At 47.7% G+C, this 70,024-nt stretch overlaps 4 protein-coding genes across 5 annotated transcripts in view; all 4 read right to left on the bottom strand.

The window, feature by feature from the left end:
• Positions 1–8,426: 8,426 nt before the first annotated feature.
• On the bottom strand, positions 8,427–13,351 carry LOC118623473 (keratin, type II cytoskeletal 6A-like). The gene is made up of 9 exons (XM_036251094.1): positions 12,754–13,351; positions 11,682–11,896; positions 11,287–11,347; positions 11,033–11,128; positions 10,745–10,909; positions 10,124–10,249; positions 9,105–9,325; positions 8,852–8,886; positions 8,427–8,740 (listed from the first exon to the last, which is right to left on the bottom strand). Exons 1-9 carry the CDS (start codon positions 13,291–13,293, stop codon positions 8,505–8,507), a joined length of 1,695 nt encoding a protein of 564 aa, XP_036106987.1. The 5' UTR covers positions 13,294–13,351; the 3' UTR covers positions 8,427–8,504.
• A 12,210-nt stretch (positions 13,352–25,561) lies between these two features.
• On the bottom strand, positions 25,562–30,534 carry KRT6A (keratin 6A). The gene is made up of 9 exons (XM_036251148.1): positions 29,937–30,534; positions 28,819–29,033; positions 28,425–28,485; positions 28,171–28,266; positions 27,883–28,047; positions 27,262–27,387; positions 26,241–26,461; positions 25,988–26,022; positions 25,562–25,876 (listed from the first exon to the last, which is right to left on the bottom strand). The coding sequence occupies exons 1-9, from the start codon at positions 30,474–30,476 to the stop codon at positions 25,641–25,643; spliced, it is 1,695 nt and encodes a 564-aa protein (XP_036107041.1). The 5' UTR covers positions 30,477–30,534; the 3' UTR covers positions 25,562–25,640.
• Positions 30,535–43,790: 13,256 nt separating this feature from the next.
• On the bottom strand, positions 43,791–50,128 carry KRT5 (keratin 5). The gene is made up of 9 exons (XM_036251085.1): positions 49,471–50,128; positions 48,686–48,900; positions 47,848–47,908; positions 47,642–47,737; positions 46,643–46,807; positions 46,146–46,271; positions 45,680–45,900; positions 44,896–44,930; positions 43,791–44,467 (listed from the first exon to the last, which is right to left on the bottom strand). Exons 1-9 carry the CDS (start codon positions 50,041–50,043, stop codon positions 44,133–44,135), a joined length of 1,827 nt encoding a protein of 608 aa, XP_036106978.1. The 5' UTR covers positions 50,044–50,128; the 3' UTR covers positions 43,791–44,132.
• Positions 50,129–68,200: 18,072 nt separating this feature from the next.
• The window catches only part of LOC118623470 (keratin, type II cytoskeletal 71), an 8,777-nt gene continuing 6,953 nt past the window's right edge, over positions 68,201–70,024 (bottom strand). For both annotated transcript variants that reach the window (XM_036251086.1, XM_036251087.1), the window contains 2 exons: positions 69,716–69,750; positions 68,201–68,980 (listed from right to left, as the gene is read on the bottom strand). In XM_036251086.1, the coding sequence (XP_036106979.1) occupies positions 68,775–68,980; positions 69,716–69,750 (241 nt within the window). In that variant the 3' untranslated portion in view covers positions 68,201–68,774. The remainder of the gene's footprint in view (positions 68,981–69,715; positions 69,751–70,024) is intronic.

Below are 70,024 nucleotides of genomic sequence, written 5' to 3'. Positions count from 1 at the left end.
CCCTGTCTTCCTCACTCCCTCTTTTGGGACCTTTGACCGTCTTTGCCACCTTTACTGTAAAGGACAGAAGAAAGACTTCTTTTTTTACGCTTTTCCCCACAATTTATGAGAAGCACCCGGTAATTAAATGCGGAGATGGTGGGTGTCTGTAACTTCAAACTGCCTTTCTGTCCAACTGAAAGGGGCAGGAAGGATATTAGAATGAATAGAAAATATTAGAAGAGTAAGAAAACCAATCATGGTGCGGCACTAGCCATAGTTAGAAAGATGTGAATCACCCTTTACAGTGTTGGTCGTGATTGTTTCGTTCTGACTGAGGAAAAGCCTTTTTTAGGCTGGCTGGAGCTGTGGTCCTCGGAAGCTGACCTCTGGAATGCCGTCCGTTCCCCTGACCTGAGGACAAGGGGGGCCACCTGCACCCTGGAACACTGGACCGTGACTGCGACTCACTGGTGACCAGCCGCGGCCCACATTCCTTCTCTCCTTTCTCCTGGCGTATTTTACAGGCTCCAGAAGAGATGATAACAAACCTCCATGGCGCATCTGCCCTTTACTCCCCAAAAGCCGCCAGTATGAGAGCAACTCACTCTTTCTGCTCAGCCCTGTGTTGCCAGTCAGGGCGTAGGTCCTGTCCCTGGCTGTGGGGAGTGAATACACGTCCTCCCTTTTCTCTCTTCTCTGTTGTGAATTCCTTCACAAGCCCGGGTCCCCAGCCCCAACACAACCTGACGTTTCGCAAGGTGGACAATGTCTACATGGACACCTCGACCTGACGACCTGGGTCACTACCGCCTTTAAAACCCGGACACTCGAGACTGTGAGCGCCTTCTTCCTTCCTGCCCAGGGGGTTTGAGCTTTGATTTTAACCTCCATTATTTTTCTACTTAGAACCCACCCCCAAGAAGCCTTCTCAGGTGGACGGTGCCCAGGCACCAACCCCTGATGCCCGTTCCCCGACAAGACTGTGCGCGGCTGGCACGTAGGTGCATTCCCCACCTGCCCTGGTTTCCTGGCGGTCTGAGTGTGACTTCACCCCTGAGGGTGAGGGGTGCTTCACAGATGGAATTGTGGCAGAAGTTGACTCGACACAGTTGTCTAACTTAAAGAAGAGTGATGCATTTCTTTCTGTTCTCTAAATCTCCCAAGTCTCCAACTTTGTGTGGTGGGGTTTTTCCGGGAGGCGTTTTCTAGAGGTTTTGGGGAGTGGTGGGTTCAGGAGCGATGGTATGTGTCCTGGTGCCCAGGGCTGGGAGTGCCGCTCTTTGGTTTCCTTGTTCCCTACCCATCCTGCTCAGGGAGGTCTCTGCCATCCCCAGAGGAACCCCGAGGCCTTCGGCTGTGGTGGATCTCAAGGAGACTGGGCCAGGTGGAGCCAGGGCTGTGGAGGGTGTGAGGAGAGGAGGCATGGGGGTAGGCCTCTCAAGGCCGAGGGAGTGGGGAGGGCACCACGGAGCTTCAGCTTCCAGCCAGGTCCAGGCCAGAGGAGAGCAGGCTGGACCAGGACAGAAGGAATTAGTAAACCCCTAGAGCAGGCTCGCCCACCGCACAGAGCAGGGTCCCTATGCGCAGAGTCTAAGGCCCCAGGCCCCAGCCACTCACCCCAGTCCCTCAAAAGCTGGATCCCCCCAGACGGCTCTCTCCAACTATCTGGGAGAGTCCTGTCTGTAGTTAATAAATGTTTATTAGCAAATACTCTGTGCCAGGTGTTCACTGTTCTGCACAGGCGGCAGAGCACCGAACGGGCAGACGGGGCCTCCCCTCCTGGCGCGCACACTGACAGGGAGGGAGGCCCTTGGGGGCGCAGTCACGGCCTGGGTCTCCCGTTCACAGCTCCCAGGCGCTGAGTGTAGAGAGGACAGTTCTTCTGTGCTGAGACCTGAGACTCTCACACAGGAACCTTTCAGCCTGGACTATTCACGTCAGGGCAGCAGACTTCCTCAATATTTGGCATCTCGAGGTGCACCCAGCCTGCCTCTGTGGGGTCAGGCCCTCCACCTCATGGACCACTTTGTTGTTCCTGGACTCAGTGGCAATACTGCTCCCCAACGGGACTGAATGTGCCCACTGATCTCAAGAAGCCACCAGGAGTCAGGACTCAGGACATGTACTTGCACATGGCCAGACCTCACCTGATCCACTCCCTTTGCCACTGATATAACCAGGTGTTTCACTTGGGCCCAAATTTGATGAGCAGGTGTAGAGCCTTGTTCAGTTGGGCAGGCAACCCTCAAGTCCCCTTCGGTCAATTTTAGCAGCAAAATTGGGTGCTTTTTCTGTCCAAACGTGTGTTTAAGAGAAGCAAGATGGAGCAGCCCCTTCCCTCCATGGCCAAGTCCTTCAGACACATCCAACAGGCACGCAGGTGCATGGACGCACATGTCTTAGGAACCTTCACAAAACAATGATCCGCACACGAGTGTTGCCGACTGGGTGCACAGGACAGAGAAGAAAGCAAAGCAGCAGAAACAGTGTTTTAGTGCCTGAAGGAGCCCTTAGAAGTGGCTGTTTGGTGGCTGAGGCTGAGCTCCTGATGCCCACATTTTCCCCAAGCCTCCCCTGCATCATAGAGTCCAGGGAGAAAAGCTCCCCATTGCCTGGGAAACACAGTCGGTGCCCCTATAGAGAGAGGGTGGGTGCAATGCCAGCATCTCAAGGGCCCTTATGTTGCACCCCCACAGAAAGCTACTAAAGGAATTTAGACAAGAGGGCTCCAGGTGCATCTGGGCCAGTCACCTCTGACCTCTTCAATGGCCTCATTTGTTCCCAGGATTGGAGCATTTCACCAAGTCTCCCTGGTTGGTGCTCAGGAGCCGCCATATAGGGACACTGCTGGGAGACGAAAGTGGGGGTGAGATGTGGCGCCCCTGCAGCTCTTCCTGGCCGGGAGTGGCATGACTGCTCACAGGACAGAAGCCGAGCCTTCAGATGAGCCCTGCTCTCCCTGTCAGCCCTGGGGGCCCATTTCAGGACCACAGAAAGGACGCAGCCTCCTGAGCATGGGAGGAGAGGTCGTGGAGCCGGCTTGGTTTAGCATTTCTCACAGATAAATCACAGAGTGACGCCATCCAGGAATTCTTAAGACGGGACTGTGTTTATCTGCTGAATGCACACCTACCTTCCTTTCTGTCTGAGAAATCTCGGTGATGCATCACTGACCTGGGTGTTTACACAGGCAGAAGCTTCTGGATGTGGTGTGGTGTTGTTCACCATCTCCCAGAGGGCCGAGACCGTGGGCCACCAGCCTTGGCCTAGGAGTCCCTGCCCCATTCTGGCCTGCAGGCACCGAGCGAGCACACACCCACGGTGACAACGGTGACAGCGACAATGGTGCTGGGAAGCCATGAGTCATTCAGTTGGGAGAGATTGGCTCAAGGTCACTAGAGAATGGGCATCTCTCGGTTGCCTGATTTACGAGGTGTAAATATTCAAAAGCCCAGACACAGAGGGATGAAAGTTACAGCCCGTGACTTGTTATTACAGAATTGGCTTTTCTCTGTAAAGGACTCGGTAGAGGACTCTTTCAAGTCGCCAGCTCTGTTTGTGTGCGCTCGAGGTGCAGTTGATGAGCAGCTTTGCAGAAGGCTCCTGGGGTGCAAACCCGAATATTTATGGAATCTGATGGGATGAAATAGTTTCCACCGAACAGACCAACACCATGTCTGTGGTGCAGGCGACACCCGAGCGGCAGGACACGGCTCTCACCTCCCTTCTGCAGAGGGGCTAGGGTGCTGATGACCCCACAGGCAGAGCTGCCCCAGCACTGTCTGCGTGATTCCCTCCCGGGGGAGATCCGGATGCTCCTATCAGGCGAATGAGAGCACCAATTCCTCTTAGAGGAATGCTTCAAAGAGCTTTTCATTCACCCCAAGCACTGGTGACTAAGCAAGAGTTGGTCAACCTGAAGTGAGCCCAGGGACTAATGAAAATGACGAATGAACTGGGAAATAGGTGTGAGGAAAGGGCAAAGCATTATAGCTGAAGGCCAACCTGTTTCTTTTTCGTTCTTGTGGCAACCGGGGAATACGCTTAAACCTTGGCAAGAAAAACTCAACTCGGTATCAGAGGACTTCCATGGTCTAATTGTAAACAGGGCATCTCTCTGCAGATGTTGTGAGATTCCTGCAGATTTTTTTTTTTTCTGGAATGATACAGAGGGTGTGATTCTGCAATGAATGGAATTCTTTTCCATTTGTTTGTTTTGTTTTCCTGGAGCATTTAGTGTCTCTATGAGATAAGCACCTGTACTCTCTATTTTGATAAGGTTGTTTAGGCATCATGGTATTTTATGGATTTGGTTTTAAAATATGATTTTTCTACTTCTTAAAAAAATTTCCCTGTGGAAGAACTGACATCCATTTAACCTCTCTGAAGTTGGACTGGCCATTGATCACATGCTTTCATACTTTGCACATGTTACCCTTGCCTTTTGGGGTGTGTGTGTGTGTGTGTGTGTGTGTGTGTGTGCACGCGCGCATGGATGTAGTTCTGGCTCTTCCAAGTGAGAAGGATTTTTTCTAAGGTGGGCACATGATTCAGTTGAATCCGACATACACCTAATATCTACCTTCCTTCCTTTAAATGGTCTGTAGTGTGCTGAGCCCAGCTACGGCACAGGTAATCTGCACTGCATAGCCGAGTGACTGCTGGGTTGCTGAGTGGCACTGGGCATAGATGAGCAAATGAAGAGGTTTGGAAGACAGTTTTTGAGACAAGGGTAACACAGGCTCAAGATGATCCCATTCCACGCATCACCGAGGAATAAACAAAGGAGGAGAGAAAATAAGGCTTCAGATACTAGTGAGGGCTCTCAGGAAGAGAAAAGACACAATGAAGCTTGGATCAAGTCCAGAGCTGGGGGAGGAGAGAGCAGTAAGCTGTGCCAGCTTGGGCATAGCATCACCCCTCTTCCGCCCAGAGTGGGCTGGGATTCTCTAGCTCCAGGGCAACCCTGCTTGGTGTTTGCTCTCAGTGTGTGAACATGGCCCCAGCTGACGTCATCACCCAGCAGATGGCTCGTCTGAGTGAGGATCCCACTCCTGTGCCCGCTCTTTGCGTCCCAGGGGAATGGCATCTCCACCAGAGGGCAAGCAAAGCAAGAAAGAGCTGGAGTGGTAGGGGAAGGCCAGGGCAGTCCCTCCTGTTCACACCTACACTCCCCCACTGCCAGAGGGTGAACGAAGGAGCCAGAGTCTGGGTGAGACCACATCTCCCCACCCCCGGGGAAGAGCACAGATTCTGAAAGGAGGCAGGTCAGTCCTTGGATCCTGGCTCTTAGTCATCACTTATCATTATAACTGGGATGAAGTTTAGCAAGGGGGTTAAATAAAAAAATCAATAAATTTCATGCGCAACCTTTCAGTAATTAGAAACTATGACAGGAGGGAAAAGGTTCTAATTCACAACACGAAAATTCTTAAGGTACCTGGGGATACCTAATAGCAGCAATAACGACAAAACAAAATGCACAAGAATAACCAGAAAACGTTGAAGACAAATTAACAAACAATGAGTAGGAATTGCTGTAACAGAACCCAACATGGAAGTTAGTAATGACAACGGTGTGATCACACAGAAATCAATGGGACAAAAGAGAGAACAGATGAATTCCATGTGTAACAAGAGCGGTATTTCACTGGGGGAAATGAGGATGTTTATCTTTATGTAGAGAAAAGTACAGAAAAGAAAATAACAATTACCCCAAATCCCACTCCTCAGAGTCAATCACTACTAATATTTTGACTTACTTTCACCCTTGTTTCCAGGTTAACAACGTTTAATAGGTCACACACAAAATAAACACAATGTCCTTTAAAAAAAAATCCATGGCTTAAGCTCCAACTGAAACGGCCAACCAGCTGGTCCAGCGGGTCCTGCTGTCTCCCTCCCCCGAGATCAATCCCGAGAAATTACAGAAACACACGGAAGGCATGGGCAGTAGAAACTGTCAATGACCACAGAAGAAAACTTTGAGAAACCCCAGGGGAGCTCAAGGCCATTGGAGCTGGTCTGTGTGGGTGGCAGGTGGCTATATAGCCTGGAGCTGAGGCCTGGGGTGGAAAAGGGGTGGTTAGAGGAAGGGTCCTAAGCTTGGTCTTTGCCCCTTTACCACAGAGATTCAGAGCAGCAGCCCCACCCCAGGGCCATTGTCTGCAGTCCAACGTGAGCACAGACCTACCGAGTTGTCAGCTCTAGCAAATAAAAATACAAGATGTACCTTCGATTTGAATTTCAAAAGGTAAACAACAAATAATTGTCTAGTGTAAGGATGTTCCATGCAGTATGTGGGACATGCTATACTAATTTATTTTCATTGTTGATGTAAAATGGAAATTTAAGTAAGCATCCTCTATTTTGTCTGGCCCTAGTCACAGGTGACTGAGAGAGTAACGCCTGCTCCGAGCGTCCAGCTTGCTGCTGGGCCGTGGGCTCTGCGGAACTGGGCACTCAGCTGGTCTTCATCGGGGTGGTGAGGGAGGCCTGTAAGTAACCTGCTGTCATGGAGCTTTTCACATGGGGAAGGATAACCCGAGTCTGAGCCTGACTCCTTCTGGGGCTTTGTACAGCATGGCAGTTCCTAAGCTCTGCTTCCACCATGCCCTTGACCTCAAACCCTGTAGCTTCATAATAGAAGGGTAGGGAGGTGACTTATCAAAAGTCTCCCCCGGCTCCAAAGCGTCTGCCTGGTGACCAGCTCAGCAGCAAGACCCCTGCCAACCTGCAGACAAGCATGGAATAGGCCACACTGCAGCTTGACTCCTGACCCGGGGCACAGCGTCTCTGCCATGGCTTCAGATGACCAGAATATTGTTACCACTGAGTTGGTTATTGTTGTTCTTATGGAAGTTTTCCTCGCTTTTTAATTTATTTTGCATACAGATAAGACTGGGTGTAAAATACCAGATTAGCCAGATTCTAGAATAAGCTTGCATAAACATGGCCTGTCTGAAAGTCAAAATGTAACCCCGACTCTGATAGCGGGGAAGATGTTAACGAACCTCCGAAATCTATTTTTGCTTGTGAAAATTTGCATACATGTTTACACTGAAGATGGTTTTGGGGCATCCAATCACAAAAGGAGAAGGCTCCCAGACCGAACCACTACGGTGTCATCTGTCCACATGGGCCGTCTTTCAATCTCATCTTTTTGCCAACAGCACTTTAGTACAAAGTTTCTAACCAACTCTTTTCGGAGGGTTTATGCATTTATGTTATTGAGTTTTTGACAGTCTTATTTTATTTCAAAGTTATGGAGCTATAATTAGTGGATAGTCAAAATTCACTGTTTTCAGGTGTACCGTTCTATAAATTTTAACTGGCATTTGTCAAGAGAACTTCTTCAGCGAATCCAACTGTCTTTGGGTGTGAAGGAAATCAGTCCCAACTCATTTAGCACCGCGTGGCTTTATTAATCCATCTACCAAGAAATATCTGGGGATATTTCTTTTCTGTAGCAACTGGTTCAATACATCTCAGATGTTATATCAGGGAAATAACTTTGTGAAAAAGGCTTTACTATCATGGGGATCAAGCATTTTGCCTTCCTACCAACCTGCCTCTCTTCTGCTGGATCAGTGCAGTGCTTCCCTGGTTGTGGGCAGGGGTAGTGAGGGGTGTCTCCGAGGAGTCTCAGAGTTCAGAGTGGAGACCAAGCAACCAAATGATGGAGCTGGGAAAACAAAACCCCTGTAATGAGATTATGCTGATTTAGGTTCCAGGACCCTGGCTTCCTTTTCTCTAAAAGACTTCATTCTGAGAAAGAGCCTGGAGGGGCAGAGGGCTGAATAGTTGTTGGTAATCATCCACCCACAGGGAGCTGAGTATCAACAATGCTGACCAACAGAGTTGGGTATGAAGCAAGGGAAGTTGTCAGCAGGAGTGAGAGACGGTTCTCCAAAGATGAGGAGTGTGTGGTATGATAAAATTTCAGAACCACTACGTGATCAGTGATACAATCTAACACAGAATCTTTGTATTAGAAATCTGCTTTATTGAACACAACAAAAGGAAGCAAAGAGAGCAGAGAAAAACATTGCAGGGATATAACTCTGTACATGACAGTGTTGCATCAATACCATCCAAGGACAGTGATGGGAATGTAACTCATTTGTCTGATGGACAACTCCTGAGTGGAGGTATAATGAGCAGGAGAGTCAAATATCAAAGGGAAGATTCCCCATTCTGTACATGCTGTAGATCAAGTTTCAATTTTCAGAGGGGTATAGGTCATCTACCTAAAATTATGGCAGACTGATAAACTGATAATAAGATGAGAATAATAAAAAGGTGTCTACAAGTCAGCATGGCACTGATTGTGGACCTTGTGACGGTGAGTATTGAGTGCTAAGCCCGGCAGGTATAGAAAGAGGAAACAAGAACTTGACAACTTCAGCTTAACCCAGGGGCCGAGAGATATCTGAGATAGGCGAGAAAGAGCAACCAGCAGAGAGGAACATGTACCTGGACAGGGGACCTAAGACAATGTGGGACTGAGAGCCAACAGGACTTCAGTGCCTGTAGCTCTTCCTGCTGGAGGATGAGGTGGTGGTGTATTTGATGGTGGAACCACTGACCCCAGAAGAGCTGAGGCCACCTCCAAAGCCTCTGCCACTGCTGGAACTGAAGCCACCTCCAAGGCTGTGACCACCGCCGTAGGAGTAGCCGCTGCCTCCGCTCAGGCCTAAGCCACTGCCGACACCGCCGGCACTGCCATAACCACTGGAGACGGTGGACTGCACCACAGCTGTGGAGGGGAGGGGACGAGGACACACAGGCATGGTGAGCTCTTTCTGCCAGCCTGAGTGCAGTCAGAAGAATTCAAGAGTGAGGGAGGGAGGCAAGCAAAGATACTTACAGATGTTGACTGGTCCAACGCCTTCTCCGCTCAGCCTAAGAAGGAGGAAACACAGGGACCATGAGACCTCAGAGAACCACCGCTGGGTCGGTGTGGGAAGCTCCACGTAAGGACAATCCATGGGGAAAGTGCCCTTCAGATGGTTCTCTGAGAGCAGCAATCACGGCATCACCAGAGTGCTTTAAACTGGTGCTCACTGGCTGCACATCATGGAGAAGCACCCAGATGATAGAGGAGCTTGTGAGTGACCCACCTGCACTCCTCGCCTTCCAGCAGCTTCCTGTAGGTGGCGATCTCCACGTCCAGAGCCAGCTTGACATTCATCAGCTCCTGGTACTCCTTCAGGAGCCGGGCCATATCCTGCTTGGCCTTCTGCAGAGCTTCTTCCAGCTCAATCAGCTTATTCTTGGCATCCTTGAGGGCCATCTCCCCGCGCTGCTCAGCGTCAGCAATGGCAGCCTGCAGGTTGGCGCACTAGAGCAGGAGACAGGCAGAATGAACTTGTCATCGAGTCCTCCAGAGGACACTAACCGTGGTTCCTTTTCCCAGGGGGGAGAGATCCAGAGCCCAGATGGCATGGAAAAGGGGCTTGGACCCTTTCTGTCCAGCCTTTGTCCATTCTGAAAACCTTATCTAGTCTATGTGTACTTTGAGAAACTTGTGTCCCTTGGTGCTAACCACCATGCATGATGATGGAGGCGGATTGCTGGAAGCCACTACCGCAGACATAGACCAGGGGACAGTGGAAGAAATGGACCCACTAGCTTGTTTTGAATCTGGACAACGTTTGATAATCTCATGTGGTAGCCACACTAACTTGTATAAATTACAAACATTCTCATTGAGGTGATGAGTTTCTTCCATCACATCTGTAAGTGGCACTGGTCTTTAACCCGTATCAGCTTGACTGTCTTTTCTTCAGCTAGAACCTTGAGCAGATTTGCACCAATCTACCTCACTTTCAGGCCTACCTATTCTTTCCCAGTTTCCTGCATTCCCAAATCAGCTGTCCCTATGCCGTCTCTGTTCAGTGCCTCTAGACTAATTGTTATAGTTCTGACAGGGAAACTGGTTGTGTTCACCTGTTTGTATCATGCTTTTGGGTTGCAATCCATCCCTCCTTCCTGTGGGGGCTCCCTTAGGGTAGAAACTGCATGGTCTCCTGTCCCTGCTGTCCCCACAATTCCTGGGAATTTCACAAATGCTGATTGATGACCACATGGTGGTCTAACAAGAAAATGGTGCTTTAATTTTCATTACTCCCCACCATACCTGTTTCTTGACGTGGTCGATCTCAGACCTCAACCTCTGGATCATGCGGTTGATCTCAGCAATCTCCTGCTTGGTGTTGTGTAGGTCGTCCCCGTGTCTGCCAGCTGTGACCTGCAGCTCCTCATACTGTGGCAAAGAGGGAGAGGAGGTGATGCATACAGGTTCCCCATGTTCATGATGACTATAAAACTGAGTCAGGCTTTTGATATATTCAACCTAAAGGCCTCTCCAAAAGAGATTTTAGGAAATACTAAAGCTACTAGGTAATTGGATGTGATACATTAATCTCAGACCAAACTTGCTACGAAACCACCGCCTTTCCACTTCTCTGTGAACCCAGCAGTGCCCTGCACTCATTTCCTGAGATACAGCATTAGGGTGAAGCAAAAGCATAGATCACCGGGTCCTTATCTACATTAGATTTTCTCCTGCTTGGGTTTCTTTGACTTACCAGAATTGCCGGTAAATTCTGTAGTATCTACTCTATCAGTTCAGGGTACACATTCTGTGAGAGGACACCAGTGACCTAGACGTGCATTTTCCCTCTGAAGTCTGGTAGCCTGGCTGGTGTTTGGGGACTGAGCACAGGAATTCCTCACCAGGTGACCACTCACTGCTCACCTTGCTCTGGTACCAGGACTCGGCCTCTGTCCGGCTCCTCTGAGCAATCTCTTCATATTGAGCCTTGACTTCAGCGATGATGCTGTCCAGGTCCAGGTTACGATTGTTGTCCATGGACAGGACCACAGAAGTGTCTGAGATGTGGGTTTGCATCTGAGCCAGTTCCTGCAGAACAAAAGATTGTCAGGTCAATTTCTCTCGTGATATTACAGACTTCCCAACTCCAAGATCTTTCACCCTTTTGCAGAGCCCCATTAGAGTAAATAAAAGGAGGGTGGGGATGCTTACTGCGTCATAGAAGGCTCTTATGAAGTTGATCTCATCCATGAGAGCATCTACCCTGGCTTGTAGTTCAACCTTATTCATGTAGGAAACATCCACATCCTGGAGAATAAACGAGCAACCTGGAGTCAGCTAGGGGCTCCTTCCCCATCTGCCCATCGTTCAGCCCTCCCCACCTCTTCTCCTTTCAGATGTGGGGAGGGGTCCAGAGTTTTCTCCTTGTGCAAAGAAACATGAACCCCTGGTCCTAATCGGCTCACCTTCTTCAGAGTCACAAACTCATTCTCTGCGGCGGTGCGCTTGTTGATTTCATCTTCATATCTAGAATGAGAAAAGCGTAAGTCAGCGGTGAAGATGACACAGGAAAGGCAGCCTGGAGTCCGAACTGTCCATAATGGATGTATCCAAATTCAGCTTTCTTGCCAGGAAGCCTCAAAGGTGATTTTTGTAGTCCCTAACCTGCTTCCCTTTTCCCTCTCCCTATTCAGCTATATGGCCCTTTTCTTCTTTCAGGCTGGATGTTAGGCAGCATTTATGAATTTCGTTTTCATGGACATGTTTTGCTCCGGAATCATGACCACGTCGGGACCTGAACACTCAATAGTCTTGGAGTGTAGCTTCAGAAGCTGGAACCATATTCTATCGATTAACTCACTTGTTCTTGAAGTCCTCCACCATGTCCTGCATGCCCCTGAGCTCCGAGTCCAGGCGGCCTCTCTCGCCGACGATGCTGTCCAGCTGTCTCCTGAGGTTGTTGATGTACTGCTCGAACAGAGGCTCCAGGTTCTGCCTCACGGTCTTGGTGCCCTGCTCCTGCAGCAGGGCCCACTTGGTGTCCAGGACCTTGTTCTGCTGCTCCAGGAAGCGCACCTACATGGACACAAGTTGGTTGTTAGCTTGACGAAGGGAGGAAGAGATTGAGTTGTGGGTCCCTCCGTAGACCTGGGTGGTCACCATGGTGCTGGGCTGCTACTGCGCAGGTGCAGGGGTTGATGCCGACAGGCCTGCTCTTCGTCCCACCTGGCAGATGGCACCAGTGACCATTCCCCTGGACCCTGAGATGCGCTCACCCTCTATGTTATGGAGCTCTCGGTGCCCTTCAACATGTCTTCTCCTTCTGTTCACAAGTGCAACCACACATCTAGTTTGAAACAGTCTTTCCCTGATACACTGCACAAAGCTGTTCTTAGACAACGCCTCAGTTAAAGGACTGTTGAATGTTTAGAATCTGATGATTAAATTCAAATTTTATTTTAATTAGATTCTATTATAACTTTTATGTAGTGTACAATTCTTCTCAAACAAACTACCTCAATGGTCACTACCTGTTTCTCCAAATGTAAGTGTTTCTGAGTCTTTTTTTCCTAATCCATGCAGAAATATTTTTATTTTTATTTTTCTGTCACTCTTTTTCCTCTTGCCCAGAGCTCTAGAGCAGTTTTCCACCAGAATTTTATTTTTAATGTCTTAGATTCCTCAGAAGGTAGCGCTAACTCATTTCATTTTCTCATTGGACAGAGATTCGGCAGTTCTCAGTGATTTCCATTTCCTCTGCCTGTGGTCAACATGGAGCTCTTCCTATAGTCAGGGGAAAATCTGGCATCCCAGGAGGGAGCTAGTCTGAGTGCCCTTTCCCCTCTCCCCTATGCGCCCCCTGGTAGACAGTCCTTGGTCCCCTGTTCTGGGAACTCTGAATCCCCACTGGAGGGCAGATCCTCCTGGCTCACCTTGTCGATGAAGGAGGCAAACTTGTTGTTGAGGGTCTTGATCTGCTCCCGCTCCTCGGTCCTCACCCGCTGGATGGTGGGGTCGATTTGCAGGTTCAGAGGAGTGAGGAGACTCTGGTTGATCGTGACCTCTTGGATGCCTCCAGGGGGGCACACAGGGAAGCCAGCGCCCCCATAGCCACCAGCAAAGCCAGCTCCACCACCGAGCCCAAAGCCACTACCAGCTGCACCGCCAAAACCAAATCCACTCCCGGCTCCACCTCCAAAGCCAAAGCCACCTCCGACTCTGCCACCATATCCGCCACCGATGGCACAGCTTCCGCCTCCGATGGAGATCCTTTTGGAGCCCCCCAGGCCATAGAGGCTCCGGCTGCCGAAGCCAGCTCCTCCACACACCCCACCGAGGCCACCACTGCCCCTGGAGCGGGACACAGAGACACTGCTGAAGCCAGAGCGGCTGACCCCAGGGACTCTGGCTGAGCTGGCACTGAAGCCACGGTGGCTGCTGCTTTGGGTCCTCCTGGTGGATTTGCTGGTCATGGTTCCTGAAGGAGAGGAGGCTGAAGAAGGCGCGAGAGGCTGGAGGGTAGCTGAGAGAAGCAGGTGTGGGTGATGAGTTCCCCACAGCAGTTTATATATGGTGAAAATGGGCTGGGCTCAGTCCTGGAAGGTAAGCTTGCAGATTGGGAAGGGTTGGGCTTTACAAGCAGTGAGATCACATCTGGATTATTAGAAAAGTTATGAAGTATGAAGATTGCATTTTGGCTTCCTATAGTCAGGGGAAAATTTCTTGCCTTCTAGCTTTGACTTGATCTGAGTACAATAAGACTATTCAGTCCACTGAGCTAGGAGTTAGTCACACTCTCAAACAAAGGCTCTGCGTTTTATGCTTGTGTATCAGATTGTGCCGAGTTTTTTCCGCTCCAAACCACTTCACTCACCAGAGATATAGTAGATCAAAACAATCTGTTGTATATGCCTAACAGAAAGATTTCTGCTCTTTTTTGTTAATTACAAAATTAAAAATGATTTTCCTTTAATGTAAAATTTTATGAAAGTAGGTAAGTAGAATAACAACATGATGGGCCCCTGTGTACTTATCACTTAGCTTTATAAAATTCATTATATCACATCCAGACTTATTTCTTCCATATTCCCATCCAATTCCCTACCAATCCTAAATTATTTGATAGCAAATCCCAGAGATCTTATTGTATCTTTATTACATAATTCTATGTTTATGTCTAAACAACAAACTTAAAAAAAAATAACCAAATACCGTTTCCTTATCGTAAATATTTATATATTCATTAACATCAACAAATATCCATTCAGTCTTCAAATAAACCCATCTTGTATTATTTATTTTTTATTATTTGCTTGTTCAATCATGATTCAAATAAACTCTACACATATTGTACTTTGGAGATACGTCTTAAATCATTAAATCTTCTGTTGTTGTTGTTTTTTCCTTTGCTATTTATTTGTTAAAGGAACCAAGTTATATGTCCTGTGCTGTTTTTCACTCTTTGGATTTTTCTAATTGCACATTCAAGAGTCTCATTTAATATGCTACTGTGTTCTTCATATGTCTTCTAAACTGAGTTAAGGCTAAAAATTTAATAAGCTATGTATTTAAACATTTCAGATGAAGATGTAGATATTGTATATTATTATTTACACACTTATTTATATACTTAAAAGTTAAATGACCAATGCATGTTTAAGAAACAAAATGCATGCTCAAGTCCATTGCCCAGCCACCTAATTCCTGTGTATGAAGTCAAGCAGTGTCCCAGTTCCCTGAGTCTCCTTGTAATAACTTCATTTGCATAGGTTTTTGTGCTTTCCTGGGGCGTGTATAACGTGTGTGTTATATAAAATATGTGTTTATAGCCCTAGCTGGTTTGGCTCAGCAGTTGAAACATCTGCTTATGGACCAAAGGGTCACAGATTTGGTTCTGGCCCCAGTCAGGGATATAAGGGAGGCAACTGATCAATGTGTCTCTCTCACATTGATGTTCTCTCTCTTTCTCTTTCCCTCCCTCCCTTCCACTCTATCTAAAAATCAATGGGAAAATGTCCTTGGGTGAGGAAATAAATAAATACATGTGTATACATATATATATATAGTATGTATATAAATAATTATAACACATACATTCTCTTTTCTGGTTGTGTTGTATCTACTTTATTTCCCACACCAGTATTTTCTCTTGATTCTCTTTTAATACTTTAAAATTGCTTTTTCATAGCTGCTTGCTTTTCTCCCCCTTCACCTGTTCGTCTCTTACTGTGCATTCAGCAATATCTTTTTCTCTTTGTGCTGATTTCAGTTTGGTCTTCATTTCTAGTGAGGCTTTTTTTTTTTTTTTCTCTGCTTCTTTTCTGAGCTCTAAAAGCTAATGTTTTAATCTTTTATTGACTCACTATGTTGCCCCTTTGTTCTCTGATTTTTATCATGGTGCTTATTTGATAGGATTTCAAAGTCAATAAAATAGTATTTTATTGTGACTTTTTAACGTTGAGTGCTTTTCATATGCTTTTTGTTTATCCTAGTCCCTACATTTTAAACATTTATTATTATTTTGTATTTTATTGTTGACAGTATTACAGATGTCTCCCATTTTCTCCCATTTTGCTCCATCCACCCGACCCCTGCCTGATCCCAGGCCTTCCCCTTGCTATTGTCTGTGCCCATGGGTTATGCATATATGTATATATGTTCTTTGGTTAGTCTCTTTCTGTCCCTCTCCTCCAACACCCAACTCCCAGCTGAGATCTGTTATTCTGTTCCATGCATACATACTTCTGGGCCTATTTGTTCGTCAGTTTATTTTGTTCTTTAGATTCCACTGATAAATGAGATCGTGTAATATTTATATTTCTCTAATTGGTTTATTTCACTTAGCATAATAGTCTCTAGGTCCATCCATGCTGTCTCAAAGGGTAAGAGAGCCTTCTTTTTTACTGTTGCATAGTATTCCATTGTGTAAATGTACCACAACTTTTTTGTTCATTCATCTACTGATGGACACTTGGGCTGTTTCCAGGTCTTAGCTATTGTAAATAGCACTGCTATGAACATAGGGGTACATATATTCTTTCTAATTGGTGTTTCAGGCTTCTTAGAATATGTTCCCAGAAGTGGGAATGCTAGGTCAAATGGCAGACCCATTTTTCATTTTCTGAGGGAATTCCATACTGTTTTTCATAGTGGCTGCACCAGTCTGCATTCCCACCAGCAGTGTACTAGAGTACCCTTTTCTCCACACCCCTTTCAACACTGTCCTTTGTTGATTTGTTGATGGTAACCATTCTGGCAGGTGTGAGGTGATAGCTCATTGTAGTTTTAATTTGCATTGCTCTGATCATTAGTGACGTTGAGCATTTTTTCATGTGTCTATTGGCCATCTATTTGTTCTCTTTGGAGAAGTGCCTATTCGGGTGCTTTGCCCATTTTTTAATTGGATTGTTTGTCTTCCTAGTGTTGAGGTGTATGAATTCTTTGTATATTTTGGAAATTAAACCCTTATCAGATGTATCATTGGTGAATATATTTTCCCATACAGTAGGTTCCCTTTTCATTTTGTTGATGTTTTCTTTTGCTGTGCAGAGCTTTTTAGTTTGATGTAGTCCTGTTTGTTAATTTTTTTCCTTTGTTTCCCTGATGTATCAGTGAAAATACCGCTATGTGAGATGTCTGAGATTTTTCTGCTTATCTTTTCTTCCAGAATACTTATGGCTTTGTAACTTACATTTAAGTCTTTTATCATTTTGAGTTTATCCTTGTGTATGGTGTAAGTTGGTAGTCTAGTTTCATTTTTTTTTTGCATGTACCTGTCCAATTTTTCCAACATCATTTATTGAAGAGACTATCTTTACTCCTTTGTATGCTCTGACATCCTTTGTCCAATGTTAATTGACCATATTGGCATGGGTTGATTTCTGGGGTCTCTGTTTTGTTCCATTTGTTATATGCTTATTTTTGCGCCAGTACCAGGCCATTTTGATTACAATAGCTTTGTAGTATAGTTTGACATTTGATATTGTGATCCCTCCAACTTTGTTTCTCTTTCTCAAGTTTGCTGTAGCTATTCAGGGTCTTTTGTAGTTCCATATAAATTTTTGGAATATTTGTTCTAGATCTATGAAGTATGCCATTGGTATTTTGATAGGAATTGCGTTGACTTTGATAGGGATTATGTTGATTTTGATAAGGATTTGTTGACTGGGTAGTATGGACCTTTTATTTTATTATTTATTTATTGTGACAGAGTAAAAGGGAGGGATGGTGAGAGAGACAGAAACATCGATGTGAGAGAGACGCATTGATTGGTTGCCTCTTGCATGACCTGGACTGTGACCAGAGATCAAACTTGCAACCCAGGCACATGCCTTTGACCAGGAATCAATCCCATGACCCTTTGGTTTGAAGGCTTATGCTGAGCCAAAATGGCCAGGGCTACCATGGATATTTTAATGATGTTAATTTTTCCAATCAATGTCCTATAATTTTCTGAGTACAGATCTTTTACCTCCTTGGTTACGTTTACTCCCAGGTATCTTACTTTCTGTTGTTGTTGCAATGGTAAATGGGATTGTGTTTTAGTTTCTCTTTATGGGGTTTCATTATTTGTATATAAAAATACCATCAATTTTTCAGTGTTAATGTTGTATCCTGCTACTTTGCCAAATTTATTTATTAAATGCAGCAGTTTTTTGGTAAAGTCTTTAGGGTTTTCTATGTACAATATCATGTCATCTGCAAATAATGACAGTTTTACTTCTTCCTTTCCAATTTAGATGCCTTTTATTTATTCTACGTGCCTGATTGCTATAGCTAGGACTTCCACTACTGTGATGAATAAGAGCGGTGAAAGCAGACACCCCTGTCTTGTTCCTGATCTTAAGGGAAATGTTTTCAGTTTTTGCCCAATGAGTATGATGTTGGCTGTAGGTTTGTCATATTTGGCCTTTATGTCTTTATTTTTTATTTTTTGTTGATTCTCACCCAAGGATATTTTGTCCCTGGATTTTTAGAAAGAGTGGAAGGGAGGGAGCGGGGTGGGGAGAGAGAAACATCAATGTGAGAGAGACACATAAATTGGTTGCCTCCTGCATGCTCCCCAATTGGGGCTGGGGATTGAACCTGCAACCCAGGTACATGCTCATGACTGGGAATTGAACCTGTGACCCTTCGGTCTGTGGGCTGTTGCTCTAACCACTGAGAAGACTGGCCAGGACATATATGGCCTTTATTATGTTGAAATATGATCTCTCTACTCCCACTTTGCTGAGAGTTGTGTTTTTTTTAAACCATAAATGGGTGTTGAATTTTGTGAAATGCTTTTTCTGCATCTATTGATATGATCATATGATTTTTATCCTTCATTTTGTTTATGTGGCGTACCACATTTATTGATTTGTGAATATTAAAACATCCCTGCATCTGTGGAATCAATCCAACTTGGTCATGGTGTATGATCTTTATAATGTGTTGCTGGATCTTATTTGTTAATATTTTTTTGAGGATTTAAGCATCTATGTTCACCAGGGATATTGGCCTATAATTTTCTTTCTTTGTAGTGTCTTTATCTGGTTTTGGAATTGAGATAATGCTGACCTCATAAAAATAATTTGGAAGTCTTACCTCCTCTTGAATTTTTTGTAATAGTTGGATGAGGATAAGTGTTAGTTCTTCTTTGAATGTTTGCTAAAACTCAGCTGTAAAGCCATCCAGTTGAGGGCTTTTGTTTGTTTTTTATTACTGCTTCAATTTCATCAGTTGTTATTGGCCTTTTCAGGCTTTCTAATTCTTCCTGGTTGATTTTTGGCAGATTGTGTGATTCTAGGAATTTGTCCTTTTTGCCCAGGTTGTCTAGTTTGCTGGCATATAGATGTTCAAAGTTATTTTCTTGTAATCTTTTGTATTTCAGTGATGTCAGTTGTTACTTTGCCTCTTTCGTTTCTGATTTTATTTACTTTGGGTCCTTTCTCTTTGTTTCTTGATAAGTCTGGCTAAAGATTCATCAATCTTGTTTATCTTTTCAAAGAACCAGCTCTTGGTTTCACTGATCTTTTGTATTGTTTTTTAATCTCTATGTCATTTATTTCTGCTCTGATCTTTATTATTTCCTTTCTTTTACTTACCCTGGATTTTTCTTGTTGTTCTCTTTCCAATTGTGAGGTTAGATAGTGTATTAGAGATTTTTCTTGTTTTTTTGAGGTAGGACTGTAGTGCTATGAACTTCCCTCTCAGAACTGCTGTCACTGTGTCCCAGAGATCTGGGGTTGTTGTGTGTTCATTTTCATTTGTTTCCAGAATGTTTTTTATTTCTGTTTGATCTCATTGGTAACGCATTCATTGTTTAATAACAAGCTAGTTAGTCTCCAAGTGTTTGACTGTTTTTGAGCTTTTTTTTTTTTGTAGTTGACTTCTAGCTTCATGCCATTGTGATCCAAGTAGATGCCTATTCTCTATATTTAAAAAAATTTCAAGTATCTTCTGTGGGTTCTGGGATGGTTTCTTTCTGACTAGTGCTCATCTTTGAATGAGGTGAGCTACTTCTAGACATGCCATTTGTAGAAAGGATTCTGGGAGGAGGGGCTGAGGTCATATCCAGGCTAACAGGGCTGGGTGAATAATTAATCTTTAATTCAGCCAAACTAATAAAGATCACTACAAAGTGGCTCACAGTTCAGTCTTTCTTTGCTTCACAAACAAAATGCTACAGTAGACCTTGACTGACTCCTTGTTCAACACTGCCCTCACAGTTTCTTGAAACTTCATGATATATGAAATCCTGCCTCCAGCCCACACACCCAGGTCTGATTGCTGCAACAAGAGCTCTTGGATTTGCACCTGAGGAAGTGTCCATTGCATTGACTTAGCAGGAGTTACATGAGTCAACAGTTCCTGGCAAGTTAGAGAACCTCAGCATCAGCTTCCTCTGGTGTTCCTTTTTGGTTATTATGTTGCTTGGTTTGGATTTATTTGCTTGTAAGACTGTTCTCCATTGGCTTTTTCTCAGACCTTCACCTGTGGACAGCTGCTCTCTGTGTTTTCCTAACAATTGTGTGTGCCCGTTTTTCTATTTCCACGAGAATATTCAATATATATATATTTTTTTTTTGGTGGTTAGGGATGAAGTTAACCTTTATGTTTCTTGTTCTTTTTATTATTTTTAAGTAATTCTTGAGAAGGGGGAAATGCCTCCCTTTCCTCTTCTAGGTTATACTCCCATTCACATATTTATATTTCACATATTATATTAACTAAAATGTTAAGTTAATAACAAGTTGAAAATATTCATTTTTCTTTCATACTTTATGGTAATAATTTTATTCATTGTAGATGTCATTGGCCTTAGGGCTTCTCTCTTCTCTAGAACCATGTTGTGAATCCCTTGAATTTTTTCTACAGGGCATCATATTTACCGTTGCCAGAAATTTAATTCCAAATATATCTGTGCTCTTCTCAGTGTAACAGCCTGCTTTACTGCTTAAATAAAATTTGTATCATTGAAAATTTCAAACAGATACAATTAAAGAGAGTAATATTCAACCACCATGTACCAATAACCCAGATTAAACAGTTATCAATATTTTCTCATTATTGTTTTATCTAATTCCCCTTCTTTTTTTTTTCTTTTTTTTTTAAATCCTCACCCGAGGACATTTTTTTCCATTTTTTGTTCAGATAGAGTGGGAGGGAGAGAGAGAGAGAGAGAGAAACATTGACGTGAAAGGGACACATTGAGTGCCTGCCACCCACATGACCAACCAGGGCTGGGGACAAACTGCAACCGAGGTACGTGCCCTTAGCAGGAACCGAACCTGGGTCTCTCTGGACTGCAGGCCGACACTCTAACCGCTGAGCCAAACTGGCCAGGGCTAATTCCGCTGCTTTTTATATCTGAATCTTCTACTTCTTTTGTTGAAGCATTTTGTAGGAAATCCAGACATCAAGTCATTTCACTTATAAATATTTCCATGCATGTCTAAGTAAGAGGGACTTTTTAATGTAAATTAACACACACATATATATTATAAAGTATATATTATCATATGTTATATATAATTTCTCATATATATTATAAGAAATTGGATCGTGATTTTTGGAGGATGGCAGGTCTAATATCTGTAGAACTGATGTCGCAGAACAAGGAAGTGCCAGTGTCCTAGTTAGAAAATAATTTGGCAAGAAAATTCTCTCTTATTTAGTGGAGGGTCAGCTTTTTGTCCTATTTAGGTCTTCAACTAATTCTTTGAAGCCCACCTATATTATGGTGGGCAATCTACTTTATTCGGTCTATCAATTTAGATGTTAATTTCATCTAAATACATTCTCACAGAAAAACCCAGAATAATTTTTGACTAAATATCTGGGTACCTTGTAGCCCAGTCAAGATGACACATAAAATTAACCATCACACTAATTGTTTTCAAAACCAAGATCTGGGTGCTAGATGTGCTCATTGCTATTGGTGTGTCATTATGTCTAGGCACCATTAGGTGATAGAGAAAAAAAATGTGTGTATATTTTAGCCCCTTTATATGCACATATCTATAAATATTACTGTATGCAACCATCTGTGTTTATATTAAACTAAATACAAATTCGTGCTGGTGTCACCAACTCTAATTCATTACCAAAAGAATAATTGTAGTGTTCTCCTCTGCCTATCTGTAACCTCAAGCACCAACAGTGATAAACCTTGCTCCAACCATCTGCCATTCATTTATTTAATTTTTCAATCCGTGTGTGTGTGTGTGTGTGTGTGTGTGTGTGTGATGTAGTGGTATCAGAATTATTAAGCCATATCTGCAGTGGAAAGAACTTTATCAACTAGAATGCAGTATTCATGTTACAGTTACTTTGGGCCTTTAGTCTTGCAGATTTCACTCCTTTTTATTCCCCACCCCTTTCAGTGAGCTTGTTTTATACATTTGTAATACAGAAAAATTCTTTTCTTCACATTCTGCATTCCATCCTGGAATTTCTTAACCTCATAGGTTATTACTTTTAAAACTTTCTGACATTGAGGTTCACAATGTGCTGCAAAATTCTATAGTTTTTACAAATGCATAATGTTGTGAATTCACCATTACAGTATCATACAGAAGAGAATTATCACCCTCCCCCCAAATAATCCTCCTGTGCTTCACCTATTTAACCTTGTGAAGGTCTTTGCCTTTCCATATAAACTTTCGAATCAACTTGAATCTTTAAAACCAGCAAAAGAGATTGCTGGAATTTTTTCAGTTGAGGTGATGTTGAATCTGTATACCAAGTCGGGAAGAACTGATATTTTAATGATAGTGAGTCTTCCAATCCATGAATAGGTAATATCTCTTCATATGTTTACATCTTCAATTTTCTTCATCAGTATTTTATAATTTATGATATAAAGATTCTCTGTATATTTTGCTATATTTATGCCTAGGTATTTAATACTGTATAAAAAATATAAAATTTAAATTTAAATTTTCAGTTCTTCATTGCTGATATATAAGAAATGAACTTTTCTACAATAATTTTTGTCCTGCTACTTTGCTATACAGTAGTCCCCCCTTACCTATGGTTTCACTTTCCACAGTTTGTTACGGACGATGAACCATAGTCCAAAACTATTAAATGAAGAAGTCCAGAAATAAACAATTCATAAATTTTAAATTGCATTCTGTTCTGAGTAGGCTGATGAAATACTGTGCTGTTCCACTCTGCCCCACCTGGCACACGAATCATCCCTTTGTTCAGTGTATGTACACTGTATACACTACTGGCCCATTAGTCACTTACTAGCTGCCTCAATTATTAGATCAACTGTCACAATATCACAGTGTTTGTGCTCAAGTAACCCTTATTTCACTTATAAAGGCCTCAAAACCCAAGAGTAGTGATTCTGGCAATTCAGCTATGACAAAGCGTAGCCATAAAGTGCTTCCTTTAAGTGAAGAGGCATATGTGCCTCGGAATGAAACAGTATATATAGGTTTGGGACTCTCAATGGTTTCAGACATCCACTGCAGGTTTTAGAATGTATCCCTGTGGATAAGGGGGAACTACTGTGTTGGATTATCAGTTTCAGGCAGTTTTTTATGTCTTTCAGATTTTCTACATAAGGCTATCATGTCCTCTGAGAATAAATACAGTTTTATTTCTTCATTTCTAACCTATATAGCATTTGTTTCTTTCTCTCATATTATTGTACTAGTTAGAACATCCAGTGCAACGTTGAATAAAAGTGCAGAGAGAACACACACTTGTCTTCTCGAGCTCAGCAGGATAGGGTTCAGGCTCCACTAGAAAGTGTGATATTAGCTGCAGGATTTTTTGTATGTTCTTTATTAGGATGAGGAAGTTGCCCTCTATTCCTTGTTTGCTGATACTTTAAAAAAAATTTTTTTTTCTTTATTGACTTTAGAGAGAGAGGAAGGGAAAGGGAGAAAGAGATGGAAACATCGATGAGAGAGACCATTGATTGGCCGCCTCCTGCACACCCCTCAGTGGGGATCCAGCCCACAACCTGGGTGTGTACCCTGACCAGAAATTGAACTGGTGACCTCTTGGTGCATGGGTCGATGTTCAACCACTGAGCCACACTGGCCGGCTGTTTGCTGATATTTTAAAAAATCATGAACAGTATTGGATTTTGTAGCATACATTTTCTGCATTTATCAATATAATCAAATAATTTTTCTTCTTTAGCCTTTTGCTATGGTGGATTGCACTGATTGATTTTGAATGTTGAACCAGCCTTGCATATACAAAATAAATCTCACTTGGTTGTGAGATCTACTTCTTTTTATACATTATAGGATTCAATTGATAATACATATTTTGTTGGGCATTTTTATATCTATGTTCATAAGAGGTATTGGACTACAGTTTTCCTTTCTTGAAATATCTTTATCTAGTTTGGGTTTTAAAGTAATGCTGGCCTGAGAATGAGTTAGAACGTTCTCTTCTGCTTCTGTTTTCTAGAAGAGATTGTAAAAAATTGGTACCATTTCTTTCTTAAATGTTTGTAGAATTAACCAATGAAGATATTTTGGCCTAGTGCTTTCTCTTTTGGAAGGTTATATATTATTTATTCAATTTCTTCTATAGATATAGGATTATTCTGATGATCTATTTCTCCTTGTGTGAGTTTTGTATCTTTAAAAGATTTGGCCCATTTTATATAAGTTATCAAATTTGTCACATAGAGTTGTTTGTAGTTTTCCTTTATTATAGTTTTAACATCCATACACCATAAGATTTTAATTTAAATGTCCATATACATACACTGTTTTTAGGCCTCTTTTTTGTATATTTCAATATGCTAGATACTTCTCATTGTTAGTTATTTTACTTTCCATTATTCCTCCTGGGTGGCGAGTGAGCTTAGACTCCAGAAGCCAGTTATCACACACCTGCTGTTGGGGAAATTCTGAGCAGAAAGTGAAGAGGTGACAAATCAGAGGTCCCCCATGTTGCTGGAGGAATGATTAGAGGTGAACACAGCAAGAATCTGATGCAGCAGGAATCAGGAACACCCTCTATAAATTAGCCAAGCCAAGAAAATTTCTCTTGTGGTGTGAGAACCTGAGGATTAGGGACATGGAAAAAATAAACTGGAAACAGTGACTGGTCCTCAGAAAGAAAAAGTTGACAGACCGCTGTTGCGCTGCATCTAAGTTTTCCATTACCTATTCATAGAAGTCAAAGCAGGCCTAGGCAGACCTGAGAGGTTGTGGGACCATCTTTGGAGGAAAAAGGACTTAATTTTTTTGAGTTTCTGTGATAGGTTGACCATGTAAGCAGGTGGAAATTATCATTCTTGTTTTGCCTTCATACTTCAAGATATCAGCATCTGAGTCATTGGAGCCATAATTTGACCAGCACAAGGGTTTACAATTTTTTCCGTTGTGAAGCTTATTGGGATGCACATCTATGATGCGCAACTTCCTGCATTTGAACTGTTCCCTCAGGATACATCTCCAGACGTATAATACCAGCTCAGGAGTGTACATGTTTTAATTGCTTTTGATATATACATTATCAGGCAAATTTATTGGTCATAAAGGCAGTGGTAAGTATAAATTAAATATCTTATTTTATTGTCAATGCTCTTTGGCTCTAATTGGACAGTAGTATGTTTCTCTGAGCCTGTGGGTGACTACTGGGGCAGAGGAGGTGGGGTCTTAGACACTAAGTCAGAGAGACTAAGATGCTAGGACCAGATACAGGGTGTAAAAGAGACTTAACAATGATGATGGACCAGATCTCTAACACTCCACATGCCAAATATTCAGATGGAATCGGATCTGGGAGGAATTCTGAACACAACGGTGCCAAACTGCTGTTTCCTGAAGTTCTTTAGAGAAGGGGAGTGAAGCACATGGGAATTGGGAGTCTCCTCATTCATGAAAAGAAATTTCTCTGATGAAACAGCTCAAAGACCACTGGAGACAAATCAAGGCAATATGAAACATGCATTATAATACACATCTGCTTTATTTAGCAATACAAGTGAACACAGACCAGAGAAAACATAGCAGGGGTACAGACGGTACATAGTAAGAAAGTCACACGTGCTTTCATGACCACCGCCAGGAAGAAACCCACACTTGGAAGGTGGGGAATCCCTGGGCCAGTGGAAAGCAAAAGGAAGTTGCTTGGTTCTAGAGTCAGACCCTAGCAGTAACCTTCTGATGGTGAGCAACGAAGGCTCAGGTGGGCATGTATATGCAGAGAAAAGAAATGAGGACACTCAGCGACTTTACTTCTAACTCAAACTAAAAGACATAGGGAGCCAGAGAAGAAAAGCAACCTGAAGAGAGGACCATGCCGCTGGACAGGGGCCTGAGGCAATATGGAACCGAGAGCCAGAAGGACTTCAGTGCCTGTAGCTCTTCCTGCTGGAGGATGAGGTGGTGGTGTATTTGACGGTGGAACCGCTGACCCCAGAAGAGCTGAGGCCACCCCCAAAGCCTCTGCCACTGCTGGAACTGAAGCCACCTCCAAGGCTGTGACCACCGCCGTAGGAGTAGCCGCTGCCTCCGCCCAGGCCTAAGCCACTGCAGACACCGCCGGCACTGCCATAACCACCGGAGACGGTGGACTGCACCACAGCTGTGGAGGGGAGGGGACGAGGACACACAGGCATGGTGAGCTCTTTCTGCCAGCCTGAGTGCAGTCAGAAGAATTCAAGAGTGAGGGAGGGAGGCAAGCAAAGATACTTACAGATGTTGACTTGTCCAACGCCTTCTCCGCTCAGCCTAGGAGGGAGGAAACACAGGGACCATGAGACCTCAGAGAACCACCGCTGGATCAGTGTGGGAAGCTCCACGTAAGGACAATCCATGGGGAAAGTGCCCTTCAGATGGTTCTCTGAGAGCAGCAATCACGGCATCACCAGAGTGCTTTAAACTGGTGCTCACTGGCTGCACATCATGGAGAAGCACTCAGATGATAGAGGAGCTTGTGAGTGACCCACCTGCACTCCTCGCCTTCCAGCAGCTTCCTGTAGGTGGCGATCTCCACGTCCAGGGCCAGCTTGACATTCATCAGCTCCTGGTAGTCCTTCAGGAGCCGGGCCATATCCTGCTTGGCCTTCTGCAGAGCTTCTTCCAGCTCAGCCAGCTTATTCTTGGCATCCTTGAGGGCCATCTCCCCGCGCTGCTCAGCGTCGGCAATGGCAGCCTGCAGGTTGGCGCACTAGAGCAGGAGACAGGCAGAATGAACTTGTCATCGAGTCCTCCAGAGGACACTAACCGTGGTTCCTTTTCCCAGGGGGGAGAGATCCAGAGCCCAGATGGCATGGAAAAGGGGCTTGGACCCTTTCTGTCCAGCCTTTGTCCATTCTGCAAACCTTATCTAGTCTATGTGTACTTTGAGAAACTTGTGTCCCTTGGTGTTAACCACCATGCATGATGATGGAGGCGGATTGCTGGAAGCCACTACAGCAGACATAGACCAGGGGACAGTGGAAGAAATGGACCCACTAGCTTGTTTTGAATCTGGACAACGTTTGATAATCTCATGTGGTAGCCACACTAACTTGTATAAATTACAAACATTCTCATTGAGGTGATGAGTTTCTTCCATCTCACATCTGTAAGTGGCACTGGTCTTTGTCCCGTATCAGCTTGACTGTCTTTTCTTCAGCTAGAACCTTGAGCAGATTTGCACCAATCTTCCTCACTTTCAGGCCTACCTATTCTTTCCCAGTTTCCTGCAATCCCAAATCAGCTGTCCCTATGCCGTCTCTGTTCAGTGCCTCTAGACTAATTGTTATAGTTCTGACAGGGAAACTGGTTGTGTTCACCTGTTTGTATCATGCTTTTGGGTTGCGATCCATCCCTCCTTCCTGTGGGGGCTCCCTTAGGGTAGAAACTGCATGGTCTCCTCTCCCTGCTGTCCCCACAATTCCCGGGAATTTCACAAATGCTGGTTGATGACCACATGGTGGACTAACAAGAAAATGGTGCTTTAATTTTCATTACTCCCCACCATACCTGTTTCTTGACATGGTCGATCTCAGACCTCAACCTCTGGATCATGCGGTTGATCTCAGCAATCTCCTGCTTGGTGTTGCGCAGGTCGTCCCCGTGTCTGCCAGCTGTGACCTGCAGCTCCTCATACTGTAGCAAAGAGGGAGAGGAGGAGATGCATACAGGTTCCCAATGTTAACAGGGACTGTAACACTGAGTCAGGCTTTTAATAAATTAAAGCTAATGGCTTCTCCAAAAGAGATTTTAGGAAATACTAAAGCTACTAGGTAATTGGATGTGATAAATTAATCTCAGGCCAAACTTGCTACGAAACCACTGCCTTTCTACTTCTCTTCGAACCCAGCAGTGCCCTGCACTCATTTCCTGAGAACCGGCATTAGGGTGAAGCAAAAGCATAGATCACCAGGTCCTTATCTACATTAGATTTTCTCCTGCTTGGGTTTCTTTGACTTACCAGAATTGCCGGTAAATTCTGTAGTATCTACTCTATTAGTTCAGGGTACACATTCTGTGAGAGGACACCAGTGACCTAGACGTGCATTTTCCCTCTGAAGTCTGGTAGCCTGGCTGGTGTTTGGGGACTGAGCACAGGAATTCCTCACCAGCTGTCCACTCACTGCTCACCTTGCTCTGGTACCAGGACTCGGCCTCTGTCCGGCTCCTCTGAGCAATCTCCTCATATTGAGCCTTGACTTCAGCGATGATGCTGTCCAGGTCCAGGTCACGATTGTTGTCCATGGACAGGACCACAGAAGTGTCTGAGATGTGGGTTTGCATCTGAGCCAGTTCCTGCAGAACAAAAGATTGTCAGGTCAATTTCTCTCGTAATATTTACAGACTTCCCAACTCTAAGATCTTTCACCCTTTTGCAGAGCCCCATAGAGTAAATAAAAGGAGGGTGGGGATGCTTACTGCGTCATAGAAGGCTCTTATGAAGTTGATCTCATCTATGAGAGCATCTGCCTTGGCTTGTAGTTCAACCTTATTCATGTAGGCAGCATCCACATCCTGGAGAATAAACGAGCAACCTGGAGTCAGCTAGGGGCTCCTTCCCCATCTGCCCATCGTTCAGCCCTCCCCACCTCTTCTCCTTTCAGATGTGGGGAGGGGTCCAGAGTTTTCTCTTTCTGCAAAGAAACATGAACCCCTGGTCCTCATCGGCTCACCTTCTTCAGAGTCACAAACTCATTCTCTGCGGCGGTGCGCTTGTTGATTTCATCTTCATATCTAGAATGAGAAAAGCGTAAGTCAGGGGTGAAGATGACACAGGAAAGGCAGCCTGGAGTCCGAACTGTCCATAATGGATGTATCCAAATTCAGCTTTCTTGCCAGGAAGCCTCAAAGGTGATTTTTGTAGTCCCTAACCTGCTTCCCTTTCACTCTCCCTATTCAGCTATATGGCCCTTTTCTTCTTTCAGGCTGGATGTTAGGCAGCATGTATGAATTTCGTTTTCATGGACATGTTTTGCTCCGGAATCATGACCACGTCGGGACCTGAACACTCAATAGTCTTGGAGTGTAGCTTCAGAAGCTGGAACCATATTCTATCGATTAACTCACTTGTTCTTGAAGTCCTCCACCATGTCCTGCATGCCCCTGAGCTCCGAGTCCAGGCGGCCTCTCTCGCCGACGATGCTGTCCAGCTGTCTCCTGAGGTTGTTGATGTACTGCTCGAACAGAGGCTCCAGGTTCTGCCTCACGGTCTTGGTGCCCTGCTCCTGCAGCAGGGTCCACTTGGTGTCCAGGACCTTGTTCTGCTGCTCCAGGAAGCGCACCTACATGGACACAAGTTGGTTGTTAGCTTGACGAAGGGAGGAAGAGATTGAGTTGTGGGTCCCTCCATAGACCTGGGTGGTCACCATGGTGCTGGGCTGCTACTGCGCAGGTACAGGGGTTGATGCCGACAGGCCTGCTCTTCGTCCCACCTGGCAGATGGCACCAGTGACCATTCCCCTGGACCCTGAGATGCGCTCACCCTCTATGTTATGGAGCTCTCAGTGCCCTTCAACATGTCTTCTCCTTCTGTTCACAAGTGCAACCACACATCTCGTTTGAAACAGTCTTTCCCTGATACACTGCACAAAGCTTTTCTTAGACAACGCCTCAGTTAAAGGACTGTTGAATGTTTAGAATCTGATGATTAAATTCAAATTTTATTACAATTAGATTCTATTATAACTTTTATGTAGTGTACAATTCTTCTCAAACCAACTACCTCGATGGTCACTACCTGTTTCTACAAATGTAAGTGTTTCTGAGTCTTTTTTTTTTACCTAATCCATGCAGAAATATTTTTAATTTTATTTTTCTGTCACTCTTTTTCCTCTTGCCCAGAGCCCTAGAGCAATTTTCCACCAGAATTTTATTTTTAATGTCTTAGATTCCTCAGAAGGTAAAGCTAACTCATTTCATTTTCTCATTGCTTTTTCTTTGTTCCATGGTTTTCAAAAATTGAGAATTCTTTCAGGCAGGATTGAGAGCTGGATAAGAGATTCGGCAGTTCTCAGTGATTTCCATTTCCTCTGCCTGCGGTCAACATGGAGCTAATCTGGCATCCCAGGGGGAGCTAGTCTGAGTGCCCTTTCCCCTCTCCCCTATGCGCCCCCTGGTAGACAGTCCTTGGTCCCCTGTTCTGGGAACTCTGAATCCCCACTGGAGGGCAGATCCTCCCGGCTCACCTTGTCGATGAAGGAGGCAAACTTGTTGTTGAGGGTCTTGATCTGCTCCCGCTCCTCGGTCCGCACCCGCTGGATGGTGGGGTCGATTTGCAGGTTCAGAGGAGTGAGGAGACTCTGGTTGATCGTGACCTCTTGGATGCCTCCAGGGGGGCACACAGGGAAGCCAGCGCCCCCATAGCCACCAGCAAAGCCAGCTCCACCACCGAGCCCAAAGCCACTACCAGCTGCACCGCCAAAACCAAATCCACTCCCGGCTCCACCTCCAAAGCCAAAGCCACCTCCGACTCTGCCACCATATCCGCCACCGATGGCACAGCTTCCGCCTCCGATGGAGATCCTTTTGGAGCCCCCCAGGCCATAGAGGCTCCGGCTGCCGAAGCCAGCTCCTCCACACACCCCACCGAGGCCACCACTGCCCCTGGAGCGGGACACAGAGACACTGCTGAAGCCAGAGCGGCTGACCCCAGGGACTCTGGCTGAGCTGGCACTGAAGCCACGGTGGCTGCTGCTTTGGGTCCTCCTGGTGGATTTGCTGGTCATGGTTCCTGAAGGTGAGGAGGCTGAAGAAGGCGCGAGAGGCTGGAGGGTAGCTGAGAGAAGCAGGTGTGGGTGATGAGTTCCCCACAGCAGTTTATATATGGTGAAAATGGGCTGGGCTCAGTCCTGGAAGGTGAGTTTGCAGATTGGAAAGGGTTGGGCTTTACAAATAGTGAGGTCACCCCCAGCACCTAGAAATGTATGAAACATGAAGATTGCATATTTGGCTTCCTTTATTCACAGAGAAATTCTCCTGCCCTCCAGGCTCGTCCTGATCTGCACACAATAAGGCTGAATGTGAATTCACTGAAGTCATGAGTTAGTCATGTTCTCAAACAAAGGAGACCAGGCACTGATCTGTGGTAATCGTCTTCTCCTTCTGCTTACTCAGAGGCTCCTCTGTGGGTCCCCTTCCCACACTGGTTTTCTCCTACACTAGCACCACCCTTCCCATCAGGGTGGAACTGTCTCTGAGGGCTTATAGGCATTTGCTCAATGCCCTGAGCAAGAAGTGGCCTGCAGTGGGTTTTTTCCACCACATTTGAAGCTGCCCTTAAGGACCTCCTGCATGTTGTTCCTGGTAGCCGAACTGTGGGAATGGGGGCATCTTTGGGGTTAAAACCTTCCTTTGAAAGGCATGAAGGACAAAAGGGTTGAGTTTTCAACGTGCGAGAGCACACCTGCTCTCTGTCCTGTCTGATAAAGCTCCCAACTGTTCGTGCCCTGAGAGGACAGAGCCATCACCCAAGGCCCCTCTACCCAGAGTCTTGCTTTCTGCACGGGTTTCTCTCCATGCCCGTACCTCCCACCCCAAAGTGTGCTTTTCCACTGAATTGATGATTGTCCACTTTTCCCCACTGGGATCCTAGACAGCAATTTCTCTGCTATTTAGGAATGTTCACTTACAGCTTAACTTGAAGAATCTAAAATGAGTAGGCTAAAAATCATTGAGAAATTCACTGAATTTCGATCCCCACAGGTTTTAATATTTCTGGGGACTCAAGAATCAGACATCTGAATGGGTGTGTAGAGAAAAGTGAGGGCCATGTAAAGCAGTAGATCATAAAAATGCGCCCTTACAAGTGTAATGATGTCGCAGGTAAATTCCAAGTGTATGTTTCTAATTTCAGCCCTTGACATCTTAAATCTCTATATATCTTCTCAGAGGAGAGAAAGCTGTCAGCTGAGTGTGGTGTTTGGTTTAGAGGAGAATGAGGTTCATTTTTTCCAGTTTAGACATTAAGAGCTGAGTGTGAGGAGCTGTGCAAGCAATTGGAGGCATGTTGTTCTTGAGAACGTCTGGTTGACCATTAACAAACCCGCACATAGGATGATCTGAGGAAAGCCCCTGGCACTATTTTGTAAGCAGTCCCATCTCTCCAATGTTTTTAGGAACACAGCATCCAGGAGGGCAGGGCATTTCCTGCCCAAAGGAGGTGCTAACTCAGCGTCTGGCTGGAAAGAGATACCTTCTCAAGGCAACAGAAGCAGCTCCCCTCCCTCCACCCTGGTTGCACAATAGTTGACCAAGAAAAGTGCTGTCACCAAGTTCTGGGAAACAAATTTTCCTTCTCATGGCACCATGTTCTGATCCACACTACTTTCCTTCAGATAGAGGCTTTAGGTTTGGCACAGATGATGTCAGGAGAGAAGGAAGTATGGAAGGTCTGGTGAGAGCAGCGTGCATTTGCTCAGGGTCTTAACCCATGTCTAGGTCCATGGCTGCTTTGACACTATGATGGTGGAGTTGGGTCATTGTAACAGAGTGTATGGCTCATAAAACCTAAAACATTTACTATTTGGCCTTTTCAAGAAAAAATGTGCCAGCCTCTGGAGACATAGTGCTCAGGCTCCAATGTGTCTATATGCAAATTACTAATTTTTACAGAATTTAACTGGGGGTGGAAAGAGTTACCTGCCTCTCAGTGTTGTGAGGATTATGGGACATAATTAATAAAAAGGACTTAGCAGTGCCTGCACACAGGTGCTCAGTGAAGGTGAGCTAATATTACCATAATGGAAGTGTGAAAAAGTTGGTGTATTCAGGTATCCACCAGAAGCTTCAAGAACTGGAACACAGGTGCAGCTGCGTGTGTGTGTGTGTGTGTGTGTGTGTGTGTGTGTGTGTGTGATGTGTGATGTGAGGGGGTGGGGTGGAAGAAAACAAAAGCAATGTTAGTAAGGACCTAGGAGCTATGAATAGGTGGATGCCTAGGCAATGCCTTGCCCACGTTGCTGGAAGATAACAGTGGTGGGTAGTTGGAGGGAGGATCAGAGTCCTTGGTGGGAGCCCAGCAGGCTGTTCCTCCCCTCCTCTGGAGTCAGGCTCCCCCGCACCATCCTCTGCCCGGTCCTCGTCTGTCCTCTGGATTGTGCGCACAGGGGCAAGCCATCAACCAGCACAGATGACCAGGTCAGCAACTCCTTTAGTACTGATTGTGTCTATTTCCAAGGTGGGGGTGGACTCACCTCTGAATGAAATATGTAATTTAATTGTATTAGGAATTTTACATTCAACCATTTGGCCCATCATATTATCTAATCCAAAGTTTGGCATGCACGCCAGGCAGCACTAGCAATATAAAGTATCATATTCAATTTTCTGATGTAAGATTTTTCTCATATTGATAGATTTGTAAGACATTCTCTAATATACATATTATATATGATATATTATATATAAATATATACTTTTTTTCAAAATTCCCATTACCACCTACCCAGGAATGGTGCCCTGGGATCCAATTCCGGTGACCCTGAGCATGAGTGAGGTCCGTTGAGAGGGTGGTGAGAGATGATGAGGGCTCCTACAACAGTGAAGGAGGTTTGGAGGAAAGGGCAGATCCCTTTCTGATTCCCCTCTTTCCTAGGCCCATCACCCTTAAAGGTCAACCTTGTACTTGATTCATTTGCTCTTGATCAATATATCTTTCTCTGGGTGTGAGGAGGTGCTCCATGTTTCTTGATCCATGTTAGACGGCTCCCCTGAGCTAAGCTGTACTTCTTTCCTCCTCTGAAGTCCGGCCTCTGCTTTGGCATCCAGGAATGGGTTGTGTTCACAGGTGGTGAGGACACACTGGATGGTTAGAGAATTGACTTCTCAGATGCAATCTCCCTAGTGACCCTGAATCACGTTCCATGGAAGAGCCCAAGGAAGTTACATTTTCCTACTGTAGCAGGGTGGGGGAGGCTAGACCTTCATAATAAGATTAGAGCCAACGGTGATAGTTCAGGCAACTATGTGAGAGAAACTGAAGCAAGCGGTGTGAGTAACTCCAGTGACAGCTGCCTCCTCCCCAGCAGGTTGCTGAGCCCAGCCTCTTTGGTCTAAGGCCCAGGGGTTAATCTGCTCTGCACTTGTCCCAGCGTGGCAGCAGGCAGGAGGGAACCCCTGACACCTGAGCCCATGGAAAATCTGCTTCAAGAGGATTTGTCTTGTCTTTCTGCCTCCTTGGGTGGGGCTGGCAGATGAGAATGAGGAATACAGGCTTTTGTCATCACCTGTCCTGCTGTTCAGCTCTCCCTCTTCCCACCCTCACATCTTCTCTAAAGCACTTCTTGTCACTGCCAACACCACCTGTCAAAAGCTTAAGACTAAGTGCCTAGTCCTTCAAGCCCCAGCACAGGATGACGCTGTTCAGAGGAAACCCCACAGACCCAGTCTTGCCCTAGGGAGCACCCACTGAAAGAGAAACATGCAGCCACACGCTTGGGCCAAAATTGGAAAAAAAAAAAAAAAAAGGCAGCCTTCTGTGATATACACAGTGGTTCAGAAAGTATTGAAACGTTCAAAATTGCACTACTTAGTAAGCAGACGATTTATGAACATGTATTATGCACTAAACTGTATATGGTCCCCCCATTTTTTGCATAGAACACAGTGATGGGGTCGCATCTCTGGACATGGTACCTGAGTGGCTTTGTCCACAGCTGCAGGAAGGTTCTGGCAATTCCATTTTCAAGCAGGATGGGCTCTACTTTAGGTCAATCATGGGGTCCAGAGGTCATTGAAAGGACACCTTCCACAGTGCTCAGTGAATGCTCGGTTCAAAGCATTAATCTGCCTCTGGAACTGTGGTCCCAAATCCCCAGATGTCACTCCCTGTGGCTTCTAGTGGGGATAAGTCAAGAACTGCATATCTGTCTCACCTCCTCCTCATAGCCTGGGGGAGATGAGGGAAACATTGTGGCTGCCATTTCAACCAACAGCAACAATATGCAAGAAAGGGTTTGTGATGACTTGAGGTGTAAATTATAAGCCTATAGGACTGAAATGTGTCATGTGCCTTGAGGGACACAAATTGAGCATTTATACCATTATAGAAAAACAAACAAACAAACAAAAACAACCCTGAATTCAACTAATTTTGGAACATATTCCTATAAAACCTAATTCTTGAGTAATAATTTTTGAAAGTTGTTTATTTCCATAATGATATTGGGAAGGTAGGTACACTTGAATGTTTAAGTGACTAGTAAGTGCATAATTGGACTGGGGACTGAAGGACGCATTCGTATAAAGGGGACAACACTTGGCTTTCCTAACCAACGAAGGGAAACCAGTTGGAGGAGGAAGAGCAATGTGTAAATCACGAGAGAGGCATTTAGACACTCAGAGCCAAGAGCTGCTGGCGGTGACAAGAAGTGCTTTAGAGAAGATGCGAGGGTGGGAAGACAGAGAGCTGAACAGCAGGACTAGTGTAGATCACGCCTGGGATGAGCAGGGCCAAAGGGCATGGATGAGGTAATGAAGGGCCAGATTCTCCTTCTGTCTGTAGTTCAGGTCTTGGATGAGAACAGGGGGTGAAGAGAGCCAAGCCAGGGCTCCAGAGGGGCCAATAAAATCTCCAAGAAGAATCACCAGTGGACTGGTGTCTTTTTCTCTCCACCACCTCCCTCAAGTCCCTGACTCCCTTCTCACTCCTATCTCCTCCTTGACCTTCTGGTTTCTACCTTCCCATCACTGAAGGTCCACCTCACTATACTATGTCATTAAAAATAGTGTAGTTGGGTACAAAATATTCCAACAGTTCTCTAAGGAGATACACAAGTACCTGACTTAAATAATATAAGTGATTGAATGAGGTGCAGCCCTATGAAATGATACATCACTACATTTGCCTTCTGGTGAAAATCCCTACATTTCAGTAAAGGAGGAATATCTGTTTAATTGTGAATGTACTGCATGATTCCCCCAAATTTAGGATGATTTTGAGTAATTTCTACTCTAGCAATTCATCTCAGAGTCATCTTATTCTTAGAGCGTGATTATCCTAGATCGCAAGCGTGCCTCGAACAGTCTCCTCTGAAAGGGTGTTAGGTTTGTCAAACGCTTTTTCTACACCTATTATATCAACATATGATTTTTCTTTCATAGTCTATTGATGTGATTAATTATTTTAATTGATTTTTGTATATTGATTCAGCTTTACATACTTGTAACAAACCCCACTTGGTCATGGTGTATAATTCTTTTTATACATTGTTAGATTCAGTTTACTAATATTTTGTTGAGGATTTTTGCATCTATGTTCATGAGAGATATTGGTCTATAGTTTTCTTGTAATATATTTGTCTGATTTTGGTGTTAAGATAATGCTAGTCTAATACAAAATATTCTCTTTGTTTCTGTCTTCTGAAAGAAATTGTAGAGAATTGGTACAATTTCTTCCTTTAATGTTACATAGACTTCACCAGTGAACCTATATGGGCCTGTTGCTTTCTGTTTTGGAAGGTTATTATTTCTTTATTAAATTTCTTAATAGATATAGGCTTATTGAAATTGTGTATTTCCTCTTACATGAATTTTGGCAGATAGTGTATTTCTAGGAATTGTTCGATATCACTTCGGTTACCAAATGTATGAGTAGTAACAAATAACACTCAGATTATTATAGAGGTGGTTTCAACTGGGAACATCGTCCTTTTGTGATTGGATATCCAAAAACCACTTTCAGTGTAAACATGTATGCAAGTTTTGAAAAGCACAAATAAATGTTGGAGGTTCATGCAAATCTTCCCAGCTATCACCGGCAGAGTTATATCTTGACTTTTAAACAGAAATCGACTATCTTTTAGGCCATGGTTATACAAGCTCATTCTAGAATCTGGCTAATCGGGTATTTCATACCAGTTTTTATTCTGTATGCAAAAGAATAAAAGAAAAGAAAACTTCCACAAGAACAGCAATAACCGATAAAAATCATATGATCATATCAATAGATGCTGAAAAAGCTTTCGACAAAATCCAGCACCTATTTCTAATAAAAATGCTCAGCAATATGGGAATAGAGAGATCATATCTCGAAATAATAAAGGCCACATATGAAGGACGTACAGCCAACATCATACTCAATGGGCAAAAAAGAAAGCATTTCCCTTAAGAACAAGAACAAGACAAGGATGCCCACTTTCGCCACTCTTATTTAACATAGTGCTGGAAGTTATAGCCACAGCAATCAGACAGGAAGAAAAAACTAAAAGGGATACAAATGGGAAAGGAGGAAGTGAAACTGTCATTATTCGCAGATGACATGATACTATACATAGAAAACCCCAAAGACTCCATCAAAAATTTACTAGACTTAATAAATGAATTTGGCAAAGTAGCAGGATACAAAATTAACATCAAGAAATTGACGACATTCTTATATGCCAATGATGAACTCCCAGAAAGAGAAACTAGAAAAACAATCCCATTTACCATTACAGCAAAAAAAAATTAAGACACCTAGGAATAAACTTAACCAAAGAAATAAAGGATCTATTAGCAGAAAACTACAGGTCATTGAAAAAAGAAATAGAGGGAGATATAAAAAAAGTGAAAGCACATACCTTGTTCATGGATTGGAAGAATTAACATCATTAAAATGTCCATATTACTCAAAGCAATCTATAGATTTAATGCAATCCCCACCAAAATACCAACGACATATTTCACAGAACTAGAAAAAATACTTCAAAAGTTTATGTAGAATCAAAAAAGACCTCGAAAAGCCACAGCAATCTTGAAAAAGAAGAACAAAGTTGGAGGGATCACATTACCAGATTTCAGGTTATACTACAAAGCCACTGTAATCAAAACAGCCTGGTACTGGCATAAGAACAGGCATATAGACCAGTGGAGTAGAACAGAGAATCCAGAAATGGACCCAAGGCAATATGCTCAATTAATATTTGACAAAGGTGGCAAGAGCATATAATGGAGTAAAGACAGCCTCTTTAATAAATGGTGTTGGGAAAATTGTACAGCTTCATGCAAAAAAAAATGAAACTAGACCATCAACTTACACCCTACACAAGAATAAACTCAAAATGGATAAAAGACTTAAATGTGACTTATGAATCCATAAAAATCCTAGAAGAAACTGTAGGCAACAAAATTTCAGACATCATACGCAGCAGAATTTTCACTGATACATCACCTAAGGCAACAGAAACAAAGGAGAAAATGGACACATGGGACTACATCAAACTCAAAAGCTTCTGCACAGCAAACGATACATACAATCATCAAAATGGAAAGGCTACCCACTGTATGGGAGAACATAATTGCCAATGATATATCAGCTAAGGGATTAATTTCCAATATATATAGAATGCTCATACAACTCAACAAAAGGAAGACAAAGAACCCAATTAAAAAATGGGTAGAGGAACTAAATAGGACATACAAATGGCTAAGAGATATATGAAGAAATGTTCAACATCACTAATCATCAGAGAGATGCAAATTAAAACAACAATAAGGTATCATCACCTCACACCTGTCAGAATGGCCGCCATCAACAAATCATCAAACAACAAGTATTGGTGAGGGTGTGGAGAAAAGGGGACTCTAGTACACTCCTGGTGGGAATGCAGACTTGTGCAGCCACTATGGAAAACACTATGGTGTTACCTCAAAAAATTAATAATTAAACTTCCATTTGACCCAGTGATCCCACTTCTAGGAATGTACCCTAACAAGCCTGAAACACCAATCAGAAAGAATATATGTACTCCCATGTTTGTAGCAGCACTATTTACAATAGCTAAGATCTGGAAACAGCCCAAATGTCCATCAGTAGACGAATGGATAAAAAAGCGGTGGTACTTATACACAATGGAGTACTATGCAGCTGTAAGAAAGAAAGATCTCTCATCCTTTGAGACAACATGGAGGGATCTGGAAAGTATTATCCTAAGTGCAACAAGCCAAACGGAGAAAGAAAAGTATCAAATGATCTCACTTATTTGTTGAATATAATAATCACAACAGTCTGAGGAATGAGATAGTCCCAGAGATGTGGAAGTGGGGTACAGACTGACAATCCCCGAAGAGGGGGTGGTGGGGGAGAGATAAACCACATAACTTATATGCATGTATGCATGAACAATGGACATGAACAACAAAGCTGGGGACAGGGTGGGGAGGGCCAGAGGGGAGAATCAGTGGGGGAAAAGAAGAAACATCTGTAACAAAAATAAATTAATTGATTAATAAAAAAATAAAATAAAATAAAATAAAATAAAATGGACAATAAAACATTTTAAAAAAACATGTATTGAATAAATAAAGACCACAATTACTCACTTAAATAAAATAAAAAAGATAGTAAAATGAAAAAAAAAAAAAGAACAGCAATAACTACTTAGTTATAATAATATGTTGATCATTTAATAATTCATGATCCTTTGCCCTAGGTTATTAAGTTGCGTTCTAAAATAATTGGGATTTTTTAACATATTTTATTGTTTTTTATATCAAATTTAATACACCATGATTATAGATTATAGTCTATGTAATTTTCATTATTTGAAATAGGTTTAACATATAGTTTATCTTTGTGAATGTCCCATGTACACTCGAAAAGAATTTTGTTGTGGACAGAGTTTTGTAGATCCTTGGACCTTCTGGGTGCAATTTCTTTGAGAAATATATTGTACTGTAAATCTCTTTTCCTTGGTTGGGCTTGCTATTATCCTCTCTTCATGTTGTTATGAGAAGTTTATATTTATTTACGGTAAGCAATTTTTTATAATGTGTAATAAATTTTGGCTCCCCTCAGGTCATCATAGTATATTCTATTTTCTTCCAATACATTATTGTTTTACCTTTTACACACAGGACTATAATACAGCTGAAATTGATTTTTTTGTGTGAATGGTGTGACTTAGGACTCATGACTACATTTTTTCCCCCATGTGGCATCATTGTCATGCAAAGTTATCCTCTCCCTGTTGCATTGCAATGGCACATTGTTGTGAATCTAATGAGTCTATAGATTCTATATATTGTTCCATTGGCCCATTTTTCAGTCATTTCCTCAACGCCAGCCTTTCTTTACTATTCTTGATAAAAACTCAATACCTGGAGCTGTAAGAACTTTTTTCTTTTTCAAAATTGTTTTGACTATTTTAGATCTTTTTATTTCCATATAATTTTAGAATAGGTGTATCAATTTTTATAAAATACCAGCTGAAATTTGATTGAAATTGCTTTGAGTCCATAGTTCAATCGAAGCAAGCTGACATGTTTACAAATTAAGCTTTCCAATTCACAAAGATGGCATATACCTCCGTATTATTTTTTTAGGTTTCTTTAGTCATTTTCAATAAGCTTTTGTAGTTCTCTATATATAAGTCTTTTATGGCTTAGGCTACATTTATTCCTAGATATCAGGTATTTTTTTTAACATATTTTTACTGATTGTAGAGAGAGAGGAAGGGGAAGGAGAGAGAGAGAAACATTGAATGATTGCCTCTGTATGCACCCTGACCAGGGACCAAACCCACAACCCAGATATGTACCCTGACAGGGAATGAACTGGCAACCTTTCAGTGCACAGGATAACGCTCAACCAACTGAGCCAGTCTGGCCTGACAGATATCACATAGTTTTGATGCTACTGGAAATGGTACCTTAAATTATATTTCCTAATTGATTCTTACTAGTATGCAGACATACAATTGATTTTTGTATTGATTTTCTAGTGACCTTGATAAATTCACTTATTAATTTAATAGTTTGCAGAACATTTAATATTCTACATCATAATTATGTCATGTGAGTAAATCTAATTTACTTTATGTCTTTCTAATTTTTAAGATGTTTATTATTTCTTTGTCTTGTTTTATTGCACTGGCTGTAATCTCCAGTATAATGCTAAATAATTGTGGTGATTATAGTTATCTTTGCTTCTTTCCTGGTGTCAGTGAGAAACTTTTGATTATTCACTATTAAATATAATACATACTATCTGGTTTTGTGGGAGAGGTGACCATTTTATTTATTTTCTTTTATTCTGTTAAAGTTGGGTATTATATGGTTTTTTTTTAATGTTAAACCAGCCTTATTGTAATCATGTTTGACATTTGAAGGCTTCTAAGCTCTACTCCTCCTCCTTCTTCTTCTACCCACATCTGAGAAAACTAATAAGAAAGCCTGGGCAATCCCTTCTTTGTGACCGGTGAGAACTTCAAACCATGTGTGGGAATCCTCAGCCTGCCCCCACCCCAAACACACAAAAATTCCACTCTGGTCACCTTTCTATATAGCTCTTTCAAGCTATATTTGGACCAGCATGGGAAGCCTGTCTTGTTCTCTTTAGAAAACTTTATTATGAAAGTAATATACCTTTTTATACCATCTTGGTGTTGGTGGCATCATCAGTTTCAAAAACTGTACCAAATTTTGAATGGAGATTCATCCTGCCCTTGCAGAGTTGTCACAATAACTGGTGTGTCGGCTGTCTAGATGATGATTGCTACCACTGGGGTCTTCCTTTTCTTGCTTTGGCTTGCAACCTGGCTCTGCTGTCTGCTTGCGAGCATGCACGCTGAGCTGCTGCTTTCTGGCTAGCAGGTTACTTGAGAGGTGTTGCTGTTTGCTGTCAACCTTGTACCTTGAGCTGTTCTGCTTTATGCCACATTTACTGAGGCCTCTGTTACGGACTTAACAGACCTAATCAGAAGTTTCAGTAATTGTCATTTAGAGTAAGGAGTATGAGTTGAGTCATGTATCTCAGCCCCAACCAATCAATGTGTCTGTCTCACATTGAATTGTGTATCTCAAGTCCTCTCTAAATAATGACTGACACTAAGCTCAAGGGAATAATCTTACCTTGTGAACATTGGTGTGTGCCACCTCCATTCTGTGAAGTGCTCATTGGGAAAGACTGATAACCTGTGCAATATATGGTCCTATCAGGTGATCGCTCATGTGGAGAACAAGCAGTTACTGTGGCATGCTGAGGCCACACCCTTAAAGGCAGATGGTTTACTAGGATTCTGCAAAATGCCTTTGCTGCTGCTGCTGCTGCTGCTGTCGCTGCCTATGCCTCTGCTGGAAAAGAATCCTCATCCTCAAGGCTATAGGAGAACACACATATGGCACCTGTGTGGCACAACTTAGATGTTAATTCAACTATTTCCATGGGGAGACCCCAAACTCTGCTGATACTGGTTTGATGTTCTTTGGAGGAAAAAATTTATAGATATAAGCAGGGCAGAGATTAAAAAAAAAAAGAGTGGGTTGGGGTGAGGAAGGGAGGGAAAGAAGGAGGAAGGAAGGAACGAATGAAGGAGGAAGGAAGGAAGGAAGGAAGGAAGGAAGGAAGGAAGGAAGGAAGGAAGGAAGGAAGGAAGGGAGGAAGGGAGGAAGGGAGGAAGGGAGGAAGGGAGGAAGGGAGGAAGGGAGGAAGGAAGGAAGGGAGGAAGGGAGGAAGGGAGGGAGGGAGAAGGGAAGAAAGAAAAAATAGGAGGACACAAAAAACTGAAACACAATGTCATGTAATTGGAAATCCAAAATTTATTACAAGACTTTATATATCAAAAGATTTGTTTAGAAAGAGAAAGAGAGAGAGGAGAATTGGCTTTGTGCCTCTATCATATAGGTTCTGGATTAACTTTAACATCTGATGAAATTCACCAAACAAAAAATCTTCATGACCTTAATCCATACTGAAGCTCAAATTATACTTAAGCCTAGGGATCTCACTAAATTTAAGCAAGTTACCCTGTAATCTTGGGGAAGTTACTGAACACAAAATAGAGAACAAACAAGTATGCCTCACCTTAATTGTTAGAACTATTGACTTTACCTAAATTTCACATGATCATACTATCAATTGCCCCCTAAAATATTTTGCAGTGACCATGGACTCTGTGACCCAATGTGAAACAAATTAAAATTAAATTAAGTCTTTGATACAAATTGGCTTGACAAAATGGGACCTTACCTTAGTTAAAACAGTTAATATACCAAATGTAAATTCAAACAGAGCCTTCAAAGAGTGAACCCATTATAGAGGATATATTGAGAGAAAGAGTGATATGCCCACTGTGGCTCCATTCAACAACTCATTTTGACCTATTTTTAAATTTAGAAAGAATAAAGGTGACTCACAGTGGACTATCACAACCCTAATGCCATGGGCTTACCCATTAAGTTCCCCTGCCCAATATTATTGAAGTTGCTGACTCTATCCCATCAGCAACTGGTAAATATTTTGCTTTCATGAATTTGGTTAATAATGTTCTGTTCTGTGGCCGTTTCAACAGCCTGTCAGTCAGAGTTTGCTTTTACCTTTGAAGGGGCACAATAAATCTTTGCCCAGACACTCCTGGAGGACCTCAACAACCCTGCCATTGCACAAAGGCAAGATCTTAAAAACATCTGACGTTAGGAGCACAGTGATAATATAACATTGAGGAGTTATCCTCCAAAGGGATTCACTGAGCACACTCAGGACAGACATATTCACAAAGAAGCTCCCCAAAAGAGGATGGGCCATTGTCCCACACATATTGTAGGTTCCAGTCACCTCAGTTTAATTCCTGAAATTATTTGGTAATCTGAGGACCACTCCATCCCTGACACTGTTAAGAAACAGCTATTGATCTTTTCAGCACCCACAATATTAGAACAGGCCCAATATCTGTTAGACTTTTTTGGGTTCTGAAGACAATATATCCCTTATATAAATTTTACTTAAGCCGATTTATGCTGTTACTTGCCAATTGGCCCACTTTGAATGGGGATCCCCTCCAATAAAAGGCTCTACAATCTTCCCAAATTGCAATGCAATGGACACTCCCATTCATGCCCTCCAGAGATCCCTTCATTCCAGAAGCTTTAGCAACCTCCTCTCATGCCTCCTGGAGTCTCTGAACCACTCAGGATGGCCACTCTCTCTCCAAGGTCATTGCATTCTCCCTGTGAATCATCAAAGAAACCAATCATATCTGGACAGATTGACCCTCACGAAGTCTCTAGGTTGATTGTAGACCTTGAAAAAATAATTCTGCACAGCAGCTTATATTATAAAAGCATTTTATTGAACACACCCTGGAGGTAGTCAGAACCAGAACACAATTTTGGATTGGGGTGGGGACTCTGTTTTGATGGTTTAGCTACTGGAAAACTTTGGATTTTTCTCTTATCAAGGACCATGCTGTAGAGACTGAAAGGTTGATTTGAAGTAGAACATCGGATCGAGGCATAGGAAACTAGAGACTGGGGATTGGGCCCTTTCGGGAACCAAAGACTGTGGTTCTGCAATAGGCTTGGTCTAGACTACACGCCAGTAAAAGAGAAAACTTGGCTTGGCCACCACTTAGAAGAGTGGTCACCAGGGGCCGGTTGCTGCCCTAGGGAAGCAGTGTCTTGCAGCAGGCTTAGTTCTTGAAGCTCTTCCGGGTGGAGGAGGTGGTGGACACAAATTTGACGCTGGAGCCGCTGCCCCCTCCACTGCCGCTGCCTAAGCCCAAAGACAGGTTTCGGCCACTGCTTGAACTGAAGCTAGAGCCCCCCGCACTGAGCCCACTACCTAGGCCGGTAGAGGCCGCCATTTGGGAGTAGTAGCCACCGCCACTACCTCCGCCAAGACCTCCGCCAAGGCCTCCACCAAGGCCTCCACCAAGGCCTCCACCAAGGCCTCCGCCAAGGCCTCCACCAAGGCCATAGCCACCGCCACCTCCGTAGGCAGAGGAGACATTGCTTGTGACGACAGCTGCAGAGAAAGGAGAGAGAGCTTGCTGAGACCAGTCTGTCAGATTGATCCTACACATCCAAGTGATTTGATCCTGCTAGTGTGGCCGCTGGACCTGGCCCCTTTCACAGAGTAGCAAATGAGGCCCAGACAACTAAGTCATTTAGTTAAGGCCCCTTACAGAAAGGGATGGTGCTAAGTTCCCAGGGGAACTTAGCAGGGCAGGGGGGCAGGGTACAAGATGTGTAAGATACAGGGCCTACCCCTTAAGAGGTAAGACATGAGCCACATTGCTTCATGTCTCAGTGTGTCCTTTCCCCTCCACTAAGTGTATGAAATAACCATGTATTGGGATGGGAATGTCTGGAATCTAGAAATAGCAGGATTCTGAGTTGGCAGCAAATAACATATATTATCATCATTGTTAATGTCAGTTTAAAGTTACTTACAGATGTTGACTTGTCCAACTCCTTCTCCACTCAGTCTGAAAGGGGGAAAATTAAAATAAGAGTTAAAAATTCCCCCAAAGACAATACCTATAAGCATGTTTAAAATTTGATCTATAAACAAGGAGCCTGAATATACATAAACAAACAAAAACCTGCTTAAATTAAAGAAAAAGCTCTTTGGAGGGACTTCCCAAAGACGAGGACCTGTCCTAGAAACAGGTTATTAAAGGAAGATTGTAATTCACATTCTCCTCTGCCCATCATACGGAAAGCATGATTAAGAGACTGTGGGTACCATGAACATGTAAGAAGCGGTTTTTGCCTTGTAGGTGCTTACATTCTGTGAGAGGACTTGGCATGGACAGAAATACTTCGAACAGAAAGTAGGCAGTGCGCAGTGTCAGAAGATTGAAGAAAACAGAGTAGTTTGAGAATCCAAAGGCAGGTAAATTTAACTCAGCTGGAGGAATCATGAAAGGCTTCCTGAAGGAAGAGGTACTTGAAGAATGGGGAAGACATTTGTTGAGTTGCTTCGTTGTTTGAAGAAGAGGCAGCATCTGAAAATACTGGCGGTGGGAAAGGGTTGGAAAAGTGAATTGGGACAGTGTTGTGTAGGTCAGCTGTATGCCCAGGTGGCAGACTGAATCCAGATTGGTGGTAGATAATTATCATGCACAAAATAGTGCTCACTTGTGTGTGTGTCACCCCCTGTAGTGGAGAAGAAGCTCCACTCATCAAATGTAAGGCCGTCCTGGGCTTGGGAAGCCAGCCTTAGGTCACCCACCTGCACTCCTCGCCCTCCAGCAGCTTGCGGTAGGTGGCGATCTCCACGTCCAGGGCCAGCTTGGTGTTCATCAGCTCCTGGTAGTCACGCAGCAGCCGGGCCATGTCCTGCTTGGCCTTCTGCAGGGCGTCCTCCAGCTCAGCCAGCTTGTTCCTGGCGTCCTTGAGGGCCAGCTCGCCACGCTGCTCAGCTTCAGCAATGGCGTTCTGCAGGTTGGCGCACTGCAGGGGGAAAGGGGAGAAGTGAGGAACTTCAGCAGTGAACTGGGTCTGTGGTATTTTGTCCTGAGTTTCCAGAGAGAAGCCAGTACGTGCTTCCTGGGCATTGTGGATGAGGGGATATTGAAACGCTGGTCCTTGTTCCAGTTCCAGTGTGTGTGTGACTGTTTAGAAAGTGTAAAGCACACAAACTAGGTCTCTCTTTAAGAGCTCAGGACCCTCCTTGCCTTCTTTTAACCTCTCCTCACCTGCTTCTTGACGTTATCGATCTCGGCTCTCAGCCTCTGGATCATCCGGTTCATCTCGGAGATCTCGTGCTTGGTGCTGCGGAGGTCGTCACCGTGCCTGCCCGCTGTCTGCTGCAGCTCCTCGTACTGGGGCCACCAGAAGAGAGAAAAGGATCCATTTATATGAGGACGGAAACACTTTCCCAATGTTCATAGTCAGGAGCTACCAAGAGGTGGCAAGCGGTGTAGTTATCTGAGGCCTGGGACAGGTTTCGACTGTCTCATGGTGGACCTGGTCTTAGATAATTTCCTCTTTAGTGCTTTTGCTCTTCTGGACACACTGATGAGATTCCCCTTGTGGTTCTTGAATTTATGTGGCAAAGGCATGCATGACTGTTCTCATAACTCAAGGGGTTTCATCAGGTTTCAGGAGCCCCCTCCTTAGCATTCTGTCATGGCCTGGAATCCTAGACACGTGTCCCTTCCCTCACTCAGGACACATTCGCCACAGCACCCACCTTGGTCTGGTACCAGGACTCGGCTTCTGTCCGGCTGCGGTTGGCGATGTCCTCGTACTGGGCCTTGACCTCGGCGATGATGCTGTCCAGGTCCAGGGAGCGGTTGTTGTCCATGGACAGCACCACGGACGTGTCGGAGATGTGGGTGTGCATCTGGGACAGCTCCTGTGGGAGACTCGAAGTCAGGCACCTGATCTGTGCAATTTTATGTCAGGTCCACTCAAATATTCCACTTACTGTGGTGTCAAGTTGAGAAAAAAATGATAACCACCTACATCAAATATTTAGTTATGTTAATAAATAACTCAAACCGTTATTACATTTATTTTTAAAAACTTTAACAACTCTGGCCCTGGTCAGTTTGGCTCAGTGGTTAGAGCACTGGCCTGCAGATCAATGAGTCGTGGGTTCAGTTCTGGCCAAGGGCATGTCCCTTGGTTGCGGTTTGTCCCCGGACCCGTTTGCAGTCATGCGGGAGGCAACCAGTCCATGTATCCCTCTCATGCAGGACACATGTTTCTCTCTCTCCCTCCCACTTTATCTGAAGATAAATGAAAAAATGTCCTCGGGTGAGGATTGAAAAAAAAAAAAAAGAATAAGAAACAAAACTTTTACAACTTCGAACTTCCAAAAAACACCTGCTATGCAGCCTCACAGATGTGACTCTTCTGGGGCCATAACTTATTTCAAAAGAATCTAGTTGACTGGTCTGCCCCACGGGCACAAAATGGAGCGGAGGTTCAGGAGGGTGTAACTGCCTGTACCAACGCTAAACCTCACTCAGCAAAATGATTGTTGAAGAATTTGCTTTAAATTTGACTTTGGTTTTTTTAAGGATTGGTTTTACAAGTAACAGTGAGAGTATCCTAAAGGAATAGGAAAGACAAGGATGTGTCCATGGCTTAGGAGCCCCTGGAAGTCACTTAATCCTGGATACCCCAAACCCTGCTGGTGTCCCGGTGACCATCTCCCTGGGACCTGATAGGGGGCATTTCTTACCGCCTCGAAGAACATCTTCAAGAAGTTGATCTCATCCATGAGTGCATCGACCTTGGCCTCCAGCTCCACTTTGCTCATGTAGGCGGCGTCCACATCCTGGAGATACAGGGATGGTTGGCACTGCACCTGGGTCTCCACCCTGACTTAAATGAACGACACCCTAAGAGAACATAACCACAGGCAACAGGTTCTCTTCTCCCATGTACCTTTTTCAGCATCACAAACTCATTCTCAGCAGTGGTGCGCTTGTTGATTTCATCTTCATACCTGGGGATAAAAGGGATGGGAAGGGCTTGTCAGAAGATGAGGGACAGGTAAAGCCCCAAAGGGCAGGAATTAACTGCAAACTACGAAGGTATTTGCCTGGGGTCTTTATTGCATGAAGGCACCTGTGAGCTTGTTTTCCCACTGGGAAGGGGCTTCTCTTCACATCATGAAGGCGGGGTGGGGGTGGGTACTGGTCATGTGAACCCCTGGGCAAGTCCCTACTCCTCAGATACTGTTTTCTTTGTAACTGCCTGCCAGATCATCATTCTATTACTGCTGTAATTTAATTGCTTGAAGAATATACGTATAGAAACCTGTGCTGTTTCTTCCCAACTCCACATCTAGTCAATTTCTCTAATGCTTTTTTTTTTTTCGGCTTTCACAGTCTTTAAAAAACAAAAACCTAGTGGCCCTGCTGCTGGTTCACAAGTATTTGAGCTCCCAAGCTGTATGTCATCCATTCTCGCTGTGGAGGGGGCCCATCAAAAAGCCCATGCTGTGTACTCTGGGTGTACTGGGAGGAAAGCCCCAAAGAGCAGGAATTGCACCGCTTGCTATTTCCCCAACTGGTACCAGGGTGTCAAGCTGATTGCTCTGGCCGGTGGCTAAGTGCCTGGCACAGCTTGGGGCTAGGACTTTCTGGACATGGACCTGGATTTCATGTTAGTACTCCAGGTGTTCATGGCAGGCACAGGTGTCTAGCCTTTGGGAAGGCTATAAAGTACATTGGTGCCAGGAAGGCACCACCCGCCCTGTCTCCACTCCACCCGCTCTCACTTGTTCTTGAAGTCCTCCACCAGGTCCTGCATGTTCCTCAGCTCCGAGTCCAGGCGGCCTCTCTCCCCCAGCACACCGTCCAGCTGTCTCCTGAGGTTGTTGATGTACTGCTCGAACAGAGGCTCCAGGTTCTGCCTCACGGTCTTGGTGCCCTGCTCCTGCAGCAGGGTCCACTTGGTGTCCAGGACCTTGTTCTGCTGCTCCAGGAAGCGCACCTGGAAGGGACAGAGTTTGAAGATGGAGAAACCTGGATTTCATGCTTCAATGATCATCACCAGCTTTTCTCCCTTCTCACGCTGTCCTCATAAACCTTTCCCACGGGCATGCCTGGCCCTGGGCCCTGGGAGGGGTCCAGGGTGCAGCACCAAGCCTCACTCTTCTGGGGGGACAGGGCGATCATGCAGGGCACAGGTAGCTCTGGCACGCCGGGCGGCTTGTGGCCCCGTGGGGTGGTGGCTGCGCAGGCACACAGGCTGCCGCCAAATACTCGTCTACCTTTCTGCACAATCAGCCCTCACACAAAGCACAGAATTCATCTCTTTGCCCGACAGTAATCAAGGAGCCCTTATGGGGTGAACTCTCAATGGGAAGAACTAAGACCCTGTCTTTCAAGCTGCCGGTCTGATTAGGAGAATGGGCCACAAGTCTGGGACAGAAACAAATAGAAACACATTAACTGCAAACTACGAAGGTATTTGCACAAAGTCAGAAGATATTCCTCCTCCTACTTTCTTTGATATTTGTTCTACACTCGTAGTGGTTTTTGCCAAAGGATCCCGGCTCACCTTGTCGATGAAGGAGGCGAACTTATTGTTGAGGGTTTTGATCTGCTCCCGCTCCTCAGTCCGCACTCGCTGGATGGTGGGGTCGATTTGTAGGTTGAGGGGAGTCAGAAGACTCTGGTTGATGGTGACCTCTTGGATGCCTCCAGGGGGACAAACAGGGAAGCCAGCGCCACCAAAGCCACCTCCAAAGCCAGCGCCTCCACCGAGCCCTAAGGCAGCGCCTCCACCAAACCCATAGCCACCACCAGCTCCACCGCCTAAACCAAATCCGCTCCCAGCTCCACCTCCAAAGCCAAAGCCACCTCCGGCACCAAATCGGTTTCTAAAGCCACCGCCGCTCGTGCTGATGGAGATCCTCTTGGAGCCCCCCAGGTTGTAGAGGCTCCGGCTGCCGTAGCCTCCTCCTCCACCAGCACCTCCAAGGCTGATCCTGCCAAAGCCTCCACCGCCACCGCCCCCGGATCGGGACATAGAGGTAAAACTGGTGCGGGAGACAGATGGGGTGATGGCAGAGGCAGCGCTGAAACTGCGGCTACCCCCGCTCCGGAAAGACACACTCGACTGGCGAGACATGGTGGCTTGTTCCTGCGGAGCAAGGTGGTTGATCTCTAGGGGTTGGGAGGTGCTGGAGAGAACAGAGCTCAGCAAGATGCAGAAGGTGGCTGTTACCTGGACCTGCAACCCCCTTTTATCCTCTAGAACAGGGCTGGGCGGGACAGCTGTCGAGCTGTGAAATGATTAAGTGGGCTGGGCACGCCTGGGGGGCAGCTGTGAGCTCACTGGCACACCTGCACTGTGGTGGGGGTGCGAACGCTTTCTTCCTGGCAGGCTCTGCTCGGTTAGGAATAACCTTGCCTTGCAGCACTGATGTCTTGGCAGCAAGTCGCACTTCCCCCGGGGGCCCGGGGCTGTGAGCAGCCCAAGAAGGATGCCGGGAAGAAAAGGGGCATTTGGCCAATGTCCCAAGGGACGCTTACAGGACCAGGGATGTTGTCAACCATCCCAGCACGATATGCTCTGTCCGTAAGAGGGGGACACAGTGAGTCCCACTTGCAGTGATCTGCCTTGCTCACCTTCTAGACAGGAGGTTACTGCATGGATTTTCAGCACTTGGAAGGCAACTTTGGCCTGATAACAACCCATCCTTTACTGCAGAATTGCCTTTCTTGGGGGAGGCATAGTTATCCCTGAGCCCAGGGGAAGGTTCTTCTGCAAGGTTTGGGCCAGAAAGTCTCTCCACACCCCAAGCTCCAGAAGCAGAGAAAGTGGGGGCACACTCAGTTCCTCGTCTCAACCACTCTGCAGGGGCAGACCTATCCCTCCACAGCTCCTCCTCACTCAGCATCTTCTGTGAAATTTGATCTTTTCCCTTGCACTGCGGCCTGGGCAGGACCCTGCCTGCCGGGCTGAGCAAACCCAGGGTCCCTGCAATTCCTCACAGAGGTTCTGAGACTCGGCCGGGCAGTCACGTCGCGCTGCGGGGCCTGCTCTGCCCGCCCCAGCCCCCAGCTGTGTTCCAGCAAGCCCTTGGTTATTCCACCAGGCCGGCGTGAGTCATTGCGTATCTGTTGATACAGGCTGAGGGCCGCGCAAACACATACCTGCAGGAGCTTCTAATCTCATCAGGAACATGTTGAGAATCCGCCGGCCTGTTATAACGGAGAACCGCCCGCTCCGAGCAGCGGGAACTGCTGCGCTTTCTCTGGGCTCCGGCCCAAATTCTCCTTCGGTGCCAGGGGAATGGAAAACCGAAGTCTAAGTCTACGGATGGTCCTGCCAGCGAGACTAGACAGAGCAGGTTAGGGGACCAGGGAGCTGGCATAGCAATCTGCCCCGACTGTTTTAGGGAGGCCCCTTGTAAGATCCTCTGCAAGGCTTGTTTGAGTGGGCTTGTACCAGGTGGAGGGCAGGGGTCTGCTTAGGATTCGGCAAATGTCTGTCCTAAAACCACACCCCCTCTTTTTGGCTCAGACCTGAGTGGAACCACCTCTTTGCCTCCCCCAAACAAAAGCAGGACTCTCAGGCAGTGCTTGTGTCATTAAGAGCCATGGGGGCACCCCCGGGCTGGGGCTGGAGGTGGGGGGGTGGCTCTGAAGCCTCCGAGTTGAGGGACTACATTCTTCAGAGTGAAGGAGTAAGGGCCCGGCCTGAGCTCTGGTATCTCTAGTCAGGGCCTGTCCTTGGCCTCAAGGGAGCCTCGGCTGTGGGAAAGGGAGCTGGAGCTGCTGGGGGTGTGATTGATCCCCACCGGCTGTGATGAGAGAGCAGTGGCCAGGTGAACCTAGACAGACAGCTCGATGGCCAGAGCCAGGCGTACAGGTTTGGGGCCATGTGTCTGGGTGCCCCCTTGCCTGGAAAATTCCCGAGACTCTCAGAGATGAATTTCAATGAGTTCATCAATTTTGCAATTTTTGTGAGTCTTAAGATCCCTTCGACATAGTCGGAGCTCCGTCAGCCCCTGATGGAACAGATCCGATCTTGAACCAGGTGTCTGGGGCTCCTGGCACTTGCTCTCTCTACACTGGAAGACTGCCATTGGGGTATGTCCCCCCACACAGGTCCTGGGTATGTCCCCACTGCCCTCAGGGGAGCTCCACCCTCTCAGGTACTGGGACATTTTCTTCTCTCCATTCCTCCTCCTCCCAGGATGCATTCTGGCCAGTCTGAGAACCGCTCGAGTGTGCCAAGCTCGGATGCAGATGCCAGGGACCAACGGTGTGCGTGGAGAGTGACTGCGGCAGGGAGTGTTTGGGTGCCTGACTGGGGCGGGGAGGCGCCACTCTTCTGTCCAGCCTTGTGGGAACCCTCCCCCAGCAGGCAGGGCTACCCCTCCCACAATGCCAGACCTGGACAGCTGTAGACAATGGAGATGCTCCCTGGGGAGCCAGGCACCTGCACACCACAGTGCGGTGCAGGGAGTCCCACCCCAGCCTGAAGTTTCACTGCGGCAGAAAGAGAGGGATTACACGGAGCTTGCCAGGAGTACCCACAGAGGAACTGCCAAGACTTGGCAGGACACGTTACTTAGCTTCACCAGGCATCATGTTTCCTAACAGCAAAAGACAAGTGTACTGCTCCTCCCTGGGGTAGCCAAACTTAGAGACAGACAGGGAAGGTCCAGAAACAGAAAAAACGAAGAATGCAAGGCTGTGAGTGGTCTGAAGTGGCCGGCCCTGCTGGCCTCCCTGGCAGAGGGGCCCGAGGAATACTGCCCTGGCCTACCCACAGGTGTGCTGGGACAGAGACTAGGACGCACCTCCCAGACCAGGCCGCGAGCAGATGGTCCAGGGTTCCAGGGGCAAGGATTAGGCAAATCTGCAATAGAAGCCCAGGCTCCCTCCAGGGGTCCCCACAATCTGTGCGCCTTCAGTAGAAGAGGTGTGGAAGAGAACGCTCAACAACACACGGATTTACTGGAAGATGGTTTGCACCTGTCCTCCGGGTCTCACAGGACCGTGTACTTCCCAAGGCCAGGGAACACACCTGGCTCATCCGCACTCCGCCCAGCCTTGCACACTGGAGGTGCTCAGCAAACACTTGTTGAATTAAACTGACAGACAGTCTGTCTTCTCCCTTTACTCGTTCCCTAGATCTTTGGGTGAGGTCCTCCCCAGCCCCATCCTGAGTCCCAAAGTCTTGACCCCCTGCTTCTGTCCCTTGGTCCATGTCCAGAGGGCAGGTCTCTTGTCCCCTTCAGCCTGGGAGCCCTCCGAGGAGAGTTCATGATTCTTCATTCCTTGGACTTCATTCCATTCTTTTCGCCCAGTCCTGCCCTGAAACCACTAGTATTTGCACCTGAGCCCACCAGCGTGCCCCAGCCCTGTCCCAGCCACCACATCCCCTCCAGGAGAGAAAGGAAGCTGTGTGTCCTCATCTCTGCAGATCATGCGTGTTCAGCACAAAAAGTGGGAGCGATAGCCGAGGCATGAGTCATCTGCCCCCGGCGATGGCTGGCAGCCTCGTTTGAACTTTGAGCCAGACTCAGCAGGATGGGGACTGGCGGTGTAGCAGCACGAGCCCCAGCAGCTCTTCTCCAAGCCCTCACCTCGGGGAGGAGTCGAGGAAAGAATTCTTCGGCCTCCAACAAACCCCACAGGAATTCTGCCCGCACCCAGCTCTGGGTCCCAGCAGGATTCTCAGGGTGGCAGGGACGTGAAGGAGACCGGCCCTCTGTGGACCAGGGAGCTGGATACCCCAGCTCTCGCTCATGCACCATGTCTGGCCAAGGCTGCTTGTGATGCTGGGAACCCCACCAGCCTGTCCAGGTCTTTCAGACCCCACATCTGGAATTAGTCCTGCCACAGTTCAGGCGGGCTTTGGAGGTGCACCCTCCTGCCGTTATCTGGGTCACAGTAATAAGTGGGCCCTGGGGTCAAGTTTTTCTGTGCAAGGCCTTCGCACACATTGTGGGTCACCGCACAGGTTCAAGAGTTAGCAGGCCCACTCTGGCCATGTGTCGGTCCTTGAGCTGTGGGGACCCTGGACACATAGCCCAGCCTCTCACTGCAGTGCCCCACCCTGTGCGGGGAGATAAGCATTCTGCACACAGGGAAAGGGGCCTGGTCAGCGGAGGCCATGCAAGCTGGAATGTGCATCTGGAGCTGGCTGGGGTTGGCAGGGGGCCATGGGGGGCAGCCTTGCCCCCCCCCTCAGGCTTCACAGGCAATTGGCACTCGTGGGGTGAGACTGCGGAGCTCTCAGCCTCCGTCCAGCAGGTCCCTGCAAGCCCGGGAATGTTCTTCCCTCACTTGTAGGTGTTTTGCCAATGGCATACCAAAGTCTTTGAAAATCCCCCTCAGTTGATTGAAACTATGGGCTGGAAATCAACAAATGCTTTAATTAGTCAGAGGAACTGAAAAAAAAAAAAATACAGCAAAAACCTCTGCCCTCTGCTTTCTCAGGGAGGGTGGTTTTATCTTTTTTTAATAAACAATCGTCTGGGACTTAGCCCGTGCCAGGTTCCATCCTACAAACTCTGCGTCTGTAAATGTAAAATGGTGGGTAAGCAGAGGGCTTTTCCCATCTTGTTGGCATTTGCTTTGGTCCTCACATGTGGGTGTGAGTGCCTGGTGCTCTGGACATCTGCAGCCTTCCCCACTGGACAGGCCGGAACCCGATCCCTTCATGCCGGGCTTCCAGCCCTGTGGCGTCCGAGGCCTGAAGGGCGTGGTTTCCATTCTTAGGTGGCTGACATCCCTTCTCCCTGCTGCCTTCTGTGCCGCCGGAGCCACCACTCGGGATGGGAAGGTGAGGCAGAGACTGGAGCTGCCCTCTTGCAGTCTGCCTGGCACACCGTGTCCTCGTCCTGAGTAGCTTTAGGGCAAGGCACCTGGGACGGAGTCTGGTTTCCATCTGAATTTCTTTTCCGCTTTGGGTGAGCTCCGCTCGCAGAGGGTGACTTGGGGCAGGAAGTGATGACAGGGCGGGAAAGAAAAGAGACAATAGCTGAGGTGGGAAATGTCACTGCTCCCAGGACCAGCCTCAGAACACCTGGAGGCGAACGGATGCCATCCTGGCCCAGCTGCACCTTCCTCTCCACGTCCCACAGGCACACGGACGCGGCCTTGCTCACCGTCCACTGGGACCCACAGTCATTGTCAAGGGCTTGTGAAAATAGGTTAGCTTTCTCCAAGAGAGACATAGCATCAGAAGCAACTGAGATGAGAAAGAGGTGTGTTTTCAGCAATTGTGGGGTGCCATGCACTGGGCTGCCACAGTGGGGGTACAGTAGTGAGTGGGACAGGCCTGTGGGGGTGACGAAGGATCTGAGGACAGGGCTGGGTCTCCTCCTCAATCTTTCCAGGCCCAGGACAGTAACCCCCACCATTTGCCTGGTGACAGGGGTGGACACGTAAAGGCTGAGTTAGGGAATCCTTTCTGACTTAGTTTCAGAAAAAACTCACAAACCATCCAAGGCATGCCTTGACCACTTTCCTACAGGGATCTTCTGACCTTGACTCCTGCCCCCGCCTCCCCTCGCCCCCACGGCCGTGTCCAGATTCCCTCAGAGATTCGCTCACACAGGAGGAGGCTGAATTTACAGGAGTAAAAAGATCTGACTCCAAACCCCTCAGCAAGGCAGGCTTGGGCCAGGCCGAGGTCTGGTCCTGCTCTGCGCCCCACCAGCGCCCCGCACTCCTCGCCTGGGCTTTCCAGCGAGAGCCACTCCGTCCGGCACCTTCGGAGAATGATTCCCGAGGCCCGTGTGGAAGGAGGCCTGTGTGTTCTGACGGCCGGCCAGCGGCTGTCAGGGAGGCTGTGGTCCTGCTTCCCGCCTCCCCTGCCCAGAGCCCTGAGGATGTCTGGCGCTGGCCCGGGCCTTTCCAGGGTGGAGACCAGCCTCTCAGCCAAAGTCAGCACCAAAGCCCTTTCCCAAGGCGCTTGCCTGTGGGTGCGGACACAGATGGCACGAGGAGTGGGGTGGTGGAAACCCCTTTCTGTCTTGCCCCTCCCCCCACCCACACTCCCACCAACAGATAGAAGGAGGATAATTCGCAGTGACTCCATGTGCCTGTGTTGGGAACCCCACTGTCAAATCCCTGTCCCCTGAAACCGTTTTAAAGGCTCCCACTGTTCCTCATCCCACTTACCAGGGCCTGGGTTTCCATGCGGGTCAGCCTCAACTCGATCTGCTGGTGAGACGGGTCCATACACACCCCACCCCAGGGCCTACCCACACCCTGATTTCATGCTGGGGTGGCGGCGGGGGTGGGGGGCAGCCACTCTGAGTGCTGGCTCTGGTTCTGACTCTCTGTCTTTGTTTCTCGCTGTCTCCCTGCCTCGGCTTCCCTGCCACAGGAGGTGCATTCTCAAGCAGTCTCCTCCTAATGGGTGAGGGCACCTGTCTGATGATCTCTGGGCACCGCCCGGAAGCTCTGGACTTTCCGCAATCCCAAACAGCTCGTGGCGTGGGCCAGTGCCCTGCGGCATGACAGGCGACGATACAGCAGCCATACTTAGCTCGGACAGTGTGCCAGGCATGGTTCATTCAATCTTTACAGCCTCATGAGGTGGACCTACTATTATCCCTGTTTTACAGATGAGGAAACTGAGGCCCAGAGAGGTTGAGTAGCTGGTAAGCGACAGGGCCTAGATATGAACCGAGGCAAGTGTGGCTCCAAAAGGCCTTGTCAGTTCGGGTGTGGAGCCACGGCCCTGAGTGACCCCCAGGGGAAGGACTGCCGCAGTTCTCCGTTCTCCAGCCACAGTGAGACCAGAGGGCTTCCGACGGCAGCCGGCAGCCAGCACATCTCCCAGCAGCCGAGGGACAGGACGCTCTGCCCTGAGTGGAGATGGGGGGTGGATCCTTGGGGAGACGCCTCCCCTCTCTGGATCATCAGAGCCCATGGACTCTGGGGAAAACTCCAGCGGATTGGGGTCATCCTATACAATGTTACTGGGGGTGAGCTGTGGGGATCACCTACTGACACCCCTTTCCCTGCTCCCCGGGCACCGGACACAGGGCGAAGGCCTAGGTGCCCCACGGCCGTCTCCTCCAGATGGCCAAGAAGTGTCTGACGCCCACTCCCCAACACCTCACCTGTGGCCCAGAGTCTTGGCTCAGCCTTCAGCTTTTCTTCCTAGTTCTCATCTCCCCCAGCCCGAAGCTCCCCTGGCCAAGGCACCTAGACAGGGCCCCACAGAACTTGGCTCTGGGTGAGCAGAGATCACGAACAGTAGAAGATGGTAAGGGATGGCCCAGCCCGACGGTTATTGGGCATTTTTCATCCTTTGGGATGGGCCAAGCTACCCAGTGGCCTCATAGGCATTAGACCAACTCCTTGCATGAGGCTGCCTCCCACTCAGTAAAGAAATGAACCCCATTTCATTCAGACATGCAGCCTCATTTCTTTTGGCAATATTGGTCCCGATTTCCTCCAGCCTCTCTTTGAAATACGTGGCTATTGGAGTACTTATTTGTGCCTGGCATTGAGCTAAGCTTTAGCATGCATTGCCCTATTTAGAACTCATAGTATCCAATGGTAATAATATACTATTATTATCCCTGTTTTCCAAAGCTCAGAAAGGAAATGTCTTATCTGAGGTCATAGCTAACAAGTGTTGAACCTAATAAGTTGGACCCAGGTGTGGTTGATCTAGAGCTTATGGTCTCAACCAGACCATAAGTGGTGGTTCCCAGGGCACCTCGAGGAGCCCAGAACCCCATTAATCTCCACCAGCAGCCCACGCACCAAAGCCTCCTCGATTAAACAGACCACCTAAGTGAAAACGGTGTGCTCCTCTACAAACCAGCTCTGAGACAGGTCTGCCACTCCATTGCCTCTCTCTACCACACCCTACCCAGAGAGAAATGCTGGAGGCACACTAGAGTCTTCAACACCACTAGAGTCATCAACACCCGCGAGATGGAACCTCAGACTTCTCTGGACTTCTGAGGCCCGAGTGTTCTCCACTTAGCCATCAGCCTTCCCAGGAAGGGTATGTGCCAAGGAATGAACAAAAGATCCATTTACAGTGACCCTCCTCCTGCCCCCACCATGCCCTGCTCTCCTCCTCAGCAGCCCAGGACTCCCAACCGGTTTCTGAGTCTGTCCCCAGGGCCAGTCCCACTCATCAGCCTCTTCAGCCGCCCGGCCTTCCCCAGAAGGGGCATCCTCACCGTCCAGGCTAGGAAAACACTCAGTGGCTGTCCACGCCTCACAGCCAGATGTTATGACCTACCCAGCCTCTTGGGCAGTCTCTAGCCACCAGCTGACCTGGGTGTCCCAGAGGTCTGGGCCCTCTCAGTCTGGCACCAGCCGTGGCCTCCTGCAGGTTGGCATACTGCCCTCAGCAGAGAACAATAACACGGTTATGGTCTGCAAGACCTCAGACGTAACATTGTTTCATTGTTCTGAGTCTGGAAATGATCTCACGCCAACCCTGAGAACTGAGGTTATCTCCAGTCCCTCGGCGAAGCATGCCCTCCTTTGCTCAAGAACACATAGTAGCTACCTGTTCGCCTAATACTCATCACCCCATTCCTCTGGGTCTCTATTCCTCACCATCTCGCCTACCATCTATGGCAGCAGAAAATGGCCCCCAAAGATGTCCAAACCCTAATCCTCAGAACATGGATATGATTACTACAAGGCAAAGGGAAATTTAGGCTGCAGAAGGAATGACGGTTGCGAATCAGCTGACCTCACACTAGGGGGATCATCCTAGATTATCTAAGTGGGTCCAACGTAATCCCAAAGGTCCTTAACCGTGGAGGAGGGAGGCCGAAGAGGAGGTGAGAGGGACGCCCTGGGAGAAGACCCCGATCGTTGTCAACAACTTTGCATAAAGCAGGACCCAGGGGCCAGGGGATGTGGGCCGCCTCTGGAAGCTGGGAAAGGTGGGGATTCTCCCCTGGAGCCCCCGGAAGGAATGCAGCCTTGCCAACACCTTGACTTTCACCCAGTGAGATTATTTCAAATTCTGACCTCCAGATGGCTAAGATAAATAATGAATTTGTGTTCTGGGTAAGTTATTACAGCAGCAGCAGGCAATGAGTACACCATCTCTATCCAGAGTCTGCTTCGGCCAAGGGAATCTACTCTGTGTCTTCCACACCCAGGTCACCCTCTCCCTGCTTCTCTTCCCCGGGTCCTCTACCCAGCCCTGCCCCTGCCCCTTCCTGAATTCTGCCCCTCACGGCTCCCCTCCAAAAGCTGCCCACCGCAGAGGCTCACCCTTTGTCTCACTCACGTGCCCATTCCACAGGTGGTACCGCCAGTCCCTGGAACAACGGTGAACAGGCTACATTCACCATCTACTGGGAGCCTCTGCCCGACGCGCGGTTCCTGCCCCAGGGTCTGCAGGCATTCTGGGTTTTTGTCCACTGGTCTAAGTTGGAGAGTGTCCACTCTGGACTGGGTCCCTGAATCCACCTTCCCCAGTACTGACCTTTCCTTCCTGGCCCCTCTGAATGTCCTTGCCCCAAGGCTCAGCAGGAACAGTGTCCACTGTGAACTGACAGGCACAGGTGGGAAGGACTCGGGCTGGTACCACACCCATCCCTTGGCTACTGCTTGATGAGAGTGAGCCATCAAGCCCATGCCTGCTCCATCCTGGGGTTTGGTGAAGAGCACCTCACTTTGCCAGGCTTCATTTTGTTTGTTTGAGGGGCTTAGTCTCTTGGTGACCTCATTTCCTGGTCAGATGACTTTGCCCATTGCTGCTTTTGTCCACCTTTGGTTGTCTCCTTATCGCCGGCCATCAGCTACAGGTCTTCATGCTGGTGAGGCCAAGAAAGGCAAGATGGTAGTTTGTGGTGATGGTTGTGAAGAGGCTCTGCTGGCTGGTGATGAATGTGTCCTGGGTTATAACACCATGACTGGTGTCTCCCCGAGGACCTTGGCCTGGTGAGCAAATGCTGACATTTCCCAGTGGTCTTGCTCCTGTCAGGGAGGCAGTGGAAACCAGCCTCACCCTTCCCCTAGACAGTCCCCTGAGGGCTGACCAACACAGACTGGGCTCTGTCCATCTTCCCAAAGGCCATAGCTTCTTGGTTGGCAAGAACAGAGGGCACCCTTTGTGTCAGAATTCTGACAGAGGTCTACTCCTGGACGAGAACAGGAACATGCCTAACGGGTTCATCTCACAATGACCTCAGCAGGGTGCATAAGCTAAAGACAGTTTTCCACCTGGGCTGCTCAGGAATTCTGCCCTCCCCTTCACCCTACACCCTCACGTGGATTCCCATGGCCTGTGACCTCTCCAGATCCCTCCAGGGGATAAGCTTGAGTTGTGGCTCTTCCACTGGTGGTGGGCAGCCCCAGGTGGAAGTTGAAGGGCAGAGTAAGTGATACTTGGGGTTCGCTCCCTGAGGAAACCAATTCAGCGTGGACATTCTAACACCCAAACATCGGGTTTAGATTACCCAGTTGGACCCCACCTTGGGAGTCAGCGGGGCAGGCACCTCCCCAGGCCTCCAGCACTATCCATTACCTGCCTCGGTCCTGGTTCCAGGGTCCCAGTTGGGCCTCAGGCTGGTGGTAGGTTGGCCACGTTCTCCATTCTGACATGCTCACAGCCAGGCCGTGGGGTTTTCCTTGGCCAAGAATCCTGACAGTCTGAGGCAGGTCTGCTCCCTGAGGGCCGAGGGAAGGAGCCCTCCTGCCACCTTCACGGGCTCTTCCTCCCAGCGCTCACTCGCCCTGCCCCCAGCGGCCGACAGGCCTTCTGCTGGGCCGCAAGCGTCTGGGGGCAGACCCCCTTCCCTGCCTGTCTCTGGGACACAATAGTTGCCTCCCCTCTTTGGAAGGTCACGCTGCGCTCCCTGGGAGGGCCAGAGAGGCGGCCTCCCCAGCCCCACTGGAGGTGCATGAGGGCAGCTCCCCTCGCCCAGACCCACCAGCCCATCTTCAGACAGGTCTCATTATAAGGAAGGTCTTCCTCGGCGTGAGCTGAAATCAACCTCCTTCCCCATGTGCTTCTCAGTCGTGGTTCTGCGCTACGGAGTTATGAGAAGAGGATCACTCCTCCTGCCCTTCGGCAAACCTCCCGTGTTTGGGGACATGTCTCATTTCTGCCCATTCCTGACGCAGAGGACCCCGGCCCTCAGGGAGAGCAGCGGGGGTGAGCTGAGGCCCCAGGGCCAGCCCAACCCCTGCGGGGGTTCCGGCCTCCAGCCAGTGCCCCTCTGCTCCTCTCTGATATGGTCACAGTGGTCATTCAAGTGCCACCATCATGGTTTTGCCCAAATCCACAAACCGCCTGTACTGTTATTTTCTTTAACATTTTTCTTTCACTTGGCTTGTGAGTTTACCTAATATAGTTATTATTATAAGACTACTTTAACTACGAATGAGATCTTTTCTGATACACATCTGAAACGCCAGGGCGGTAAGACGGCTGTGACAGAGGCTGGAGGGGCCCCGTGTGCAGCGACGGCTCTGCTTTGGGAGGCAGAGCTACCGCGTCCGCAGGGAGGGAGCTGTGCTCCAGGTCCCCCTGCTGCCCTGGTCCCCTCCTCAAGCCTCTGCCCAGACTCCTTCCTCACATGCCTCTTCCGGGCCCTGGGCAGGTGGAAGAGAGGCTCTGTTTCCTGGCTCCCTGCGTCTGTTCTCCAGCTGCAGGGCCAGTCCTCGCCCTCCGCTCTCAGACCCGGTCTCCCACCCAGCAGAGCCCTGTCTGCCGCACCAGGAGGGGCAGGGGCAGGGGCAAAGGGCACCACCGGGGCTGCTTTCATCCTCGGAACGGACAGCTGCATGCTTGACAAGTACACCTGACCCAGAGTCAGGGAGTGGTGAGTCCATTTCTGTAATTATATCATCAAATGTCTGCAAACCACAAATGAGCACTTAGAAAGCCAAATTACAGTCCTTAGAGGGTGCGTGTAGCAAGCGGCAGCCTCCGGCCAGGCAGTCAAAACAACTGGAGCTGTTGGGTGGTTCGGCCCAGGTGCGTGTCGGGGAGGAGGGGGTTGCCGAGTCACCCGACCCTTCCCCACCTGTCATAGGTAGCACCTATTTAGAGATACTGAAAACCACTCTCACTGACCACAGGCAGGACCTACAAGAAATTCCTGAAAAATGTCTCACCTTGAGGCATTGCCCTGTCCCTGCAGCACCAGGCTCATGGCCCTGACCACATGGGCATCTGGACCCTTGGGTGGCCTTGACCTGGTCTGGCAGCCCTGCCCAGTTCACCCTTTGCCCTCCCACACCCATATCCTTGGTCCCACACAATCTCCAACTGAGTCACAAGGACTGCTGTCCTGGAACCCACTCTGGCGGCCCTGCTCTGGCCCCTTCCGGCTGCCCGCTCCCCACACAGCAAGAAGTCCTCAGGGCCACAGGCACAAGCGCAACTAGAGCCACACTCGCCGTTAGACCAACCAAGGTAACTAAGACCCCAGAAGTCCCTGCCCAGGCCCCACGCAGCCCAGACTACGTACCTACGCTCTGGAGGTCATTTGCATCTAGTGAGCCTCGGTGGAAACACCAGGCAGTCATGTCCTGTCGCACATCTCTTTGCAACTCTGATCAGCGACATCTTGGTGGTGGCTTGAAACCATTTCTGTGAGAGCATTTACACCAAAAGAGTCGCCAAACACTGCCAATCAGATCTCGGTCCATTGTTTTTTGGCTTGTCCAGAGCTGCTCTTTCCATCACAGTTGCCGCTAGCCCCGTGTGGTTACTGAGCACTTAAAATGTGGGCCGTTCAAATGTTGTAAATGTAAAATACACACTGGATTTTGAAGACTTAGAATGGAGAAGAATGTTAAATACATCATTAGTACTTTTATATTGACAACATGTTGAATGCATAACATTTTGTACGTACGGGGTTAAGTATAATAGATTATTAGAATTCATTTCAGTTGTTTTTTAAAATATGACTAACAGAACATTTAAAATTCTATGTATGGCTTGCATTACATTTCTGTTGAACAGCCCTGGTCTAGATTCAAATAAGTGACAGAGAATACATTACACAGAGTAAACATAAGTATGTTGTGTCTGTAGCCATTACATTGTGAACAGGCAAAAACACTGACAAAATACTCTTCCGGTATTTAAAAATTGTGATCTGAGTTAGCAGAGAAGTCACTCACGTCACTGCGGAACGAGTGAAGTTCCAGCACCTGTCGTCACTGTCTCACTTCCAGCTTACTTCCGAGGACGGAAACACGGACCAGCGTTCACGTCGGAGCTGGCCTTGCTGGTCAGCTGGGACCACAGGCTAGCCACGGATATAAGAGCTTGGTGAAGTCAGCCGGCAGCTCTGTGTGAGACTCAGTGGGGTTACAGAGTTTACGGGGCAGTGAATATTTGGTTATTCTTTGAAAACTGTGAGCTATGTATATATCAGTATGACTTATAAAAATGTATGTACATACATATAAATATGTTTGTACATATTTACTTATACTGTATATACACTTTTCTTATTTTTTTCTTTATTGATTTTAGAGGGAGAGAAAGAGAGAAACATCGATGAGAGAGAACATCAGCTGGCCGCATCCTGCATGCCCCCCACTGGGATTAGGCTCACAACCTGGGCATGTGCCCTGACAGGGAATCAAACCAGTGACCTCTTGGTGCATGGGTTGATGCTCAACCACTGAGCCACACTGGCCGGGCACTGTATATACACTTTTCTTTCAGAGAGCTGATTGCTAAGCGTTTGCCAGTTCACCACTGTCTCTGGCCTTCCTGCTACCCCAGGGCACTCCCCAGGCCCTGGCCTTTGTGGCCCGGACAGACTGTCCCTCCCCATCCTTCACTTTCCAAAGCTGCAAAGCCTCAGAGATGTGGAAAGAGTCCTCTCCACCTCCTCTCCCCGCACCCCATTCCGCTGTGTTTCACTCAGGAGACTCTTCAGTCTGTTCCTCTCGTCGCCCACCCTGGCTCAAATGCCACTTTCCAGACAGTGCCACGGAAATTCTGTTCCCGGGCTTGGCACTGAGCCAGGGCCCTGCCTGCCTGCTCTTGCCCTGAGACCCTCGCAGCTGGAAGTCAGCTTTGGCCGTGACCGCTGGCACACCTGGCCCTCGGGGATGTTCAGTGATCATTCCAGCCCCATCAAGAATCGGTCTGAGTGAGACAGAGGGGTGAGTGAGCCGCAGAGAGGGTGCTGATGCGGGTGAGTGGTGTTCAGAGCTCTGGACACAGCTCTGTGGGTTTCTGTACCCACCATCACCAGCACCACCAAGTCAGCTCGTGGCAGTTCTGTCCTGAGCTCTGCACAAGCAAACACTGCTCCTCCCGGGCTCTGCCTACCAGGGGCCCCTGCAGGAAACAACTGACTGAGACCACTGACAGGCCCGGGCACTTGGGGGTCAGACCAACAATCCTGTTTAAAGTAAACCACAAACTTAGCAACACATACATGTCAGAAGCAAGGCATGGCTTTAGGAGGAGACCCCAGGGGTATGGTTCAGGGAAACGTACTGGGCAAAGCTCCGTTATGGTGGGGAGAGATGGAGAAGGAAGCTGCAGCGGGCTCTGAAGATCTGGGTGAGCTTCCTGGAGGAGGCAAATTTCTATAAAAATGAACTCAAATGCTTTAGTCCGGCATACAAGATGAAGAGAGGAGGTGACAAGCACTCTTGCTGCTGGGAAATCAAATTAGGATCAGAGTCTCCAGTGAACCCCTAAAAATTACTCGTGGTTTCCCAGGTAGTTCTCATCGTCTCTAATAACAGTAATAATAATAATGACAATATAATAATAGCTAACATTTATTATGGGCCTGGCATGTTATGCCTCAACCACAACAGTGCCAGGAGGTAGTTATTATTATTGTTAGTATTCCCATTTTTGCAGAAGAGGAAACAGACACGAGAGGATAATGAACTTGCTATACGGCACAGCCCTGCCGGAGGGAGTCTGGGACCAGAGTCCTCACCCTTCGCCCCGCACGGCGCAGCCTCTGCAGGACGGCCGTCACTCCTTGTTCCGTGGCTCGTGCTGTTTTTCCACAGGTTTCCGTTTCACGTTCCCTTCCAGTGATATTCTGAATGTTGGGTAGTTGACGGAGTGGTTTTATTCTCGCTGTGCAGATGAGGTCCCTGAGATACCAAGAGGCTGTACAGTAAACGCTGAGACAGGAGCCGCGCTCAGTCAGTTTTCACTAATTGCAGCTAACGGAGGAAAGTAAGTGGCTGACCACGTGTCCTCCGCCACTGAACTTCTTCGGAGAGCGTGTGCTTCCTGCTGGTCAGTTGTCCCCTTCTTTATGAAATGGTGAAGGCCGTAGCTGGAAACCGTGGCTTTTGTAATGTCCCATTTTAACAACATAAAAGGCTGGCAGCCCTGACCTCTGATTTGAAATCCCGGTTGATGGTGGACTCCACGTCCACCCTGCACCAGGGCTTACTCAGGGCTCACTGCACACCGCTCCCGGCCGGGGTCTCCGAGCGCTCTGGGCCTGGGCTGACCTGACAGCTGAGGATGGGCAGAGGGCATACCCTTGTCCTTCTGGCTTCAGAGAGGGCGGTGTCCTCCCTACCCTCGACTTCAAACCTCCCAGGGTCTAAGCTCCAGGACACTCCATCTTGGTTAAGGGAGAAGGTCAACAGAAATCTCCCCACAACCCACCCTTGTCCCATCGATCCCTAGAGCAGTCCAGCCGTGACCCATCCACCTTTCATTTGTGTTGAGGATTTGCCATGGCAACGTCTCTCTTGATTTGGCTGGATTCTAGGACCATCAAAGATCTATTGAAAGGAGAAAAAGTCAGAACCCAGTGAAGGGAGCTAGTTCCTGGAAGACAAATGTTTCTACTTGTATACGAAACCTTGGACCATCTAGGCTTCTGAACGATCTACTTTGTGGCCTCGCCTTCATTCCTGGATGGTTTCTCTCCCTCTCCCACCAGCACTGGCTACGGACAGTGACTACAGTCCAGACTAGAAGGAGAGGAACAAAAAACTGCAGAGAAAGGAAGATGCCGGAGCAACCTGCTCCCCTCAGGGACACGGCCGCCTCACCCGTGTTGGAGACCAGTGCCACAGAGCTTTGGGGTCCGGGCCTGGCTCTGCCCCTGGCCATCTAGGTGACCTTGGACCAGGCCCCTGCCCCTGCCTGGTCTCAGCCCCTCACCGGTGAAATCAGCAGAGCAGCTCCTGCCGTGCAGTGCAGAGGGGCCCCGTCAGGACATCAGGGCCGCGCGAGGCTCCCCGGCAGCACCGAGCCCCCTTCCGCAGCCAGGTTCCTGCGGGGTCCCACCAGGTGACAGCGGGATGGGCAGCACGGCCAAGGACAAATCCTGACCTGACTCATGAGCTAGAGTCAGAAGCCTGCGCCCACTCTCCACCCAGCCCCCCAAAAGGCAGGCAATGGCCAGGGCGCCTTTGGGCTGTTCTCTCCCAGGTGGTTGTGGGAGGCAGGGGGTCTGCTCCTCCATGTTCTCAGCTGTGCAATGACAGTGGTGAGAGAGTCAGTGTGCGCCCACTGCGCCCCGTGTGGCCAGGGCAGCACAGCCACCCGGCCAGGCGCCCTTCCCCCGTGGGTGTGGCCACCACCGCAGGATCCTCAGGATCACACTTCTGGCCAGTGGCGCTCAGCTCGGGCTGCTCACTAGACTCCCTCGGCTCACTTTCGAAAGACCCAGTGAATGCTTGGACCCCACCCCCGCAGCCTGCCTGCATTGGTTCAGGGTGGGGGCTCCCACATCAGAAGATGTTTAGGTTCCCGGGTTATTTTTCCGCCTGTGTAAAGAGCCACTGCGCTTGGCAAGCACAAGCAAATAACCACGTAGATGCATCTAACACAATGGCCACCCTTCCTGCTAGTCATTGTCATCTGTCCCTTTCCCCGGGCCCTTGCTCCCCCAGACTCTTGGGCCAACTCCCACCTGGTCGTGACCCACATCCAGCCCAGCCCTGTCACTCTGCAACCTGCTAAGCCGATGGCTCAGGTCCTGTCTCCTGCAGGAAGTTCTACTCTGTCTCCAGCACTTCAGGCGGCTGCTCGAGAAAACAGACTCAGAGCCCAGGAAAACCCTGCCCACCTGGAGACCCCTGTGAGCCCCGGGTACAAAGAGATGTGGGAGAGTTCTCGCTCTCTCTCCAGTCTGGTGATGAACCAGCAGCCTCCAGAGAAGCCGCCTTCATCCCGCACTTGAGAATCTAGCATTTCTTCTAAGCCTCTGACTGGAAAGGTCCTTCTGCTATCCCACCTCAGTCCTTACTGCTGCAAAGGAGCAGGAGACAGAGCAGCAGGTGTGTGTGGACCTTTTGCTAAGGAAACATCAGTGTCTCCACCCGGTTCTAACACACACACGCCTCCCCTTGTCAACTAGGGAAGCGACTGGTTACTGAGTCTCGATTTGTCTTCCTTCTTCCACCCACACCTGCTGGATGGTGGTGTTTACTTCCAGGTTGACGGCGGCCGGGACTCGCTGACAGTCACCTTCTGGGCGGTGGGGGTGGAGCCTGGCTCTGTGGCCTTGCCCTAAGCCCAGCCACTACTCTGAAGTTCTCTCCGCCAACCCAGTCCATCCACCCCCTCCTCCAATCTCTCCACCTCCATCTTCTTGGGAAGCCCCCTAGGACCCCAAGGATTTCCTGGCTGAGGTTTGTGGTCTCCTTCTGGTCCCTGGGGAATTGGCCCATCTGTCCTCCTTACATTCCTCCTCGCCACAGGGCAGGACTGGCCACCACCACAGTGATTTCAGAGTGAACAGGTGTTTGGGGAGGCGCCAACTACAGCCACTGAAATCCACAGCCTGCCTGACCCCCAACTCCCTCCACCTAGTTGAGTTTCAGGTTCCAAAAACATGGTCCCTGTCTTAGCTTTCCAGCAGAGAGGCTCAGAGTGTGGGGTCCCCATCAGCTCTACCCGTCCTGGGCAGCCCCCAGGAAGCCAGGCCTCGGAGCAGAGAGGAAGGGCAGATACCTTGCCGGCCCCCATACTCCCTCTAGGAAAGACCCAGGTCTCGGAAAGGGGCCAGGGGCCCTGTTAGGAGCAGGGCTGATTCTGTCACTGGGGACCAACCGGGTTGCACACGTGCCCTGCCCACGTTTCCCTTTCTTCTCGCCCGGCCCCTTCCCTTTTCTCCCCGCAAACTCTGCTCACACTCATCTCCCTGCACCCCCAGGGCTGTTCTCAGCCCCTCTGCCTTGTCTGCTCTGTTTCTGCTGTTTCTGCTCTACAGGGAAAATTAACCTGGAAATGTGGCTGCTCGGGCGATACCCGGTGTGCTCTGTGTCCGTGTGCTGCTCGTGTGAGCACCCCAACGGAGTCCGAGCTCGCAGTGATGACTCGGAGAGACCACGCCATCAGACTGAGCTGTTTATTGAGGATGCAGTGAAGAAGGAAGACGGGAACGGGCCTCCTCCTCTCTGCGTCTGGGTGCAGAGAGAGGAAAGAGACCCTGCGTTGTGCTTGCTTTCGCTCAGAAGAGTCGTGAGTCTGAGCAGGTGGGGTGGGGATGAGGCCTCTCTTGGTTGTTTGTCCTTCAGTCCTCCTTTCCTTGGACAGAGAGCCAGCTCCTAGAGTGGTTAGGGGCCGGACAAGGCCTCCGTGTGAGGGGACCTTGCTCTGAGATCCAGGGGCCAGATGGAGTCATTAGCGGCTGAGTCAGAGGCTGGAGTGAGGGGCTGAGCTGGTGGCATGGCTGGGGGACCCCAGCCAAGGACGTGAACACCGGGCGTGTGCAGGGAGGAATTCCATGAGGCTTCGTCATCCACACCTGTCCAGGCTCAGCAAGACACAGGTTGGGAGCAGTGAGGTGGCCAAGGCCAGAGCTGAGGTGCAAGAGCAGGGCCGGTAGAGGGCTGGCAGTGGGCTGGGCGGAGCACATGTGGGAGCCAGAGCCCCTGCTGGGGACACAGGGGTGGCGAGAGGGCACCGGGCAGCCCTCTCTACCGACTGGCTTTCTTGGAGGGGGCACTCAGGCTGGAGCCCTTCCCCAGGGTATCCTTGTAGTCGCTGGCACTGCCCCGGCTCCGGGTCTCCCCGCCGCGGACGCTGCACACTCCGGAGATGCAGCTGCTGCTGTTGGCCACGTAGCCGCCGCTGACCGAGCTGGGCCGGAAGCCACTGCCGCCGCCGGTGCTGCTGATGATGGCTGCAGGGGAGAGCGGGTCAGCACCCCTCAGCCGGAGCTGGGGCTCTTCGTGAGGGGTAGGGTGGGGGCATCCGTCACAGCTGACTCCACCCCTGGGGTTGCCCAGCTTATACCCAATCTGGCTGCTTCTTAACTCTCAGAGGCCCATCTTTTTGGTCCAGGCACCAATGCACCCACCCGTCCTTCTGGACACCACCCTCGGCCCTTTCCATTAGCCCTTTTTGCTAAATTTCCCATCCTCCGACCTCGCCTTTCTGCTAACCGTCCCATAGACGGCATCTTCCAGAAGCTCTGGTTGAACTCTCCTAGCCCCACTGAGAAAGCCAGACCCACCACTGTCCGCTTGACCTCCAAGGCCCCTCGTTCACTACGCCCAGCTTCCTCGAAGTCCCCAGCCCAGGTCTGGTCATAGCTTGCAGGCTCCCCAAGCCTCACCGACACCCACACCCCTTCCCTGCAGCTTGTCCTTTGTTTCCTCATCCCCATGGCATGTCTCCCTGTCCCCAGCTGCCAGCCCTTGGGACCAGTGCGATGGAGTGACAGGGAGGAAGGAACCCTGGGCTGGGAGTCGGGAGGCTGGGTTCTGGCCAAGCTCTGCTATCTGGCTCAGGGAACTCAGGCAAAGGTTTCCCCTCTCTGCTCTGTAGATCGCTCCTCAGCACACGCAGGGTGTGACAAAGCCCCTTTCCGGTCTGCAGATTCTACAACTTTAGGTCCAAACATATAAGTACTTACAGATGCTGACCGGGGAGGGATATTCTCCTGACATCCTGTTAGGGAGAGAAATAGGGTAAGAGCACGCAGTCATGCAACCCACAGCCCATCAACCTCGGACCTCGTGCCTCCACCGGCCTGATGTGGGTTCCTAAACCCAACGGGCACCTATGGGAATTCCAGGCCTTCTTTGGCACAAGCAGAGCCTGAGAAGTTGGGGACTGCCCCTGAACGTTTATGGTAACCCAGCAGCAATCCAAGTCAAAAAGTAGTTTATGTGAGGTGCACGTGTGCAGGTGGCCTTGGTGCTGGGACTTCCCGCTCCCAGGA

The sequence above is a fragment of the Molossus molossus genome, unplaced genomic scaffold (genome assembly GCF_014108415.1).
Source record: "Molossus molossus isolate mMolMol1 unplaced genomic scaffold, mMolMol1.p scaffold_m16_p_10, whole genome shotgun sequence".
Lineage (NCBI taxonomy): Eukaryota > Metazoa > Chordata > Mammalia > Chiroptera > Molossidae > Molossus > Molossus molossus.
This window is presented reverse-complemented; position numbering and strand designations above follow the sequence as displayed.

Coding starts and splice junctions, on each gene's coding strand:
- LOC118623473 (XM_036251094.1), bottom strand. CDS start 13,293: ATGACCAGCAAATCCACCAGGAGGACCCAAAGCAGCAGCCACCGTGGC. Junction 10,250..10,744: donor AGTCCTGGTACCAGAGCAAG/GTGAGCAGTGAG, acceptor TCTTTGCCACAG/TATGAGGAGCTGCAGGTCAC. Junction 9,326..10,123: donor TCGACCACGTCAAGAAACAG/GTATGGTGGGGA, acceptor CTCCTGCTCTAG/TGCGCCAACCTGCAGGCTGC.
- KRT5 (XM_036251085.1), bottom strand. CDS start 50,043: ATGTCTCGCCAGTCGAGTGTGTCTTTCCGGAGCGGGGGTAGCCGCAGT. Junction 46,272..46,642: donor AGTCCTGGTACCAGACCAAG/GTGGGTGCTGTG, acceptor TGGTGGCCCCAG/TACGAGGAGCTGCAGCAGAC. Junction 44,468..44,895: donor AGTTGGACAAGTCAACATCT/GTAAGTAACTTT, acceptor CTTTCTCTGCAG/CTGTCGTCACAAGCAATGTC.
- KRT6A (XM_036251148.1), bottom strand. CDS start 30,476: ATGACCAGCAAATCCACCAGGAGGACCCAAAGCAGCAGCCACCGTGGC. Junction 27,388..27,882: donor AGTCCTGGTACCAGAGCAAG/GTGAGCAGTGAG, acceptor TCTTTGCTACAG/TATGAGGAGCTGCAGGTCAC. Junction 26,023..26,240: donor CTGGAAGGCGAGGAGTGCAG/GTGGGTCACTCA, acceptor CCTCCCTCCTAG/GCTGAGCGGAGAAGGCGTTG.